This window comes from Arachis hypogaea, chromosome 4, assembly GCF_003086295.3.
Source record: "Arachis hypogaea cultivar Tifrunner chromosome 4, arahy.Tifrunner.gnm2.J5K5, whole genome shotgun sequence".
NCBI classification, from domain to species: domain Eukaryota; kingdom Viridiplantae; phylum Streptophyta; class Magnoliopsida; order Fabales; family Fabaceae; genus Arachis; species Arachis hypogaea.
The window spans coordinates 109,844,177-109,916,265 of NC_092039.1; the positions used below are offsets into that span (position 1 = coordinate 109,844,177).

Genomic DNA, 72,089 nt, shown 5'->3' on the forward strand with positions numbered 1-72,089 from the left:
GAATTCAACTCAACTAACTATGTTTATTTCTTCTAACAAGAAATTTATTTATCTCTAATATTCAAATTTAAAGGTATTAAATGTAAAGACACAAGTAATTTCTCTAAAAATAACTAATGATCAAGTAATTAGTTCTTTTGTTCACTTAAACAAATGTTAAAAATTCAAATTTCATCTTATTCATGTGCAGCTATTCATTAGCTCGTGACAAATTCTAAATTGAACTAAGATTCGCAACAAATTAGTCCTTAACTTGTTGGATTGGAGGTTATCGTGAATAAAAAAATTTATCCAAAAAATTTTACTAAAAAAAAAAACTTTTCCAAAATATTATTCGGACATTTAGTCCTTAAAAAAATATCAACCACTAGTTTTGAAATAGACATGAATTAAGTCATTCAATTCAATGTTTATTTGACCAATTAATTTAGTTTTAATCATGGATGGTTATTTTATATTAGGAAAAACCAAATTAATGCGAGAAAAATTTGTGATCAACTAAAATGATGTTCATTCTATATCTACTAATTAAAATCCAAATTAAATTAAGTATGGATTCATTTCTATATATATCTCTAACCAAATATACTCTACACATACATCCAATAATAATAATTATTGACTCACAAATTAATAATAATACCTGGTTTAAGTTGAGACCCCAAGAAGTCCTCCTCAGCTTATTGAGTCCAAAAGTTGTACGAGAAGGTTTGTTCTTGATGCTATGGCAGAGATAGGCATGGTACCCTATTGTTATGAAGAGGCTCAAAGGAACCAATATGGTGTCCAAATAAACACCTATTCTCATCATCTTTCACTCTCATGAACCATGAAATTCAAAATGCATTCTTATAATAATGGGGATTTAGTGGGAATATCAATATCCCAACAATGCACCACACTTCCGTAAATAATGCCATAAATGAAAAAGCATGATCAATATATATAATGGGAGTAAATATCATAATGTGTGATCATTGTTCTATTTAACTATTGTTAGTGCTATTTAAGTATTTATTGTTCATAACACTAGTGGAAATAGTAGTAATGGACACCAAACTTGACATGGAGGGTGAGTCACACTTTCTTTTATATATACGTAGTCAAGATATAAAATATTAGTATTAGAGTCTTATCCACTAACTAAGTCGGTTCGATCAATGAAAAATTTATGTCAGTAATAATTTTCTAATTTTTAAATAAGTATAAAAATGATTTTTAATTAATTAATATTAACTAAGTTTTTATTATAAAAATATTTTTGATTAACACTTATCATTTTTAAATATTTAGGATTCAAAAATTTAAAATAAAAATAAGTTTAAAAAAATAATTACCTAATTTTTTTATATTTTAAAGATCTCTAATTAGATTAAAGTATCTATACCACAATCAATTTATCATTCGTCACAAGTATATATGTCACACTTGATTGGTAACTGAATGGATGTATGATATATATTATATAATACAGCACAAAGTCTAATCTTCTTTTTTTTTTTGGTTTGTGCTGATTTGAATAAATAATTTAATTAAATTCTTTTGAAAAAAAATTAAAATATAAAAACGTATATTAAAAATATATTTTTTAAAATTATAAATTAATTTTAAAAATTATGCTAAATATTAATGTTATAACTTTTTATAATTTAAAAATAAAAAAAATATTTATAGACCATTAAAAGCTCATGGAATTAGCCATCTAATTAATAAATATTGCTCACTCCAGCAGTGGCTTCATTAATATAAAAGCAATTAATTAGAAGAAATGATAAGTGGAATTACGTGGAGGATCAGATGCGCCAACTGAAGAAGGGGAACAGATTATATAAGCAGGACAAAAAATGTTAACAAAATAAAATAAAAATCAATTTAAAATAGTTTAAAATTATTTTATTTTATATGCTTTAATTACTGTTAGAATAATTGAATAATATTACATTTAATAAATATATAATTTTAGATGCATAAAATTATAAAAAATAAATTAAATAAAATAATTTTAAATTATAGTCTCTCTATATTATCCAATCAGAATAAAGATTTTAATTTTTTGGTAATTTTTCATAACACTATATATGTATCCACTATCCTGCATCCACACGCACAGTCTATTATTAGTTAGGTCAAGACTTCGCACAGTCTATATATATATATATGGTTCGGTTTGTTTTGCGAACAGTAATTAAATAAATAAAAATTAAGAAAAAAATGAAGAAATACAGTAATAACTAAATAAATAAAAATTTAGCTAATTTAAATTTTAAAGACCATAAAATTATAAATAAAAAATTATTAAAAATAAAAAATAAATCTAAGTTTTAATATATTTGTTTATAGGACAATTCACCTAAATAAATTGTTTCACCTTTAAAATTACGCAAATGCATTGTTTTCAAAACGAAGACATAAATGCATTGTTTCACATATCTATGTAGGTGGATGTTACAATACTCCCTTGATGTTTAGAGTTTTAAAATTCCATATATTTTTAACAAAAAAAACACTATTAAAATTTAAAATTTAATTTACTTTGCGTTGATTTAGATTAACATTTAATGCATACTGATGAAATCAATAAACAATTAATACTTTTTTGAAAAACTACAAACATATTAATTACAACTTATAAAATATATTTTTAATAAATGATAATTATAATTATTATAAGAAATTTAATATGCTTTATTAGTATATAAGTTATTTAATTAGTTAATAAAATCTAATTAATTAATAATTTTATATTTTATTTATTTTAATTATTTATTTAAAATGATAATTTATTTCATAAAGTTTAGTTAATATATTATCTTCTTTTGTTCATTGAAAATAATGAATTTGTTCATCGACAAATTTATTCCTATTTCTGTACAATTTGAATCGTATTCGTATATTTTTATTTTTTTTATTAATCTAATTTTATTCACATATTTGAATTTTAAATTTTTAAAATTTTTTATTTAAAATTTAGATAGATATAATTTAAATTAATAATTTAATTTAATAAAAATAAACGTATTCGTATTATTTTTATTATCCTAAGCAAAAAATATCTCTAACTATATTTTCTAGGTAAGATTTATTAATCTTTTCAGATATTATGTACTTATATATACACTCTAATATTATTAATTTGAAAGATTACATATATCTATCTTTTTTGTTGAGATATTTAAAAACCATGTTTAACCGCTTTAAAAAAATAATACGAGAACATTTATTTAAAATAAGATGAATATATTTATTTAAAATTTAAAAATTTTAAATAAATTTATTCGTATTAATTTTAAAATAATATGAATATGTTTGTTTAAATAAAAAAATTTTAAAATAATAAGAGTATTATATCTTTTTAATTCTTTTTAATTTTTATTTTTATCATAATTTTATAATAATTTAATATCAATTTAAAAATGAAATAAATTTAAATTAAAACAAAAAATTTAATCCAAATAGAATTTAATGTTAATTCTTTTCTCTTTCCTTAATAATTAAATGATGATTATTCTCTCTCTTCTTAATTAAGGAGTACTAAAACTCCAAATACGTTAACTTTTGTTTAACTCTTTAAAAAGAGTTTTAATACTCCAAACCTTCCAGGAGTATTGAATCAGGCGCCATCTATGTAAACCGCTACTAAGTTTTAATATATTTGTTTATAGGACAATTTACCTAAATAAATTGTTTCACCTTTAAAATTAAGCAAATGCATTATTTTCAAAACGAAAACGTAAATGAATTATTTCACATATCTATGGAAACCGCTACTGGCAGTGGCGGTAGCATAAAAACCGCTGTTGCTTGCCGCAGTTTCTGCATGATTATGATTGGTCATAAACCGCTGCTACCAGTAGCGGTTTATGTATCGCTAGAAGCAGTAACGATTTACGTTGAGTATAAAAACAAATAATAAAACTAATCTTTATCTAACAAATAATTACAAAACAAATAATTAATGGTATATACTATTTAAATAATACCATAAATAAAAAAATTTAATTTATCATTTCACAATATAATTTAAAAAATATAAATATACATGTAATAAATTTTTTATTTGTATTTATTATTAAAAGTGAGACTAAATTACAAAAAATACAATACTAAATAGAGTGAGTATTAACAGAGTACTAAAATATATAAACTAAGACTAATTTTTTTATATATTCATCCCTTCTAAAACTCATGAATGATAAAATAATTTATTTTTAGTAAAAATTAGTAAATTTTTTCACAAAAATAGCAAATCAAATAAAAAAATTCACTATTTTTTATTAAAAATAAATTATTTTATCATTTATGAATTTTAGAAGGGATGAAGATAAAAAAAATTAGTCTTAGTTTATAATATTATATATTTTAGTACTCTGTGAATACTCCCTCTTTGATTTGCTATTTAGTCTCATTTTAATAATAAATACAAATAAAAAATTATTACATGCATATTTATATTTTTTATTTTATTCATCGAAATTATGATGCTATCACTATTATTTATCCAATCAATCAACTATAAAATACAAATAGTTTTTATTTTTTGGCATAAAACAACAAAGTTGCAAAAATAAAAAAAATCGTTTAGCTAGAACCTCAAATGCAAATCAGCAGCAAAGAACACAACTCATGTTCCAAACTCTCCGAATTTTTTTGTATGGTTGATATAAATAAAAGATATGGTTGATATAAATAAAAGAGAATGAAGTGATTTTTAAAGAGAAAAATATATGATTTAGTGAACTTTTGGCTAAAAATAAATTATTTTATTATTTATAAATTTTAAAAGAGATGAGAATAAAAAAATAGTCTTGATTTATATAATTTAATACTTTGAGTATTGTATTTTTTTTATTTGTAATTTAGTCTCACTTTTAATAACAAATACAAATAAAAAATTTATTACATGCATATTTATATTTTTTAAATTATATTGTGAAATGATAAATTAATTTTTTTTATTTATGATATTATTTAAATAGTATATATCATTAATTATTTGTTTTGTAATTATTTTTTAGATAAAGATTAGTTTTACTATTTGTTTTCGTACTCAACGTAAACCGCTACATACGTAAACCAATGCACATAAACCGCTAAACCCTAAACACAATCATAATGATGGAGAAACTGCGGCAACAGCGGTTTCCATGCTACCACAACTCAACGTAATCCACGACTGATAACAGTGGATTCTGTGTTTGTGTAAACCGCCAGTAGCGATTTTTATAGATATGTGAAACAATGTATTTGTGTCTTTATTTTGGAAACAATACATTTACATAATTTTAAATGTGAAATAATTTATTTAAGTGAATTGTCCTTGTTTATATTTATTAAAAAATATTTAAATTTTTTATTAACAGTAGTTTTATCATATGCGTTAAGCAGATGTATTAGCTAAATTCAATAAATAATAAAGGGATTATTTTTGGTCATTGAGTTATAATTTAAATCAGTGACGGATCTAAAAAAATTTGACGGTGGAAGAAAAATATATATAATATAATAATAATTTTTATAATAAAAATATTATATATACATAAAAATCAACTATCAAAATATTTATTAATTATTATATATTCGTATATAAATATATATTATTTAATTTATTTTTAATGTGTATTTTTTATTTCAATATATATATATATATATAGGTGATTATTTTTTATGTACATATAATATGATTAATCTTTAAAATATCTAATTTACAAATTAAAATACTAAAATAATAATTTAAATTATAACATATAATTTAGAATTTTATTATTTAGGTTTTTTATTTTAAAAAAATTGAGTAATCTTTTTCTTAACAATATAATCAAAATATCTCTCTTTTTATATAGAATAATACTACGTATTCTAGTTTTTTTTGTTAACTAAGTCCAACCAAATTAATCTAAGATAACAAAAATCAATTATAACTAGCATTATTCTAAATCTTATTGTTTAACTTGGTTTGACATAATTTATAAAAAGACTTGAATGTGTAGTGTATATATATATATATATATGTATGTATATGTATATATAAGTAAATGCTTATTTAAAAATTTACTTCTTATACAATAAAAAATAATACTCTTTTAAGTCGATTTTTAAAAAACATAAATTTCATTTAAATTAATAATTGATCATTCTAATGACATCTAATATGAAATTTTTAAATTGATTATGAAGTATCAAAAATTGAATAAAAAATTATTATAGGGTCAAATTTAATAATTTAGTGGGGGCAAATAAATATTATTATCATATACTACTAAAAAAAACTTCAAATTGTAATGGGGCGGTTGCCCCCACAACTAAATACATAGATCCGTTCCTGATTCAAATGACATAATCTTTCTATATTCATTTAGAGGTTGCGGGTTTGACTACTTATCTCTGGCCAATAAGTTATAACTCAAATGAGATAGTATTTTCATACTCATCTAAAATATTACGAATTCAATTTTTTTTATTTTTAGTAAAAAAAAAAAGGGATTGTTTCTGTGAAGAGACGGCGAAAAATAAGTTAAAATCTTCAAATGATTGATGCTTAATTTTAGGGGTGTGCATGGGTCGGGTGAAACCGGGTTTGATGTGACTTAGACCCGACCCGAAATATGCACCGGGCCCATTTTTGAGACCCGAATCCGATCTTAGACCCGATGAAATCTATACCCTTTCGGGCCACAACTATACCGGGTGAAAATCGGGCCGTTAATAATATATTACCTTGATACCTTCTTGTAAGTTAGCATGTAAAAATATCCAAATTTCCAAGGCTCCAACCATTATTTGACATTGTAAAATTTACTTAGAAAAATATAACAAGAACCAACTCTTCTCTAAAATTAAAGCATAACCATAATCAATACTAATATTACCTAATAACACTAAATATTTAAATCAATACAAATAACACAATATTATGCATTAGTCTAAAGTCTTATGCATTTTAAATATAAAACATTAACTTATAGTCTTATATATAATGACTAATAACACAAAATATTAAGGTTTACAATACTTAAATTCCACATAATAATAGCCATCATCCATCACTAATAATACAAAATATTTATTGTGTATGGTGACCGGGCCACCGGACCGATTTCGGATGACCCGAGCTATGGCCTGGATTCGACCCGAAATAATGACCGGACCTATTTTTGAGACCCTTATCCGACTCTAAACCCGATGAAATCACACCAAATTAGCCTCTAAAATGTTCGAGACCGAACCGAATCTTCAGACTGGACCGAGCCATACTCCCCTTACTTAATTTGAAGTATATATTATGTAGGGGTAGAAAAGAAGTATAATGTGCACAAATAATAAAACAGCGTTTGCGGGATTTAGTGTGCATGGATGATGTTGTACTTTACTCACTAGCAGATTTTTGAATCATAAGAATAGAATTGATATTTTGATAATACCTCTCTTTTTTTTATAAATTTATGCAAATATATATATAAAATGTGACTTGGAGAAAGGATTTGTTGTTGAAAAAAGTGCAGATAGAAGAGAATCGCCGCTTGTTTGAAAAAAGCGCAGATGGAACTGCCGCTATTTGAAGGAAGTGCAGACGGAACTGTAAAAAAAATCCGGACGGAACTGTCACAAGAAAACACAGACGAAACGCAGACATAACTGTCACGAAAAAACGCAGACGGAACTGTCACGAGAGAACACAAATGGAACTACTAGAGAACGCAGACGAAACTGCTACGAGAGAATGTAGACGAAACTGCCACGAGAGAACGCAAACGGAATTACCGAAAGAGAGCGAAAACTATATGATTTTTTCATAAGAATAGGTAAACAGCGGATGACAATGGTATTTGATCATTCGACTCGAAAAAACACACAAGACAGAGAAAATATACTAGTCTGTGAGGTGAAAAAGCATCAAAGGAGTGACAAAAGAAAAAGAAGAATAGCATAGAAAAAAAATGCAAAAACTACGTTGATTTCACCACAAGGAAAACAACCTATCATCTTCAAGGAGGATACCATGGCTCTGATGCCATATTAGAAACAAGAAATTAAACTGGATAAAGAATTTGTTATTGAGTATGTTCAAGTTGTCTGTTCAAGTTGTCTGGAATTATACAATATAAAAAGGTATTTATATGTACTAAGAGAATCGTAGTAATAAAGACGTAATCTCCTATAATAAATATTCAGATATGCTAAATAATACTAATTGATACTAATTGATCCTAATTATATTCTAACAGTGATCTATTCTATTATATAAAAATCGGATGTCTGCACTTAATGATAGAGCTGACGTGGCATGCTCTGGAGAGTGTTTCCCGATTTAATTATTTTAACTCATTCAATACAATTTATTACCATAACTTAATTATATCAGCTAATTGATTTGATTAGATATTTAAATATTAATATAATTTATTATAATATATATTACTTAATTAATTTTACTACATTAATTATAATTTGTTATATTAGTTAATTAATTTATTCATTTATAAAGTCTGAATAAAATAAATAATTTACTGTTTATTCTAATTGAATTCATTAAATTTAATTATACATTATATATGAATTAATAATAATTTATAAATCACTTTACATTATATATGTATTAACAAAATATTATATATGTCTTAATGTGTTAATTAAATATTATATACGCATAGAAAAATAAATACAAAGATGATTTATATAATATTAATAATATTATATTAGCACGGTAATTTTTTTGTGTTGATATCATATAGTATTAATAATGATAATATTATTATATAGTATTATATAAATTTTCTAATATTAGTATAGAAAATTGGAAAATTATTCTTTATGGCAATCATTCTTAGTAGAATAGTGTGTCCTTTATATAATATTGATAATTGTTGCTTAATTTAAAGTAATTGTATGTTAGTATCTTAAATTTATTTTCAATAATGACCTAAATAGATAAATCTAATTGAATTGAATGATTATATAAAATATTTTATATTATTAATATACTAAAATTAAATTCATTTTTTGGTATAGAATTTTATAGGTAAATTTTATACAAGATTAAGTAATTTTTTATTTGTTTTATCTATGTTACTTTATTTAATTTTAAGTAGCATCATATTTACAATTACTGCCAGTATGATATTTTATAAAATATGAAAATCAATTTTTTTATAATTTAAATATCAATGTTTGAAAAGAAAAACTTAACAGACTCACAATGAGAGAGAGAGGGAAATTTACCTAGAGAAAAGAAAATCGGCATGAGAATGGTGGCGACGGGCTCAACAACGACGGTAACGGAATGAGCAGCGATGATGACATAAGCTGTGAACAGTAACGAACCCAGAAAAATTTAGTAAAGGGGACAAAAATATAATAAAATATAGGTATAGATATTTTTTTTGCTTCCCACGATATTCAACAAGTTAAGGACTAATCTGTCATAAATTTGAATTCTATTTAAGAATCTACAATTGGCCGGCAACGAGTTGCTATACATACGAGACAGAATTTGGACCCTCAATATTTATTTAAGCGGACGACTAAGTTGATCACTTGATCAGTCTAAATTAGTTTAGATATATTCAAAATTTAAAATTAGAACTATCTAATACATATTGATAAGAACTAGAAATATACACACAATCATTATTATAATATTTAAAATAATAAAATATAATTTCATACACATAGTATAATATTTAAAATAACAAAAAAATATTTATAAGGGCTTTTTTTATTTTTAACATGATTAAATATTATTTTTTATATATTTTTAAATAATTATTTTACTTAATTGTCAAATCTACTTATTATAATTTTTATAGCATAAATAAATTTTTTAACCAAAATAATTATAGTATATTAATACATAGATAATATATTTTTTATCTTAAACAATTTTAAAAAAACACTAATAATTTAAGTTGTATTTAATTAGAAAACTAAGTTTTAATTTAATTATTAATTAATTAACTAATATAATATAATTAATTATCACTAATTTTTTAGTGTATTTATTTATTTTTAATACTAAATTAAATTTAGAAATATAATTATTATTATGTTTTAAGTTTAACAAAATATTTTTTTAACATAAAATACAAAAGAACTATTTATATTTTATTTTGAGACAAATTTATTTATCTATTCTATTATATAAAAATTATATATATGCACTTAAATTTATTTTCAATAATGACCTAAAGAGATAAATCTAATTGAATTGAATGATTATATAAAATATTTTATATTATTAATATACTAAAATTAAATTCATTTTTTGGTACAGAATTTTATAGGTAAATTTTATACAAGATTAAGTAATTTTTTATTTTTTTATTTGTTTTATCTATGTTACTTTATTTAATTTTAAGTAGCGTCATATTTACAATTATCGCCAGTATGATATTTTATAAAATATGACAATCAATTTTTTTATAATTTAAATATCAATGTTTGAATAGAAGAACTTAACAGACTCACAATGAGAGAGAGAGGAAAATTTACCTAGAGAAAAGAAACTCGGCATGAGAATGGTGGCGACGGACTCAACAACGACGGTAACGGAATGAGCAGCGATAATGACATAAGCTGTGAACAGTGACGGACCCAGAAAAATTTAGTAATGGGGACAAAAATATAATAAAATTTAGGTATAGATTTTTTTTGCTTCCCACGATATTCAACAAGTTAAGGACTAATCCGTCATGAATTTGAATTCCATTTAAGAATCTACAATTGGCCGGCAACGAGTTGCTATACATACGAGACAGAATTCGAACCCTCAATACTTATTTAAGTGGACGACTAAGTTGATCACTTGATCAATCTAAATTGGTTTAGATATATTCAAAATTTAAAATTAGAACTATCTAATACATATTAATAAGAACTAGAAATATACACACAATTATTATTATAATATTTAAAATAATAAAAATATAATTTCATACACATAGTATAATATTTAAAATGACAAAATAAAAAATATTTATAAGGACTTTTCTTATTTTTAACATGATTAAATATTATTTTTTATATATATTTTTAAACAATTATTTTATTTAATTGTCAAATCTACTTATTATAATTTTTATAGTATAAATAAATTTTTTAACCAAAATAATTACAGTATATTAATACATAGATAATATATTTTTTATCTTAAACAATTTTTAAAAAATCACTAATAATTTAAGTTGTATTTAATTAGAAAACTAAGTTTTAACTTAATTATTAATTAATTAACTAATATAATATAATTAATTATCACTAATTTTTGAGTGTATTTATTTATTTTTCATACTAAATCAAATTTAACAATATAATTATTATTATGTGTTAAGTTTAACAAAATATTTTTTAACATAAAATACAAAAGAACTATTTATATTTTATTTTGAGACAAATATAATATAATAAGTGGTATATATGTATATAAGTATTATTTTTTTTTAAAAAAATTTGTGGGGGCAAATGCCCCTCTATATTAAACGTGGATTCGTCTCTGGCTGTGAGGGAAGATGGGAGTTGTGAATAGGTAAACGGCGATGGACTCAGCAACAATATGACAGGAGCTATGCGATTTTTTTGTTAAGAAGTTGAGAAGAAGAAGATTTTAGGTGAGGATGATTGAATTTATCTTGCATGGCTATAGAATATAGACCGAAGCTATGAATCATGTGTGATATGAGGCAAATCCTAATTACTAAAAAGTGTTTATATGTATATATTCGGGGCGGGTACATCCTAAACCCGACGATACTTGTCTTAAGCAAAATCTGTCCCGACTCGAGTCAAGTTATTACCTTTTTCATCCGGGTATAGACGGGTCAGGTACCTGCGTATTCGAAAACTCCTGCCAAGTCTAACCACGTATTGATACTCCTTTTATTAAGGGTTTATCGCTAACCAATGAATTTTATATACACAAGACGAGATTCTAACTCCTAATAGTTGTTTAAGCGGACGAGTGAGATGATCACTTAACAAACTCAAATTGATTAAGATAAATACTAATTATTTTTAATATTTTAATATTAAAAATTTTAAGAGTTTAATTTTAATTATAACTTTATAAAATATTTATAATAATAATTATTACACATATTATTTAATTTTTTAATAAAATTTTTAATATAATTTTATGTATTATTCCGTACAAGGTACGGGAACATATACTAGTATTATAAAAAAATAAAAGTGAAATTATTATTTTTCAAAAATAACAATTCTAACACTCTTTCAGGTATTACATATGCAAATGGATGTTTTAGGCAGAGAGTTTTTAGCTTGAGCAGGAAATGATGAGTTGCTTAATTTGATTCAGTTTTAACAAAATAACTATTCTTATATTTAAAATCTAACCAAATTACTCCATTAAGATACTTCCCCATTCAAAGAGATATCAACTCTTTGATGAATCTTTGATGAGTAAACTATATAATTTTTTTTTTAAAAGTATCTAAGTTAATTTTATATAATAAAAATGATATGTTTTAAAATTTATTTTTATATTAATTTACTAACAAGTATATGTAATACTTATTATAATCTTTATTTTTAGTGAAAAATATTATTGTATTAAAATGAATTTCAATAAAAGTGACATACTTTAAAAGTATTATCTATATGACTTTTATTAGAAAAAAAATTTTAATAGTAAATATTATTTTTATTTTTAAATTTTAATTTTATTCTTAATATTTAGTTTCAATTGTATCATGATATTTTATTATATTTTAATTATATCCTCAATGAGACAAGTACGATGATGCAATTTTGTTACGTTAGCCGAAAATTATTACATGTCATGTCAGTAACACACTAATATACAATTATTAACAGAAAAGGGTATAATTTAAACATATTTAAAATGTTCAGGAATAAAAAATACAGTGTATTTTTTAAAAAATTATTAATCAAACCTCAAATGAGAAGAAGTTTGACATAATTTAAATAATAAGTTTTTAAAATAAAAAAATATTGTATGTCATTTTTAGAAGGTTATATATAAAAAGTTGTACAATAATGTCATTTTTGATGAAATCCAAATTTTAACAAGAACACCTTGGACTTTATATAATACAATAATGAAATACAGCAAAAGTACCAATCTATATTACAGTCCCATGGGTATGTATATATATTAAATTGGTAATAATTAGCTAGAAAAAAAAAAGCACTAGAAGGTGATTCTTCCTTCAGGATTATATGTCCTTTTGAATAAATGGAAATAGAAGCCAAATGGTTTAGCAGCAAATTTTAGGAATGGAAAAAACAATGCATTCACTAAATTCTTTATGAATGTAAGGATAGAGTTGCGTCCAAAACTCATGTTCAGCACTTGCCTGAAGACGAGGAAGAACGATAACCCAACTGTGATAATTGAAATCCCAATCGAGGAAGATCCCAATATAACATATGTTCCTGTTCCAAACGCTACGATCATTGCTGCTATTGCAATCAAAGTAAAAGAGAAGGCTGTTTCGGAAAAGTAATAGTCCAAGTACTTAGCTTTATTCAACGGTGAGAAGAGGTGTATGAAAGCTGCGGAAGTGGCCATAACCATTGCTATGGTGTTTGAAACAAAGAAAGCTTTGAAAGAAGCTTTGTCCCTGAAGATAGGTGTACCCTTAAGCTCACCGTCTACCACGGTACCTCCCGGTAGGGTAAATGTAGCTGCAAATGTTACCGTTGCAATCAGAGTTGCCACTATTAAATGTGACTCTCTTGCTTCCTTTGTAAACGTTAACTTCGCGCGAGGACCCATATTCTTTGATTTTAAAGTGATGAGTCGTTGGCTTACTCTAGCTCCAACCTTTTGTAATCTCCAAATTATGCCCTGCATTTGCATATAAAATAGTACTTGTCATATTTTGTGAAACAAAAATATTATTTGTACGTTAAAATTAATTTTGTGTATAAATATATATATATTGTTTAATTCATTTTCAATGTGTATTTTATATTTTAACATATATTTTATATTAAAAACTAATTTTAGTAATAGATCTTGATGTGCATCTAGCATAATTGTTTGTGAAAAAATGTGGTCAGCTGTTATCATGTACCGAGCACTAAGAACGGAGTTCTTGTAAGATGAGACTCAAGGTTTTGGTGTTATCTCAAATTACAATAATGGCAAATATCAACTGCTTACAACCAAAGTCACTCCTCTTATATTCTAACGAAGTCTAACTGAATCTGCAATCCTTCTAACTCCTTGCCAGCTTGGCATTTACATAAGCCATTAGCGCTAATAATTAATAATAACTTAACCTAAAAGGCTTCCCATAAATATTTTCTCCTAACCAACTCTAACTTTACATATTACATTAGATGATGACTCAGAATTGTGTAACGTCTCTTAGAATCATAATTGTTGCGGTCTGGCCCAAACTCCTGCGGGTCGACCCGACCCGAGCGTTACCCGACCCAAACGGTCGGGCGAAGCGCTCCCCAACCGACTCCGACACGCGTCCTGCACAGCTCATCCGCAGCTGTGAGGAAACGCCTTGGAGAAAGTGGGCCTACCCTCGCAGGGCCCACGCCTGACACAATATATAAGGAGAAGGACAGCCCTTCCCCCAAGGTACGTCACACTTTTTCACCTAACCCTTTCCCGCCTGCACATTAGCTGACTAGAGCGTCGGAGTGTCTTTGCAGGTGGCACCCCCTTTTTCTTCCACAACAAGAGCTCGTCTGCCCGGTACCCCCGAACACAGTACAACCTCGATTGAAGCGTCTTCTCCTTCAACGAGTCACCCGATCCGTCCAGGAGCCGTCCTAACGAACATTGGCGCCGTCTGTGGGGATAGGCCTTAATGGACGTTGTGCCGGGCCCCGGGGACCAAGGCCGAGGAGCCGGAGCGGAAGGGGCAGCCTCTGTCACCTCGCTGAGAGGTCGGCGGAGGTCCCCTCGACAACACACAGAACAGCACACGAGGACACGACCCTTCGGGGGAACGGGCGGCGACAGCGCCATAATAATGCAGGAGCTACGCCATAGGGTCCAGAACCTTGAGCGACAGTTGGCAGACCAGGAGCGCGACAGACGAGCCACCGATCCCAGCTACACCCCATCCCCTGAAAGCGAAGAGGGAGACTCCCACCGAAGCCGCCTGCGACGCACCTCCGCATCCCGAACGGAAGCGGAGAGCACACGCGAAGAGTCTCCGATCCCGAGAAGACGAAATGACACAATCATCTACTCCCGGGGCAGGGTAACCCGTCGCGCGGCACGAAATCGCGAAGACGGGGAAGGGAGGTCCGCGAGGACACGACAACCTGTGATAATGGGCACCACCCCATTCCACCGATCTATCCTCGAAGTCCGGTTGCCGAAACACTTCGACAAACCAACGGATATGAGGTACGACGGAACTCAAGACCCTCTAGAACACCTCACGGCCTTCGAGGCCAGGATGAATATGGAGGGAGTAGGGGACGAGGTGAGATGCCGTGCCTTCCCGGTAACCTTAGCGGGACCCGCGATCAGGTGGTTTAACGGCCTCCCGCAGGGATCCATCTACAGTTTCTCGGACATCAGCCGTGCATTCCTGGCCCAATTTACAACGCGAATAGCAAAGGCAAAGCACCCGATCAACCTTCTGGGGGTAACCCAGAGACAAGAAGAGCCGACCAGGAAGTACCTGGATCGGTTCAACGATGAATGCTTGGAAATCGACGGCTTAACCGATTCGGTGGCCAGCCTTTGCCTGACGAACGGCCTCCTCAACGAGAACTTTCGAAAACATCTTACCACGAAACCAGTTTGGACGATGCACGAGATCCAGACGGTGGCCAAAGAGTATATAAATGACGAGGAAGTCAGCCGAGTTGTGGCCGCCAATAAACGGCAGTCCAGCTACAATCAACCCCGGCAACAAGGCAACGGGGAAAGGCTAAAGGAACAAACCAGGGAAGAGGTGCAACACAAGGCACCAAGGACATTCCCCCGAGTCGGGAAATTCACCAACTACACTCCGCTCACTCTTCCCATCGTGGAAGTTTACCAACAAATAGCCGAGAAAGGAATCCTGCCGAAGCCCCGGCCACTCAAGGATCGCACTGGAGGGAGCAAAAACCTCTACTGCGATTACCACAAAGGCTACGGTCACCAAACGCAGGACTGTTTTGACCTGAAGGATGCACTAGAGCAAGCGATAAGGGAAGGAAAGTTAACAGCATTCTCCCACCTAATCAGGGAGCCAAGGAGACGTTATCGCGACCAAGACGAAGAAGGCAAAACCCGTTCGGCAAAGCGGCGACAAGACCCAGAAGACAAAGATCACGGCCTCACTGTGATAAACGTGGTGACGGCCAAAAATGCCGCACCAAGATCCAGATCGGCACACAAGAAAAACGTAAAGATATTGTCGATCTCCTCCTCGTCGACGCGAAACTCTAAGAAGCCTCCATTCATTTCTTTCGGCCCGAAAGACCAATGGTTCGACGACGCCCCGGAAAATCCACCCATGGTCATCACGGCCAGAGTGGGAACCGGTCTCGTCAAACGCATCCTTGTTGACACAGGGGCGGACTCGAACATCATGTTCCACAACGTATTCGACGCACTGGGACTAAGGGATGCCGATTTGACGGCTCACCAACACGGGATCATTGGATTGGGCGACCATTTCATCAAACCAGACGGAGTAATATCCCTACCAATCTCAGTGGGACAATCCCAGGGCCGAAGATCGGTGATGGCTGAGTTCGTGATCCTTCGAGACTCCACCGCCTATAATATCATCCTGGGAAGGAAGACGATCAACGATTTTGAGGCGATAATCAACACGAAGCTACTAGTCATGAAGTTCGTCACCGAGGACGGATCTATAGGGTCCATAAGAGGAGACCTTGAGACGGCAGTCGCTTGTGACAATGCCAGCCTCTCCCTAAGAAAGAAATCCAAAGAGGCGTCCGGCGTGTTCCTAGCCGACCTGGACGCCAGAGTAGACGACAAACCCAGACCGGAACTAGAAGGGGACCTGGAGAAGTTCATGATCGGCGACGCGGAGGAAAAATTCACGTTCGTCAACAAGAACTTCCCGCATGAGTTGAAGGAGCCCTTGGTCGAAATGATAAGGGCCAATAGGGACTTGTTCGCCTGGACACCGGCCGACATGCCGGGCATAGACCCAAAAATTATGTCGCATCATTTAGCCGTCAAAGCGGAGGCACGTCCGGTAGCCCAACGGAGGAGAAAGATGTCGGCAGAGAGGGCAGAGGAGGTGGCCAAGCAGACGGCTAGCCTCCTAGAAGCAGGTTTCATACGAGAAGTAGACTACTCGACATGGCTCTCGAATGTAGTTCTAGTAAAAAAGCACAGCGGCAAGTGGAGAATGTGCGTAGACTACTCTGACCTCAACAAAGCATGTCCTAAGGATTGCTTCCCCCTCCCTAACATAGACGCACTCGTCGATGCTGCGGCGGGTTACCGTTATCTAAGCTTCATGGACGCCTACTCCGGTTACAACCAGATATCGATGCACCGTCCAGACGAAGACAAGACGGCGTTCATAACGCCAGGGGGAACTTTCTGCTATAAGGTGATGCCATTCGGCCTAAAAAATGCGGGGGCAACATACCAAAGGCTGATGAATAGGATATTCCATGACCTCATAGGGAAGACAGTCGAAGTCTATGTAGACGACATCCTCGCGAAAACAACGCGACCCGACGACCTCCTGAACGAGCTGGCGAGTGTATTCGCGTCCCTTCGACAACACGGCATGAGGCTGAACCCCCTCAAGTGTGCCTTCGCCATGGAAGCTGGAAAGTTCCTTGGATTCATGATAACCCAGAGAGGGGTAGAAGCCAACCCGGAGAAGTGCCAGGCGATACTCCAAATGAAGAGCCCAGGCAGTATCAAGGACGTCCAAAGGTTGGCAGGACGGCTGGCCTCATTATCACGGTTTCTCGGAGCATCGGCAACAAAGGCCTTACCGTTCTTCAACCTCATGAAGAAAGGAATAGCGTTCGAGTGGACGCCTGGTGGACGAAATTGTGATCAATACTTTTCACAACTCAATTAATCCCCGGTGATGAACCCAAAAACTTGGTGTTCAATACCATGGCACAAACACAATTTCGCACAACTAACCAGCAAGTGTACTGGGTCGTCCAAGTAATAAACCTTACGCGAGTAAGGGTCGGTCCCACAGAGATTGTTGGTATGAAGAAAGCTATGGTCACCTTGTAAATCTTAGTCAGGCAAACTCAAATGGATATGAATGATGAATAAAACATAAAGATAAAGATAGAGATACTTATGTAATTCATTGGTGGGAATTTCAGATAAGCGTATGAAGATGCTGTGTTCCTTCCGTCTCTCTGCTTTCCTACTGTCTTCATCCAATCCTTCTTACTCCTTTCCATGGCAAGCTGTATGCAAGGGTTTCACCGTTGTTAGTGGCTACCTCCCATCCTCTCAGTGGAAATGTTCAACGCACCCTGTCACGGCACGGCTATCCATCTGTCGGTTCTCAATCAGGTCGAAATAGAATCCAGTGATTCTTTTGCGTCTGTCACTAACGCCCAGCCCTCAGGAGTTTGAAGCTCGTCACAGTCATTCAATCATTGAATCCTACTCAGAATACCACAGACAAGGTTTAGACCTTCCGGATTCTCTTGAATGCCGCCATCAATTCTAGCTTATACCACGAAGATTCCGTTAAAGAATCCAAGAGATATCCACCCAATCTAAGGTAGAACGGAGGTGGTTGTCAGGCACGCGTTCATAAGTGAGAATGATGATGAGTGTCACAGATCATCACATTCATCAAGTTGAAGAACAAGTGATATCTTGGAATGAGAACAAGCGGAATTGAATAGAAGAACGATAGTAATTGCATTAATACTCGAGGTACAGCAGAGCTCCACACCTTAATCTATGGTGTGTAGAAACTCCACCGTTGAAAATACATAAGAACAAGGTCTAGGCATGGCCGTGAGGCCAGCCTCCCAACGTGATCAAAAGATCTAAAATGATCCAAAGATGATCTAGAGATCTAGAGTGATCAAAAGATGAAAATACAATAGTAAAATGTCCTATATATAGAGAACTAGTAGCCTAGGGTGTACAGAGATGAGTAAATGACATAAAAATCCACTTCCGGGCCCACTTGGTGTGTGCTTGGGCTGAGCATTGAAGCATTTTCGTGTAGAGACTTCTCTTGGAGTTAAACGCCAGCTTTGGTGCCAGTTTGGGCGTTTAACTCTCATCCTTGTGCCAGTTCCGGCGTTTAACGCTGGGAATTCTGAGGGTGATTTTGAACGCCGGTTTGGGCCATCAAATCTTGGGCAAAGTATGGACTATCATATATTGCTGGAAAGCCCAGGATGTCTACTTTCCAACGCCGTTGGGAGCGTGCCAATTGGGCTTCTGTAGCTCCAGAAAATCCACTTAGAGTGCAGGGAGGTCAGAATCCAACAGCATCTGCAGTCCTTTTTAGTCTCTGAATCAGATTTTTGCTCAGGTCCCTCAATTTCAGCCAGAAAATACCTGAAATTACAGAAAAACACACAAACTCATAGTAAAGTCCAGAAAAGTGATTTTTAACTAAAAACTAATAAAAATATACTAAAAACTAACTAGATCGTACTAAAAACAATGCCAAAAAGCGTACAAATTATCCGCTCATCACAACACCAAACTTAAATTGTTGCTTGTCCTCAAGCAACTGAAAATAAAATAAGATAAAAAGAAGAGAATATGCAATGAATTCCAAAAACATCTATGAAGATCAGTATTAATTAGATGAGCGGGACTTTTAGCTTTTTGCCTCTGAATAGTTTTGGCATCTCACTCTATCCTTTGAAATTCAGAATGATTGGCTTCTTTAGGAACTCAGAATCCAGATAGTGTCATTGATTCTCCTAGTTAAGTATGATGATTCTTGAACACAGCTACTTATTGAGTCTAGGCCGTGGCCCAAAGCACTTTGTCTTCCAGTATTACCACCGGATACATACATGCCACAGACACATAATTGGGTGAACCTTTTCAGATTATGACTTAGCTTTGCTAGAGTCCCCAATTAGAGGTGTCCAGGGTTCTTAAGCACACTCTTTTTTCCTTGGATCATGATGAGCGGATAATTTGTACGCTTTTTGGCATTGTTTTTAGTATGTTTTTAGTATGATGTAGTTAGTTTTTAGTATATTTTTATTAGTTTTTAGTTAAAATTCACTTTTCTGGACTTTACTATGCGTTTGTGTGTTTTTCTGTGATTTCAGGTATTTTCTGGCTGAAATTGAGGGACCTAAGCAAAAATCTGATTCAGAGACTAAAAAGGACTGCAGATGCTGTTGGATTCTGACCTCCCTGCACTCGAAGTGGATTTTCTGGAGCTACAGAAGGCCAATTGGCGCGCTCTCAACGGCGTTGGAAAGTAGACATCTTGGGCTTTCCAGCAATATATGATAGTTTATACTTTGCCCAAGATTTGATGGCCCAAACCGGCGTTCAAAGTCACCCTCAAGATTTCCAACGTTAAACGCCGGAACTGGCACAAGAATGGGAGTTAAACGCCCAAACTGGCACCAAAGCTGGCGTTTAACTCCAAGAAGAGTCTTTACATGAAAAGGCTTCATTGCTCAGCCCAAGCACACACCAAGTGGGCCCGGAAGTGGATTTTTATGTCATTTACTCATCTCTGTAAACCTTAGGCTACTAGTTCTCTATAAGTAGGACCTTTTACTATTGTATTTAGATATCTTGGTTCTTCTGGTTCCCTCTCTGGGGCCGTGGTGCGCGAAATTGTGAACAATACTTTTCACAACTCTCATAATCCCCGGTCATGAACCCCAAAAACTTGGTGTTCAATACCGTGGCATTACACAACTTCGCACAACTAACCAGCAAGTGCACTGGGTCGTCCAAGTAATAAACCTTACGCGAGTAAGGGTCGATCCCACGGAGATTGTTAGTATGAAGCAAGCTATGGTCATCTTGTAAATCTTAGTCAGGCAAACTCAAATGGATATGGTGATGAACGCATAAAAACATAAAGATAAAGATAGAGATACTTATGTAATTCATTGGTAGGAACTTCAGATAAGCGCATGAAGATGCCTTCCCTTCCGTCTTTCTGCTTTCCTACTGTCTTCATCCAATCCTTCTTATTCCTTTCCATGGCAAGCTTGTGTAGGGTTTCACCGTTGTCAATGGCTACCTCCCATCCTCTCAGTGAAAACGATTGCATATGCTCTGTCACAGCACGCGGAATTCAGCTGTCGGTTCTCGGTCAGGCCGGAATAGAATCCATCGATTCTTTTGCGTCTGTCACTAACGCCCCGCCTGCTAGGAGTTTGAAGCACGTCACAGTCATTCAGTCATTGAATCCTACTCAGAATACCACAGACAAGGTTAGACCTTCCGGATTCTCTTGAATGCCGCCATCAGTTCTTGCCTATACCACGAAGATTCCGGTTAAAGAATCCAAGAGATATTCACTAGAGCCTTGGTTGCTTGTAGAACAGAAGTGATTGTCAGTCACCTTGTTCGTAGGTGAGAATGATGATGAGTGTCACGAATCATCACATTCATCAAGTTGAAGAACAAGTGATATCTTAGAACAAGAACAAGCGGAATTGAATGGAAGAACAATAGTAATTGCATTAATACTCGAGGTACAGCAGAGCTCCACACCTTAATCTATGGTGTGTAGAAACTCCACCGTTGAAAATACATAAGAACAAAAGTGATCATTGGTTTCGGCCCCAGAGAGGGAACCAGAAGAACCAAGATGAAAATACAATAGCAAAAGGTCCTATATATAGAGAACTAGTAGCCTAGGGTGTACAGAGATGAGTAAATGACATAAAAATCCACTTCCGGGCCCACTTGGTGTGTGCTTGGGGTGAGCATTGAAGCATTTTCGTGTAGAGACTCTTCTTGGAGTTAAACGCCAGCTTTTATGCCAGTTTGGGCGTTTAACTCCCATTTTGGTGCCAGTTCCGGCGTTTAACGCTGGGAATTCTGAGGGTGACTTTGAACGCCGGTTTGGGCCATCAAATCTTGGGCAAAGTATGGACTATCATATATTGCTGGAAAGCCCAGGATGTCTACTTTCCAACACCGTTGAGAGCGCGCCAATTGGGCTTCTGTAGCTCCAGAAAATTCACTTCGAATGCAGGGACGTCAGAATCCAACAGCATCTGCAGTCCTTTTCAGTCTCTGAATCAGATTTTTGCTCAGGTCCCTCAATTTCAGCCAGAAAATACCTGAAATCACAGAAAAACACACAAACTCATAGTAAAGTCCAGAAAAGTGAATTTTAACTAAAAACTAATAAAAATATACTAAAAACTAACTATATCATATCAAAAACATACTAAAAACAATGCCAAAAAGCATACAAATTATCCGCTCATCAAACCGAAACCAATGATCACTTTTGTTCTTATGTATTTTCAACGGTAGAGTTTCTACACATCATAGATTAAGGTGTGGAGCTCTGCTGTACCTCGAGTATTAATGCAATTACTATTGTTCTTCTGTTCAATTCCGCTTGTTCTTGTTCTAAGATATCACTTGTTCTTCAACTTGATGAATGTGATGATCCGTGACACTCATCATCATTCTCACCTATGAATGTGTGACTGACAACCACCTCCGTTCTACCTTCGATTGGGTGAATATCTCTTGGATTCCTGATACACGATGCATGGTTGATCGCCTGACAACCGAGTGCTCGCCTGACAACCGAGCCAGCCATTCCGTGAGATCAGAGTCTTCGTGGTATAGGCTAGAACTGATGGCGGCATTCAAGAGAATCCGGAAGGTCTAACCTTGTCTGTGGTATTCTGAGTAGGATTCAATGATTGAATGACTGTGACGTGCTTCAAACTCCTGAGGGCGGGGCGTTAGTGACAGACGCAAAAGAATCACCGGATTCTATTCCGGCTTGATCGAGAACCGACAGATGGATAGCCGTGCCATGACAGGGTGCGTTGAACATTTCCACTGAGAGGATGGGAGGTAGCCACTGACAACGGTGAAACCCTTGCTTAAGCTTGCCATGGAAAGGAGTGAGAAGGATTGGATGAAGACAGTAGGAAAGCAGAGAGACGGAAGGGACCAAGCATCTTCATACGCTTATCTGAAATTCCCACCAATGAATTGCATAAGTATCTCTATCTTTACCTTTATGTTTATTTCGTTTATCACCCATATCCATTTGAGTTTGCCTGACTAAGATTTACAAGGTGACCATAGCTTGCTTCATACCAACAATCTCTGTGGGATCGACCCTTACTCGCGTAAGGTTTATTACTTGGATGACCCAGTACACTTGCTGGTTAGTTGTGCGAAGTTGTGTTTATGCCATGGTATTGAACACCAAGTTTTTGGATTCATTACCGGGGATTATTTGAGTTGTGAAAAGTATTGATCACAATTTCGTGCACCAAGTTTTTGGCGCCGTTGCCGGGGATTGTTGAGTTTGGACAACTGACGGTTCATCTTGTTGCTTAGATTAGGTATTTTTTTTCAGAGTTCTTAAGAATGAATTCTAGTGTTTCAAGGTGATGTTCTTGTCATCACCAAAGCTGATTGATCTGCATCAATTTAGCTCTTGAATGCAATGTTCTGCTAAAGCTTGGCTAGCCATGTCTAATTTCTTTAGACTAAAGCTTTAGACTAACATTGCATGATTCCTGGAATTCTCATTAAGAATTTTGATACCTTTATTTTCTTTTCCACTTATTTTTCGAAAAATCCAAAAAAATTGCAAAATCATAAAAACCAAAAATATTGCATGTTTCTTGTTTGAGTCTAGTGTCTCATGTTAAGTTTGGTGTCAATTGCATGTTTCTGTTCTTCTTGCATTCATGCATGTGTCTTCATTAATCTTCAAGTTGTTCTTGATGATTTCATTGCTCTGATCTTTGAATTCTATTGACTTGAGTGTTTTGTGTTTCTCATATGCATTCTCATATTGTTAGTGTCAGTAGTATACAAACTGCTAAGTTTGGTGTCTTGCATACATTGTTATTTGATTTTAGTTGCATTATTTCTCATTATTAAAAATCCAAAAATATTTTTAATTTGTGTCTTTTCAAGTCAATAATACAGAGAATTGAAGATTCAGAACATACAGCAGAGGAATTACACAGAAAAAGCTGGGCGTTCAAAACGCCCAGTGAAGAAGGCAAACTGGCGTTTAAACGCCAGCCAAGGTGCCTGGCTGGGCGTTTAACGCCCAAAAGAGTAGTGTTTTGGGCGTTAAACGCCAGAATGTGCACCATTCTGGGCGTTTAACGCCAGGATGGCACTAGAGGGAAGATTTTGTTTTCAAATCAATTTTTTTTAGTTTTCAAAATCTTTTCAAAATCATATATTTTCAATCAAATCTTTTTCAAAATCAATTTCTTTCTATTTTCAAAAATACTTGCTATCAATTAATGATTTGATCCAACATTTCAAGTATGTTGCCTTTTCTGTTGAGAAAGGTTTAATGTTTGAATCATATCTTTTCTTGATAGCCAAGTCATTAATTTTCAAAATCAAATCTTTTTAAAATGTTTTTCAAATCATATCTTCTCAATCACATCTTCTTAAAATCAATCATATCCTCTTAACCACATCTTTTTCAAAATAGTTTTCAAATCAAATCTTTTTGATTTCTAATTTCAAAATTTGTTTCAAAAATCACTTTACTTCTTTCTCAATCATGGTTTTTGAAAATCAATAAGTGTTTTTCAAAATGTTTTCAAAATTTTTCACTTAATTTTCGAAAATTACTTCCCTTCTTCTCACATCCTTCTATTTATGGACTAACACTATTCCTTAATGCAAAATTCGAACTCCATCTCTCTTGATAAGTTCGAATTTTTCTACCTCTGTCTTCCATTTTTCTTTTCCTCCGACTCCTTAAGGAATCTCTATACTGTGACATAGAGGATTCCACATTTTCTTTGTTCTCTTCTTTTTCATATGAGCAGGAGCAAGGATAAAAGCATTCTTGTTGAGGCTGATCCTGAACCTGAAAGGACCTTGAAGCGAAAGCTAAGAGAAGCCAAAGCACAACTCTCTGTAGAGGACCTAACAGAAATCTTCAAAGAAGAAGAACCCATGGCAGCCGAAAACAACAACAATGCCAACAATGCAAGGAAGGTGCTGGGTGACTTTACTGCACCTACTCCCGACTTCTATGGGAGAAGCATCTCTATCCCTGCCATTGGAGCAAACAACTTTGAGCTTAAGCCTCAATTAGTTTCTCTAATGCAACAGAATTACAAGTTCCATAGACTTCCATTGGAAGATCCTCATCAGTTTTTAGCTGAATTCTTACAAATCTGTGACACTGTCAAGACTAATGGGGTTGACCCTGAGGTCTACAGACTCATGCTATTCCCTTTTGCTGTAAGAGACAGAGCTAGGACATGGTTGGACTCTCAACCTAAAGAAAGCCTGGACTCTTGGGAAAAGCTAGTCAATGCCTTCTTGGCAAAGTTCTTTCCACCTCAAAAATTGAGTAAGCTTAGAGTGGAAGTCCAAACCTTCAGACAGAAGGAAGGAGAATCCCTCTATGAAGCTTGGGAAAGATATAAACAATTAATCAGAAAGTGTCCTTCTGATATGCTTTCTGAATGGAGCATCATAGGTATTTTCTATGATGGTCTCTCTGAACTGTCCAAGATGTCTTTGGATAGCTCTGCTGGAGGATCTCTTCATCTGAAGAAGACGCCTACAGAAGCTCAAGAACTGATTGAAATAGTTGCAAATAACTAATTCATGTACACTTCTGAAAGACATCCTGTGAACAATGGGACTAGTCAGAAGAAAGGAGTTCTTGAGATTGACACTCTGAATGCCATATTGGCTCAGAACAAAATATTGACTCAACAAGTCAATATGATTTCTCAAAGTCTGTCTGGAATGCAAAATGCACCAAGCAGTACTAAGGAAGCTTCATCTGAGGAAGAAGCTTATGATCTTGAGAACCCTTCAATGGAAGAGGTAAATTACATGGGAGAACCCTATGGAAACACCCACAATCCTTCATGGAGAAATCATCCAAATTTCTCATGGAAGGATCAACAGAGACCTCAACAAGGTTTCAATAATAATAATGGTGGAAGAAACAAGCCTTTTCCATCATCTTCTCAGCAACAGACAGAGAGTTCTAAGCAGAATACCTCTGACTTAGCAACCATGGTCTCTGATCTAATCAAAACCACTCAAAGTTTCATGACTGAAACAAGGTCCTCCATTAGAAACTTGGAGGCACAAGTGGGTCAGCTGAGCAAGAGAATTACTGAACTCCCTCCTAGTACTCTCCCAAGCAATACAGAAGAAAATCCAAAAGGAGAGTGCAAGGCCATCAACATGGCCGAATTTGGAGAGGAGGAAGAGGTAGTGAACGCCACTGAGGAAGACCTCAATGGACGTCCACTGGCCTCCAATGAGTTCCCCAATGAGGAACCATGGGAATCTGAGGCTCAAAATGAGACCATAGAGATTCCATTGGACTTACTTCTGCCATTCATGAGCTTTGATGAGTATTCTTCCGATGAGTATGTCACTGAAGAGCAAGTTGCTAAATACCTTGGAGCAATCATGAAGCTAAATGACAAGTTATTTGGAAATGAGACTTGGGAGGATGAACCCCCTTTGCTCACCAAAGAACTAGATGACTTGTCTAGGCAGAAATTACCTCAAAAGAGACAAGATCCTGGGAAGTTTTCAATACCTTGTACCATAGGCACCATGACCTTCAAGAAGGCCTTGTGTGACTTAGGGTCAAGTGTAAACCTCATGCCTCTCTCTGTAATGGAGAAGCTAGGGATCTTTGAGGTGCAAGCTACAAAAATCTCACTAGAGATGGCAGACAACTCAAGAAAACAAGCTTATGGACTTGTAGAGGATGTTCTGGTAAAAGTTGAAGACCAATACATCCCTGCTGATTTCATAGTCCTAGAGATTGGAAAGTGCATGGATGAATCTATCATCCTTGGCAGACCCTTCCTAGCCACAGTAAAGGCTGTGATTGATGTTGATAGAGGAGAGTTGATCATTCAAGTGAATGAAGAATCCTTAGTGTTTAAGGCTCAAGGATATCCCTCTATCACCATGGAGAGGAAGCATGAAGAGCTCCTCTCAAAACAGAGCCAAACAGAGCCCCCACAGTCAAACTCTAAGTTTGGTGTTGGGAGGCCACAACCAAATTCTAAGTTTGGTGTTGAACCCCCACATTCAAACTCTAAGTTTGGTGTTGGGAGGTTCCAACATTGCTCTAAGCATCTCTGAAGCTCCATGAGAGCCCTCTGTCAAGCTATTGACATTAAAGAAGCGCTTGTTGGGAGGCAACCCAATGTTATATTTTATATATTTTTCTTTGTTATTTTATATTTTTGTAGGTTGATGATCATGAGAAGTCACAAAAACAATTGAAAAAGCAAAAACAGAATGAAAAGCAGAAAGAAAAAAGCACACCCTGGAGGAGAGCGTGCTGGCGTTTAAACGCCAGTAAGGCTAGCTGTTGGGCGTTTAACGCCCAGTCCGGCACTATTCTGGGCGTTTAACGCCAGAAAGGGGCACCAGACTGGCGTTAAACGCCAGAAAAGGGCAAGCACTTGGCGTTAAACGCCAGAAATGGGCACCAGCTCGACGTTTAACGCCAGAATTGGCTAAAAACGCATTTTTGCTTGCCATTTGGTGCAGGGATGACTTTTCCTTGACACCTCAGGATCTGTGGACCCCACAGGATCCCCACCTACCCCACCACTCTCTCTCTTCTTCACCAATCACCTCAACACCTCTTCCCAAAAAACTCTTCACCACTCACATCCATCCTCCATAAAACCCCACCTACCTCACCCTTCAAATTCAAGCCACTTTCCCCCCCAAACCCACCCACACATGACCGAACCATGAGCCCCCTCTCCTATATAAACCCTTCTTCACTCCTTCATCTTCACACAACCTAAACACCACTTCTTCCCCTTTTTGGCCGAACACAAAGCCATTCCCGTCTTCCTCATTTCTTCTTCTTCTACTCTCTTCTTTCTTCTTTTGCTCGAGGACGAGCAAACCTTTTAAGTTTGGTGTGGTAAAAGCATTGCTTTTTCTTTTTCCATAACCATTTATGGCATCCAAGGCCGGAGAAACCTCTAGAAAGAGGAAAGGGAAGACAAAGGCTTCCTCCTCCGAGTCATGGGAGATGGAGAGATTCATCTCAAGGGTGCATCAAGACCACTTCTATGAAGTTGTGGCCTTGAAGAAGGTGATCCCCAAAGTCCCTTTCAAACTAAAAAAGGGTGAATATCCGGAGATCCGACATGAGATCCGAAGAAGAGGTTGGGAAGTTCTTACCAACCCCATTCAACAAGTCGGAATCTTAATGGTTCAAGAGTTCTATGCCAATGCATGGATCACCAAGAACCATGATCAAAGTGTGAACCCGGATCCAAAGAATTGGCTTACTATGGTTCGGGGGAAATACTTGGATTTTAGTCCGGAAAATGTGAGGTTGGCATTCAACTTGCCTATGATGCAAGGAGATGAACATCCTTACACTAGAAGGGTCAACTTTGATCAAAGGTTGGACCAAGTCCTCACAGTCATATGTGAAGAGGGCACCCAATGGAAGAGAGATTCAAGAGGAAAGCCAGTTCAATTGAGAAGGCATGACCTCAAACCCGTGGCTAGAGGATGGTTAGAGTTTATACAACGCTCAATCATTCCCACTAGCAACCGGTCCGAAGTTACCATAGACCAGGGCTATCATGATTCATAGCATCATGATTGGAGAAGAAATAGAAGTTCATGAGGTTATAGCTCAAGAACTTTATAAGGTGGCGGACAAGTCCTCTACCTTGGCAAGGTTAGCCTTTCCTCATCTCATTTGTCACCTCTGTTATTCAGTTGGAGTTGACATAGAGGGAGACATCCCTATTGATGAGGACAAGGCCATCACTAAGAAGAGGATGGAGCACACAAAAGACCCCACTCATCATGAGATCCCTGAGATTCCTCAAGGGATGCACTTTCCTCCACAAAACTATTGGGAGCAACTAAACACCTCCCTAGGAGAATTGAGTTCCAACATGGGACAACTAAGGGTGGAGCACCAAGAACATTCCATTCTCCTCCATGAAATTAGAGAAGATCAAAGAATCATGAGAGAGGAGCAACAAAGACAAGGAAGAGACATTGAGGAGCTCAAGCACTCCATAGGATCTTCAAGAGGAAGAACAAGCCGCCATCACTAAGGTGGACCCGTTCTTTGATTTCCTTGTTCTTTATTTTTCTGTTTTTTCGAAAATTTATGCTTATGTTTATCCATGTTTGTGTCTTGTGATCATTAGTGTCTTAGTGTCTATGCCTTAAGGTTATGAATGTCCTATGAATCCATCACCTCTCTTAAATAAAAATGTTCTTAATTGAAAAAGAGAAGAATTGCATGAATTTTGAATTTTATAACAGTTTAATTATTTTGATGTGGTGGCAATAATTTTGTTTTCTGAATGTATGCTTAAACAGTGCATATGTCTTTTGAATTTGTGGTTCATGAATGTTGGCTCTTGAAAGAATGATGAAAAAGGAGAAATGTTACTGAGGATCTGAAAAATCATTAAAATGATTCTTGAAGCAAGAAAAAGTAGTGATTCAAAAAAAAAAAAGAGAGAAAAACGAAAAAAAAGAGAGGAAACGAGAAAAAAAAGAGAGAAAAGAAAGAAATAAAGTTGTGATCCAAGACAAAAAGAGTGTGCTTAAGAACCCTGGACACCTCTAATTGGGGACTTTAGCAAAGCTGAGTCACAATCTGAAAAGGTTCACCCAATTATGTGTCTGTGGCATGTATGTATCCGGTGGTAATACTGGAAGACAGAGTGCTTTGGGCCACAGCCAAGACTCAATAAGTAGCTGTGTTCAAGAATCATCATACTTAACTAGGAGAATCAATAACACTATCTGGATTCTGACTTCCTAAAGAAGCCAATCATTCTGAATTTCAAAGGATAGAGTGAGATGCCAAAACTATTCAGAGGCAAAAAGCTAAAAGCCCCGCTCATATAATTAATACTGATCTTCATAGATGTTTTTGGAATTCATTGCATATTCTCTTCTTTTTATCTTATTTGATTTTCAGTTGCTTGAGGACAAGCAACAATTTAAGTTTGGTGTTGTGATGAGCGGATAATTTGTACGCTTTTTGGCATTGTTTTTAGTATGATGTAGTTGGGTTTTAGTATATTTTTATTAGTTTTTAGTTAAAATTCACTTTTCTGGACTTTACTATGAGTTTGTGTGTTTTTCTGTGATTTCAGGTATTTTCTGGCTGAAATTGAGGGACCTGAGCAAAAATCTGATTCAGAGACTAAAAAGGACTGCAGATGCTGTTGGATTCTGACCTCCCTGCACTCGAAGTGGATTTTCTGGAGCTACAGAAGCCCAATTGGCGCGCTCTCAACGGCGTTGGAAAGTAGACATCCTGGGCTTTTTAGAAATATATAATAGTCCATACTTTGCCCAAGATTTGATGGCCCAAACTGGCGTTCAAAGTCACCCTCAAGATTGCCAGCGTTAAACGCCGGAACTGGCACAAGAATGGGAGTTAAACGCCCAAACTGGCACCAAAGCTGGCGTTTAACTCCAAGAAGAGTCTCTACATGAAAAGGCTTCATTGCTCAGCCCAAGCACACACCAAGTGGGCCCGGAAGTAGATTTTTATGTCATTTACTCATCTCTGTAAACCTTAGGCTACTAGTTATCTATAAGTAGGACCTTTTACTATTGTATTTAGATATCTTGGTTCTTCTGGTTCCCTCTCTGGGGCCGAAACCAATGATCACTTTTATTCTTATGTATTTTCAACGGTGGAGTTTCTACACACCATAGATTAAGGTGTGGAGCTCTGCTGTACCTCGAGTATTAATGCAATTACTATTGTTCTTCTGTTCAATTCCGCTTGTTCTTGTTCTAAGATATCACTTGTTCTTCAACTTGATGAATGTGATAATCCGTGACACTCATCATCATTCTCACCTATGAACGTGTGACTGACAACCACCTCCGTTCTACCTTCGATTGGGTGAATATCTCTTGGATTCCTGATACACGATGCATGGTTGATCGCCTGACAACCGAGTGCTCGCCTGACAACCGAGCCAGCCATTCCGTGAGATCAGAGTCTTCGTGGTATAGGCTAGAACTGATGGCGGCATTCAAGAGAATCCGGAAGGTCTAACCTTGTCTGTGGTATTCTGAGTAGGATTCAATGATTGAATGACTGTGACGTGCTTCAAACTCCTGAGGGCGGGGCGTTAGTGACAGACGCAAAAGAATCACTGGATTCTATTCCGGCCTGATCGAGAACCGACAGATGGATAGCCGTGCCGTGACAGGGTGCGTTGAACATTTCCATTGAGAGGATGGGAGGTAGCCACTGACAACGGTGAAACCCTTGCTTAAGCTTGCCATGGAAAGGAGTGAGAAGGATTGGATGAAGACAGTAGGAAAGCAGAGAGACGGAAGGGACCAAGCATCTTCATACGCTTATCTGAAATTCCCACCAATGAATTGCATAAGTATCTCTATCTTTACCTTTATGTTTATTTCGTTTATCACCCATATCCATTTGAGTTTGCCTGACTAAGATTTACAAGGTGACCATAGCTTGCTTCATACCAACAATCTCTGTGGGATCGACCCTTACTCGCGTAAGGTTATTACTTGGACGACCCAGTACACTTGCTGGTTAGTTGTGCGAAGTTGTGTTTATGCCATGGTATTGAACACCAAGTTTTTGGATTCATTACCGGGGATTATTTGAGTTGTGAAAAGTATTGATCACAATTTCGTGCACCAGATCACAACTTTATTTCTTTCTTTTTCTTTCTTTTCTTTCTTTTTCTCTTTCTTTTTTTTTTCGAAAATATTTTTTTTTTTGTATTCACTGCTTTTTCTTGCTTCAAAAATCATTTTTATGATTTTTCAGATCCTCAGTAACATGTCTCCTTTTTCATCATTCTTTCAAGAGCCAACATTCATGAACCACAAATTCAAGATACATATGCACTGTTTAAGCATACATTCAGAAAACAAAAGTATTGCCACCACATCAAAATAATTAAACTGTTATAAAATTCAAAATTCATGCAATTCTTCTCTTTTTCAATTAAGAACATTTTTCATTCAAGAAAGGTGATGGATTCATAGGACATTCATAACTTTAAGGCATAGACACTAAGACACTAATGATCAAAAGACACAAACATAGATAAACATAAGCATAATTTTCGAAAAACAGAAAAATAAAGAACAAGGGAATTAAAGAACGGGTCCACCTTAGTGATGGCGGCTTGTTCTTCCTCTTGAAGATCCTATGGAGTGTTTGAGCTCCTCAATGTCTCTTCCTTGTCTTTGTTGCTCCTCTCTCATGATTCTTTGATCATATCTAATTTCATGGAGGAGGATGGAATGTTCTTGATGCTCCACCCTTAGTTGTCCCATGTTGGAACTCAATTCTCCTAGGGAGGTGTTTAGTTGCTCCCAATAGTTTTGTGGAGGAAAGTGCATCCCTTGAGGCATCTCAGGGATTTGATTATGAGAGGGGTCTCTTGTGTGCTCCATCCTCTTCTTAGTAATGGGCTTGTCCTCATCAATTGGGATGTCTCCCTCTATGTCAACTCCAACTGAATAACAGAGGTGACAAATGAGATGAGGAAAGGATAACTTTGTCAAGGTAGAGGACTTGTCCGCCACCTTATAAAGTTCTTGGGATATAACCTCATGAACTTCTATTTCTTCTCCAATCATGATGCTATGAATCATGATAGCCCGGTCTATAGTAACTTCGGACCGGTTGCTAGTGGGAATGATTGAGCGTTGGATAAACTCCAACCATCCCCTAGCCACAGGCTTGAGGTCATGCCTTCTCAATTGAACCGGCTTCCCTCTTGAATCTCTCTTCCATTGGGCGCCCTCTTCACAAATGACTGTGAGGACTTGGTCCAACCTTTGATCAAAGTTGACCCTTCTAGTGTAAGGGTGTTCATCTCCTTGCATCATGGGCAAGTTGAATGCCAACTGATGAGCGGATATTTTATACGCTTTTTGGGGGTAATTTCATGTAGATTTTAGTATGTTTTAATTAATTTTTAGTAGAATATTATTAGTTTTTAGGCAAAAATCATATTTCTGGACTTTACTATGAGTTTGTGTGTTTTTCTGTGATTTCAGGTATTTTCTGGCTGAAATTGAGGGAGCTGAGCAAAAATCTGAGTTAGGCTGAAAAAGGACTGCTGATGCTGTTGGATCCTGACCTCCCTGCACTCGAAATGGATTTTTTGGAGCTACAGGAGTCCAATTGGCGCGCTCTCAACGGCGTTGGAAAGTAGACATCCAGGGCTTTCCAGCAATATATAATAGTTCATACTTTGCGCGAAGATAGACGACGTAACTTGGCGTTAAACGCCAAGTTCATGCTGCTGTCTGGAGTTAAACGCCAGAAAAACGTCATGATCCGGAGTTGAACGCCCAAAACACGTCATAACCTGGAGTTTAACGCCAAGAAAGGCCTCTACTCGTGGATAGCTTTAGTCTCAGCCCCAGCACACACCAAGTGGGCCCCAGAAGTGGATTTCTGCACCAATTATCTTCGTTTACTCATTTTCTGTAAACCTAGGTTACTAGTTTACTATTTAAACAACTTTTAGAGACTTATCTTGGACCTTATGACATTTTCAGATCTGAATTACATACTTTGTGACGGCATGAGTTTCTAAACTCCATTGTTGGGGGTGAGGAGCTCTGCAGCGTCTCGATGATTTAATACAATTCCTTTGTTTTCCATTCAAACACGCTTGTTCTTATCTAAGATGTTCATTCGCGCTTAATTATGGAGGAGGTGATGATCCGTGACACTCATCACCTTCCTCAACCCATGAACGTGTGCCTGACAACCACCTCCGTTCTACATCAGATTGAATGAGTATCTCTTAGATTCCTTAATCAGAATCTTCGTGGTATAAGCCGGATTGATGGCGGCATTCATGAGAATCCGGAAAGTCTAAACCTTGTCTGTGGTATTCCGAGTAGGATTCTGGGATTGAATGACTGTGACGAGCTTCAAACTCCTGAAGGCTGGGCGTTAGTGACAGACGCAAAAGAATCAATGGATTCTATTCCAACCTGATTGAGAACCGACAGATGATTAGCCGTGCTGTGACAGAGCATAGGAACGTTTTCACTGAGAGGATGGGAAGTAGCCATTGACAACGGTGACACCCTACATAGAGCTTGCCATGGAAGGGACCATGCGTGTGGGAAGAGGATTTCAAGGAAAAGTTGAGATTCAGAGGACAAAGCATCTCCAAAACTCCAACATATTCTCCATCAATAAAGTAACAATTCCTTATTCCAAATACTTTGACTTCTTATCATTAAAACGAATTAATCCTATTGGCATCCTGACTAGGATTAATAAAATAAACATAGATTGCTTCAAACCAATAATCTCCGTGGGATCGACCCTTACTCGCGTAAGGTATTACTTGGACGACCCAGTGCACTTGCTGGTTAGTTGTGCGAATCACAAATTCGTGCACCACCAACCTTACATTTTCCGGACTAAAATCCAAGTATTTCCCCCGAACCATAGTAAGCCAATTCTTTGGGTCCGGGTTCACACTTTGATCATGGTTCTTGGTGATCCATGCATTGGCATAGAACTCTTGAACCATTAAGATTCCGACTTGTTGAATGGGGTTGGTAAGAACTTCCCAACCTCTTCTTTGGATCTCATGTCGGATCTCCGGATATTCACTCTTTTTGAGTTTGAAAGGTACCTCGGGGATCACCTTCTTCAAGGCCACAACTTCATAGAAGTGGTCTTGATGCACCCTTGAGATGAATCTCTCCATCTCCTATGACTCGGAGGTGGAAGCTTTTGCCTTCCCTTTCCTCTTTCTAGAGGTTTCTCCGGCTTTGGATGCCATAAATGGTTATGGAAAAACAAAAAGCAATGCTTTTACCACACCAAACTTAAAAGGTTTGCTCGTCCTCGAGCAAAAGAAGAAAGAAGAGAATAGAAGAAGAAGAAATGAAGGAGATGGAAGAGGCTTTGTGGTTCGGCCAAAAAGGGGGGAGAAGTAGTGTTTAGGTTGTGTGAAAATGAAGGAGTGAAGAAGGGTTTATATAGGAGTGGGGGGAGGGTCATGGTTCGGTTATGGGAGGGTGGGTTTGGGAGGGAAAGTGTTTTGAATTTGAATGGTGGGGTAGGTGGGGTTTTATGAAGGATGGATGTGAGTGGTGAAGAGAAAGATGGGATTTGATAGGTGAAGGGTTTTTGGGGAAGAGGTGTTGAGGTGATTGGTGAATGGGTGAAGAAGAAGAGAGAGGATGGTGGGGTAGGTGTGGATCCTGTGGGGTCCACAGATCCTGAGGTGTCAAGGAAAAGTCATCCCTGCACAAAGTGGTGAGCAAAATTGCTCTTCATGCCAATTCTGGCGTTAAACGCCGGGCTAGTGCCCATTTCTGGCGTTTAACGCCAAGTTCTTGCCCTTTTCTGGCGTTTAACGCCAGTCTGGTGCCCCTTTCTGGCATTAAACGCCCAGAATGGTGCCAGACTGGGCGTTAAACGCCCATCTGCTAGCCTTACTGGCGTTTAAACGCCAGCAGGTTCTTCCTCCAGGGTGTGCTGTTTTTCTTTCTGTTTTTCATTCTGTTTTTGCTTTTTCCATTGATTTTGTGACTTCTCATGATCATCAACCTACAGAAAACATAAAATAACAAAAGAAAATAGATAAAATATAACATTGGGTTGCCTCCCAACAAGCGCTTCTTTAATGTCAGTAGCTTGACAGAGGGCTCTCATGGAGCCTCACAGATGCTCAGAGCAATGTTGGAACCTCCCAAAACCAAACTTAGAGTTTGAATGTGGGGGTTCAACACCAAACTTAGAATTTGGTTGTGGCCTCCCAACACCAAACTTAGAGTTTGACTGTGGGGGCTCTGTTTGGCTCTGTTTTGAGAGAAGCTCTTCATGCTTCCTCTCCATGATGACAGAGGGATATCCTTGAGCCTCAAACACAAAGGATTCTTCATTCACTTGAATGATCAATTCTCCTCTATCAACATCAATCACAGCCTTTGCTGTGGCTAGGAAGGGTCTGCCAAGGATGATGGATTCATCCATGCACTTCCCAGTCTCTAGGACTATGAAATCAGCAGGGATGTAATGGTTTTCAACTTTTACCAGAACATCCTCTACAAGTCCATAAGCTTGTTTTCTTGAGTTGTCTGCGATCTCTAGTGAGATTTTTGCAGCTTGCACCTCAAAGATCCCTAGCTTCTCCATTACAGAGAGAGGCATGAGGTTTACACTTGACCCTAAGTCACACAAGGCCTTCTTGAAGGTCATGGTGCCTATGGTACAAGGTATTGAAAACTTCCCAGGATCCTGTCTCTTTTGAGGTAATTTCTGCCTAGACAAGTCATCCAGTTCTTTGGTGAGCAAAGGGGGTTCATCCTCCCAAGTCTCATTTTCAAATAACTTGTCATGTAGCAACTTGCTCTTCAGTGACATACTCATCCTCTTCAGAGGAAGAATACTCATCAGAGCTCATGAATGGCAGAAGTAAGTCCAATGGAATCTCTATGGTCTCATTTTGAGTCTCAGATTCCCATGGTTCCTCATTGGGGAACTCATTGGAGATCAGTGGACGTCCATTGAGGTCTTCCTCAGTGGCGTTCACTGCCCCTTCCTCCTCTCCAAATTTGGCCATGTTGATGGCCTTGCACTCTCCTTTTGGATTTTCTTCTGTATTGCTTGGAAGAGTACTAGGAGGGAGTTCAGTATTTTTCTTGTTCAGCTGACCCACGTGTCCCTCCAAGTTTTTAATGGAGGACCTTGTTTCAGTCATGAAACTTTGAGTGGTTTTGATTAGATCAGAGACCATGGTTGCTAAGTCAGAGTGGTTCTGCTTAGAACTCTCTGTCTGTTGCTGAGAAGATGATGAAAAAGGCTTGCCATTGCTAAACCTATTTCTTCCACCATTATTATTGTTGAAACCTTGTTGAGGTCTCTGTTGATCCTTCCATGAGAGATTTGGATGATTTCTCCATGAAGGATTATAGGTGTTTCCATAGGGTTCTCCCATGTAATTCACCTCTTCCATTGAAGGGTTCTCAGGATCATAAGCTTCTTCTTCAGATGAAGCTTCCTTAGTACTGCTTGGTGCATTTTGCATTCCAGACAGACTTTGAGAAATCATATTGACTTGCTGAGTCAATATTTTGTTCTGAGCCAATATGACATTCAGAGTATCAATCTCAAGAACTCCTTTCTTCTGATTTGTCCCGTTGTTCACAGGATTTCTTTCAGAAGTGTACATGAATTGGTTATTTGCAATCATTTCAATTAGTTCTTGAGCTTCTGTAGGCGTCTTCTTCAGATGAAGAGATCCTCCAGCAGAGCTATCCAAAGACATCTTGGACAGTTCAGACAGACCATCATAGAAAATACCTATGATGCTCCATTCAGAAAGCGTGTCAGAGGGACACTTTCTGATTAATTGTTTGTATCTTTCCCAAGCTTCATAGAGGGATTCTCCTTCCTTCTGTCTGAAGGTTTGGACTTCCACTCTAAGCTTACTCAATTTTTGAGGTGGAAAGAACTTTGCCAAGAAGGCATTGACTAGCTTTTCCCAAGAGTTCAGGCTTTCCTTAGGTTGTGAGTTCAATCATGTCCTAGCTCTGTCTCTTACAGCAAAAGGGAATAGCATAAGTCTGTAGACCTCAGGGTCAACCCCATTAGTCTTGACAGTGTCACAGATTTGCAAGAATTCAGCTAAAAACTGATGAGGATCTTCCAATGGAAGTCCATGGAACTTGCAATTCTGTTGCATTAGAGAAACTAATTGAGGCTTAAGCTCAAAGTTGTTTGCTCCAATGGCAGGGATAGAGATGCTTCTCCCATAGAAGTCGGGAGTAGGTGCAGTAAAGTCACCCAGCACCTTCCTTGCATTGTTGACATTGTTGTTGTTTTCGGCTGCCATGTGTTCTTCTTCTTTGAAGATTTCTGTTAGGTCCTCTACGGAGAATTGTGCCTTAGCTTCTCTTAGCTTTCGCTTCAAGGTCCTTTCAGGTTCAGGGTCAGCCTCAACAAGAATGCTTTTGTCTTTGCTCCTGCTCATAATAAAGAGAAGAGAACAAGAAAATATGGAATCCTCTATGTCACAGTATAGAGATTCCTTGAGGTGTCAGAGGAAAAGAAAAATAGAAGGCAGAAGTAGAAAATTCGAACTTATCAAAGAAGATGGAGTTCGAATTGTGCATTAAGGAATAGTGTTAGTCTATAAATAGAAGGATGTGAGAAGAGGGGAAGTAATTTTCGAAAATTAAGTAAAAGATTTTAAAAACATTTTGAAAAACACTAATTGATTTTCGAAAACCAAGAGTGGAAAAGAAATCAAGTGATTTTTGAAAAAGATTTTGAAATTATAAATCAAAAAGATTTGATTGAAAACTATTTTGAAAAAGATATGATTAAGAAGATATGATTGGTTTTAAAAAGATGTGATTGAGAAGATATGATTTGAAAAACATTTTTAAAAAGATTTGATTTTAAAAATTAATAACTTGGCTAACAAGAAAAGATATGATTCAAACATTAAACCTTTCTCAACAGAAAAGGCAACATACTTGAAATCTTTGAAAAAGGAAAGAAATTGATTTTGAAAACATATGATTGAAAAGATATGATTTGAAAAAGATTTGATTTTGAAAAAATTTTAAAAACTTAACAAAATCTGAATTAAAAACAGAATCTTCCCTCTTGTGCCATCCTGGCGTTAAACGCCCAGAATGGTGCACATTCTGGCGTTTAACACCCAAACTACTACCCTTTTGGGCGTTAAACGCCCAGCCAGGCACCCTGGCTGGCGTTTAAACGCCAGTCTGCCCTTCTTCACTGGGCGTTTTGAACGCCCAGCTTTTTCTGTGTAATTCCTCTGTAGTATGTTCTAAATCTTCAATTCTCTGTATTATTGACTTGAAAAGACACAAAAAAAAATATTTTTGGATTTTTAATGATGAGGAATAATCAAAATGCAACTAAAATTAAATAACAATGCATGCAAGACACCAAACTTAGCAGTTTGTATACTACTGACACTGACAAAATGAGAATGCATATTAGACACACAAAACACTCAAGTCAAGAGAATTTAAAGATCAGAGCAATGAAATCATCAAGAACATTCTTGAAGATCACTTAAGACATATGAATGAATGCAAGGAGAACAGAAACATGCAATTGACACCAAACTTAAGATGAGACTCTAGACTCAACATAAAATATTTTTGGTTTTTATGATTTTGTAATTTTTTTTTATTTTTTCGAAAATTAAGTGGAAAAGAAAATAAAGGTATCAAAATTCTTAATGAGAATTCCAGGAATCATGCAATGTTAGTCTAAAGCTTTAGTCTAAAGAAATTAGACATGGCTAGCCAAGCTTCAGCAGAACATTGCATTCAAGAGCTAAATTGATGAAGATCAATCAGCTTTGGTGATGATAAGAACATCACCTTGAAACACTAGAATTCATTCTTAAGAACTCTGAAGAAAAATACCTAATCTAAGCAACAAGATGAACCGTCAGTTGTCCAAACTCAACAATCCCCGGCAACGGCGCCAAGAACTTGGTGGACGAAATTGTGATCAATACTTTTCACAACTCAATTAATCCCCGGTGATGAACCCAAAAACTTGGTGTTCAATACCATGGCACAAACACAATTTCGCACAACTAACCAGCAAGTGTACTGGGTCGTCCAAGTAATAAACCTTACGCGAGTAAGGGTCGATCCCACAGAGATTGTTGGTATGAAGCAAGCTATGGTCACCTTGTAAATCTTAGTCAGGAAAACTCAAATGGATATGAATGATGAATAAAACATAAAGATAAAGATAGAGATACTTATGTAATTCATTGGTGGGAATTTCAGATAAGCGTATGAAGATGCTGTGTTCCTTCCGTCTCTCTGCTTTCCTACTGTCTTCATCCAATCCTTCTTACTCCTTTCCATGGCAAGCTGTATGCAAGGGTTTCACCGTTGTCAGTGGCTACATCCCATCCTCTCAGTGGAAATGTTGAACGCACCCTGTCACGGCATGGCTATCCATCTGTCGGTTCTCAATCAGGTCAGAATAGAATCCAGTGATTCTTTTGCGTCTGTCACTAACGCCCAGCCCTCAGGAGTTTGAAGCTTGTCACAGTCATTCAATCATTGAATCCTACTCAGAATACCACAGACAAGATTTAGACCTTCCGGATTCTCTTGAATGCCGCCATCAATTCTAGCTTATACCACGAAGATTCTGGTTAAAGAATCCAAGAGATATCCACCCAATCTAAGGTAGAACGGAGGTGGTTTTCAGGCACGCGTTCATAAGTGAGAATGATGATGAGTGTCACGGATCATCACATTCATCAAGTTGAAGAACAAGTGATATCTTGGAATAAGAACAAGCGGAATTGAATAGAAGAACGATAGTAATTGCATTAATACTCGAGGTACAGCAGAGCTCCACACCTTAATCTATGGTGTGTAGAAACTCCACCGTTGAAAATACATAAGAACAAGGTCTAGGCATGGCCGTGTGGCCAGCCTCCCAACGTTATCAAAAGATCTAAAATGATCCAAAGATGATCTAGAGATCTAGAGTGATCAAAAGATGAAAATACAATAGTAAAAGGTCCTATATATAGAGAACTAGTAGCCTAGGGTGTACAGAGATGAGTAAATGACATAAAAATCCACTTCCGGGCCCACTTGGTGTGTGCTTGGGCTGAGCATTGAAGCATTTTCGTGTAGAGACTTCTCTTGGAATTAAACGCCAGCTTTGGTGCCAGTTTGGGCGTTTAACTCCCATCCTTGTGCCAGTTCCAGCGTTTAACGCTGGGAATTCTGAGGCTGACTTTGAACGCCGGTTTGGGCCATCAAATCTTGGGCAAAGTATGAACTATCATATATTGCTGGAAAGCCCAGGATGTCTACTTTCCAACGTCGTTGGGAGCGCGCCAATTGGGCTTCTGTAGCTCCAGAAAATCCACTTCGAGTGCAGGGAGGTCAGAATCCAACAGCATCTGCAGTCCTTTTTAGTCTCTGAATCAGATTTTTGCTCAGGTCCCTCAATTTCAGCCAGAAAATACCTGAAATCACAGAAAAACACACAAACTCATAGTAAAGTCTAGAAAAGTGATTTTTAACTAAAAACTAATAAAAATATACTAAAAACTAACTAGATCGTACTAAAAACATACTAAAAACAATGCCAAAAAGCGTACAAATTATCCGCTCATCAACGCCCGCATGCGAGGAAGCCTTTCGGCACTTTAAGGAAATCCTGGCGGCACCTCCGGTCCTCGGAAAGCCAAAGGACGGGGAGCCACTATACCTGTACCTCGCCATAACAGGAGAAGCCCTGGCCGCAGTTTTGGTACGAGAAGAAGGGAGGACACAACAACCAGTCTATTTTGTAAGCAGGGCCCTACAAGGGGCAGAGTTGAGGTATAACAAATTGGAAAAGCTAGCTCTGGCACTCCTGACCTCCTCGCGGAGGTTAAAGCAATACTTCCAAAGTCACCAGATTGTCGTGAGAACGGACCAGGGTATCCGGCAAGTGTTCCAAAAACCCGACTTGGCGGGAAGAATGATGACCTAGTCCATTGAACTTTCCCAATACGACATACGATACGAACCCCGGCAATCCATCAAGGCGCAAGCGATGGCAGATTTTCTAGTAGAAGTAGCGGGGGACCCAATCGAAGACACGAACACACGGTGGAAGCTCCACGTAGACGGGGCCTCCAACCAGACGTTCGGGGGCGCCGGGATCATCCTGGAAAGCCCGGCTGGAGTTGTGTATGAACAGTCAATTAAGTTCGAATTCCCCGTTTCAAATAACCAAGCAGAGTATGAAGCCCTTATAGGAGGCTTAACCTTGGCAGCAGAAGTCGGGGCAACGAGGTTGGAGATATGCAGCGATTCGCAAATCGTCACCTCCCAAGTGAACGGGAGCTACCAAGCCCGGGACCCCCTGTTACAAAAATACTTGGAAAAAGTCAAGGACTTGAGCCGAACGTTTGAAGAAGTCACGATCCAGCACGTTCCGAGAGAAAGGAACACACGGGCAGACCTCTTGTCAAAATTAGCTAGCACCAAACCCGGAGAGGGCAACCGATCTCTAATCCAAGGAAAGATGAAGGAGCCGGCAGTCACGCTACACCTCTCGAAACTAAACCCCTCCTGGTTGGATCCCATCACCGACTTCTTAGAAAACGGCAAGCTCCTTGACAACGAAAAGGATGCCAAAAAACTAAGAAGGGAAGCTGCCAGATACGCCATCATCTAGGGTCAGCTGTTCAGGAAAGGATTCAACCATCCCCTACTGAAATGTTTGCACCCCGACCAGACGGATTACGTCCTCAGGGAAGTCCACGAAGGATGCTGCGGCCACCATATAGGAGGCAAAGCCCTAGCGAGGAAGTTAATCCGAGCCGGATATTATTGGCCATCGATGATGGCCGACTCCAAGGAATTTGTTAGGAAGTGTGTCAAGTGCCAAGAAAACGCCAACTTCCACCGTGCACCAGCCTCTGAGCTCAGCTTGCTAACGTCCTCTCGGCCATTCTCGCAATAGGGAGTCGACCTCTTAGGACCTTTTCTCGTCGGCCCGGGGCAAGTCAAGTACCTTATAGTCGCTATTGACTACTACACAAAATGGATAGAGGCTGAACCACTGGCCAGCATATCCTCGTCCAATTGCAGGAAGTTCATGTGGCGGCAGGTCATAACGCGATTTGGTATCCCGGAAGTCGTCATCTCGGACAATGGGACACAGTTCACCAACAAGAAATTCACAGAATTCCTCACCGGCCTGGGCATAAAGCAGAGATTCTCCTCGGTGGATCATTGATGAGCGGATAATTTGTATGCTTTTTGGCATTGTTTTTAGTATGTTTTTAGTATGATCTAGTTAGTTTTTAGTATATTTTTATTAGTTTTTAGTTAAAATTCACTTTTCTGGACTTTACTATGAGTTTTTGTGTTTTTCTGTGATTTCAGGTATTTTCTGGCTGAAATTGAGGGCCCTGAGCAAAAATCTGATTCAGAGACCAAAAAGGACTGCAGATGCTGTTGGATTCTGACCTCCCTGCACTCGAAGTGGATTTTCTGGAGCTACAGAAGCCCAATTGGCGCGCTCTCAACGGCGTTGGAAGGTAGACATCCTGGGCTTTCCAGCAATATATGATAGTCCATACTTTGCCCAAGATTTGATGGCCCAAACCGGCGTACAAAGTCACCCTCAGAAATCCCAGCGTTAAACGCCGGAACTGGCACCCAAATGGGAGTTAAACGCCCAAACTGGCATAAAAGCTGGTGTTTAACTCCAAGAAGAGTCTCTGCACGAAAAATGCTACATTGCTCAGCCCAAGCACACACCAAGTGGGCCCGGAAGTGGATTTTTATGTCATTTACTCATTTCTGTAAACCTTAGGCTACTAGTTTTCTATAAGTAGGACCTTTTACTATTGTATTTTGATATCGGGGGGTAGTTATCTTTGTTTTGATGCTACCTTAGATCATTGGGAGGCTGGCCATTCGGCCATGCCTAGACCTTGTTCTTATGTATTTTCAACGGTGGAGTTTCTACACACCATAGATTAAGGTGTGGAGCTCTGTTGTACCTCGAGTATTAATGCAATTACTATTGTTCTTCCATTCAATTCCGCTTGTTCTTGTTCTAAGATATCACTTGTTCTTCAACTTGATGAATGTGATGATCCGTGACACTCATCATCATTCTCACCTATGAACGTGTGACTGACAACCACCTCCGTTCTACCTTCGATTGGGTGAATATCTCTTGGATTCCTGATTGCACGATGCATGGTTGATCGCCTGACAACCGAGTGCTCGTCTGACAAATGAGCCAACCATTCCGTGAGATCAGAGTCTTCGTGGTATAGGCAAGAACTGATGGCGGCATTCAAGAGAATCCGGAAGGTCTAACCTTGTCTGTGGTATTCTGAGTAGGATTCAATGATTGAATGACTGTGACGTGCTTCAAACTCCTAGCAGGCGGGGCGTTAGTGACAGACGCAAAAGAATCGATGGATTCTATTCCGGCCTGACCGAGAACCGACAGCTGAATTCCGCGTGCTGTGACAGAGCATATGCAATCGTTTTCACTGAGAGGATGGGAGGTAGCCATTGACAACGGTGAAACCCTACACAAGCTTGCCATGGAAAGGAATAAAGAAGGATTGGATGAAGACAGTAGGAAAGCAGAGAGACGGAAGGGAAGGCATCTTCATGCGCTTATCTGAAGTTCCTACCAATGAATTACATAAGTATCTCTATCTTTACCTTTGTGTTATTTTCGTTCATCACCATATCCATTTGAGTTTGCCTGACTAAGATTTACAAGATGACCATAGCTTGCTTCAATAATAATAATCTCCGTGGGATCGACCCTTACTCGCGTAAGGTTTATTACTTGGACGACCCAGTGCACTTGCTGGTTAGTTGTGCGAAGTTGTGTAATGCCATGGTATTGAACACCAAGTTTTTGGGGTTCATGACCGGGGATTATGAGAGTTGTGAAAAGTATTGTTCACAATTTCGCGCACCAATCATCCACAAACAAACGGGCAGGTTGAGTCCGCAAATAAGATCATCCTGTAGGGCTCAAGAAGCGGCTGGATAACAAGAAGGGCGCTTGGGCCGACGAGCTCGCCTCGGTCCTCTGGTCCTACCGAACAACCGAGCAATCCTCCACTAAAGAGACCCCCTTTCGACTAACGTACGGGTCAGATGCGGTGATACCCGTAGAAATCGGGGAGCCGAGCCCACGGTTACTCTTGAAGGGAGTAAAGGAAACTGTCGAGAAGGACCTGATAGACGAAACCAGGGAAATGGCCCATCTGGCTGAAGCGGCGCTAAAACAAAGAATGGCCTTACGCTACAATGCCAAAGTGCTCAAAAGAAAGTTCGAAGAAAACGACCTCGTCCTGAGGCGTAATGACGTCGGCCCGTCTACCCCGGAAGAAGGCAAGCTAGCAGCGAACTGGGAAGGACCATACCGAGTCAAAGAGGTAATCGGTAAGGGCGCATACAAGCTAGAAAGACTCAACGGCAAAAGAGATCCCGAGGACATGGAATGCAGATAACGTAAGAAGGTTTTATTCCTAAGCTATTTACTTTGTACTAGCACTCCGATGTCCTTGTTACAATAATTAAACCTGCCTAATTGCCACATGCTATATTTGCCTATGTTATCTTATTGTTTATAACTTGTTGAGCAACCACTATGCAAACAAGGACGCGCGGTCCCGGGACTGATCACCCCGGGAGCCACTCGGGTCAAAAACGCAATAAACGACTGGTGCGCGAAATTGTGAACAATACTTTTTCACAACTCTCATAATCCCCGGTAATGGCTCCAAGAACGTGGTAGCTCAATACCATGGCATTACACAACTTCGCACAACTAACCAGCAAGTGCACTGGGTCGTCCAAGTAATAAACCTTACGCGAGTAAGGGTCGATCCCACGGAGATTGTTAGTATTGAAGCAAGCTATGGTCATCTTGTAAATCTTAGTCAGGCAAACTCAAATGGATATAGTGATGAACGAAAATAACACAAAGGTAAAGATAGAGATACTTATGTAATTCATTGGTAGGAACTTCAGATAAGCGTATGAAGATGCCTTCCCTTCCGTCTCTCTGCTTTCCTACAGCCTTCATCCAATTCTTCTTACTCCCTTCCATGGCAAGCTCGTGTAGGGTTTCACTGTTGTCAGCAGCTACCTCCCATCCTCGCAGTGAAAACTAATGCTCATACACTCTGTCACAGTGCGGCTAATCACCGGTTTGGTTCCCTCCCCTACCGGAATAGAATCACTCTTTTGCGTCTGTCACTAACGCCCAGTAGGTTACAGGTTTGAAGCACGTCACAGTCATTCAATCATTGAATCCTACTCAGAATACCACAGACAAGGTTTAGACCTTCCGGATTCTCTTGAATGCCGCTATCAGGTCCTGCCTATACCACGAAGACTCCGGTTAAAGAATCCAAGAGATATTCACCAAGCCTCAAATGCTTGTAGAACAAGAGTGGTTGTCAGTCACTTTGTTCATGAGTGAGAATGGTGATGGGCGTCAATCATCACCTTCATCAAGTTGAAGAACAAGTGATATCTTGGAACAAGAACAAGCGGAATTGAATGGAAGAACAATAGTAATTGCATTAATACTCGAGGTACAGCAGAGCTCCACACCTTAATCTATGGTGTGTAGAAGCTCCACCGTTGAAAATACATAAGCATAAGGTCTAGGCATGGCCGAATGGCCAGCCTCTCCAATGATCTAAGATAGCATAAAATGAAGATAGCTACCAAAGTCCTCTTAAGATCTAAAGTGATCAAAAGATCTCTAATACAATAGTAAAAGGTCCTACTTATAAGAAACTAGTAGCCTAAGGTGTACAGAAATGAGTAAATGACATAAAAATCCTCTTCAGGGCCCACTTGGTGTGTGCTTGGGCTGAGCAATGAAGCAAATTTCGTGTAGAGACTCTTCTTGGAGTTAAACGCCAGCTTTGGTGCCAGTTTGGGCGTTTAACTCCCATTTGGGTGCCAGTTCCAGCGTTTAACGCTGGGATTTCTTGAGGTGACTTTGAACGCCGGTTTGGGCCATCAAATCTTGGCAAAGTATGGACTATCATATATTTCTGGAAAGCCCAGGATGTCTACTTTCCAACGCCGTTGAGAGCGCGCCAATTGGGCTTCTGTAGCTCCAGAAAATCCACTTCGAGTGCAGGGAGGTCAGAATCCAACAGCATCTGCAGTCCTTTTTGGTCTCTGAATCAGATTTTTGCTCAGGTCCCTCAATTTCAGCCAGAAAATACCTGAAATCACAGAAAAACACACAAACTCATAGTGAAGTCCAGAAAAGTGAATTTTAACTAAAAACTAATAAAAATATACTAAAAACTAACTATATCATACTAAAAACATACTAAAAACAATGCCAAAAAGTATACAAATTATCCGCTCATCACAACACCAAACTTAAATTGTTGCTTGTCCCCAAGCAACTGAAAATCAAATAAGATAAAAAGAAGAGAATATGCAATGAATTCCAAAAACATCTATGAAGATCAGTATTAATTAGATGAGCGGGGCTTTTACTTTTTGTCTCTGAACAGTTTTGGCATCTCACTCTATCCTTTGAGACTCAGAATGGTTGGCTTCTTTAGGAACTTAGAATCCAGATAGTGTTAATGATTCTCTTAGTGAAGTATGATGATTCTTGAACATAGCTATTTATTGAGTCTTGGCTGTGGCCCAAAGCACTCTGTCTTCCAGTATTACCACCGGATACATACATGCCACAGACACATAATTGGGTGAACCTTTTCAGATTGTGACTCAGCTTTGCTAAAGTCCCCAATTAGAGGTGTCCAGGGTTCTTAAGCACACTCTTATTGCCTTGGATCACAACTTTTATTTTTCTTTTCTCTCTCTTTTTTTTTTTTGAATAGCTTTTTCTTGCTTCAAGAATCATTTTAATGATTTTTCAGATCCTCAGTAACATGTCTCCTTTTTCATCATTCTTTCAAGAGCCAACATTCATGAACCACAAATTCAAGATACATATGTACTGTTTAAGCATACATTCAGAGAACAAAAATATTACCACCACATCAAAATAATTAAACTATTATAAAATTCAAAATTCATGCAATTCTTCCTTTTTCAATTAAGCACATTTTTATTCAAGAAAGGTGATGGATTCATAGGACATTCATAACTTTAAGGCATAGACACTAAGACACTAATGATCACAAGACACAAACATGGATAAACATAAGCACTAAAAATTCGAAAAACAGAAGAACAAATAACAAGGAAATCAAAGAACGGGTCAACCTTAGTGATGGCGGCTCTTTCTTGCTCTTGAAGATCCTATGGAGTGCTTGAGCTCCTCAATGTCTCTTCCTTGTCTTTGTTGCTCCTCCCTCATGATTCTTTGATCTTCTCTAATTTCATGAAGGATGATGGAGTGTTCTTGGTGCTCCACCCTTAGTTGTCCCATGTTGGAACTCAACTCTCCTAGGGAGGTGTGTAGTTGCTCCCAATAGTTTTGTGGAGGAAAATTCATCCCTTGAGGAATTTCAGGGATTTCATGATGAGTGGGATCTCTTGTGTACTCCATCCTTTTCTTGGTGATGGGCTTGTCCTCATCAATGGGTATGTCTCCCTCTATGTCAACTCCAACTGAATAACAGAGGTGACAAATGAGATGAGGAAAGGCTAACCTTGCCAAGGTGGAGGTCTTGTCCGCCACCTTATAGAGTTCTTGGGCTATAACCTCATGAACTTCTATTTCTTCTCCAATCATGATGCTATGGATCATGATGGCCCGGTCTATGGTAACTTCGGACCGGTTGCTAGTGGGGATGATTGAGCGTTGTATGAACTCTAACCACCCTCTAGCCACGGGCTTGAGGTCATGCCTTCTCAATTGGACCGGCTTTCCTCTTGAATCTTGCTTCCATTGTGCGCCCTCTTCACATATAACTGTGAGGACTTGGTCCAACCTTTGATCAAAGTTGACCCTTCTAGTGTAAGGATGCTCATCTCCTTGCATCATAGGCAAGTTGAACGCCACCCTCACACTCTCCGGACTAAAATCCAAGTATTTCCCTCGAACCATAGTAAGATAATTCTTTGGATTCGGGTTCACACTTTGGTCATGGTTCTTGGTGATCCATGCATTGGCATAGAACTCTTGAACCATCAAGATTCCGACTTGTTGAATGGGGTTGGTAAGAACTTCCCAACCTCTTCTTCGGATCTCATGGCGGATCTCCGGATATTCACCCCTTTTGAGTGAAAAAGGGACCTCGGGGATCACCTTCTTCAAGGCCACAACTTCATAGAAGTGGTCTTGATGCACCCTTGAGAGGAATCTATCCATCTCCCATGACTCGGAGGTGGAAGCCTTTGCCTTCCCTTTCCTCTTTCTAGAGGTTTCTCCGGCCTTAGATGCCATAATGGTTATGGAAAAACGAAAAAGCAACGCTTTTACCACACCAAACTTAAAATGTTTGCTCGTCCTCGAGCAAAAGAAGAAAGAAGAGAGTAGAAGAAGAAGAAATGAGGAAGAGGGAGATGGTGGTGTGTTCGGCCAAAGAGGGGGAGAAGTGGTGTTTAGGTTGTGTGAAAATGAAGGGTTGAAGAAGGGTATATATAGGAAAGAGGGGGGTAAAGGTTCGGCCATTATGGGTGGGTTTGGGAGGGAAAGTGGTTTGAATTTGAAGGGTGAGGTTGGTGGGGATTTATGAAGGATGGATGTGAGTGGTGACTGGGGGAAGAAGAGAGAGAGTGATGGTAGGGTCCTGTGGGGTCCACAGATCCTGTGGTGTCAAGGAAAAGGCATCCTTGCACCAAATGGCATCAAAATCCACGTTTTGAGCCAATTCTGGCATTAAACGCCGGGCTGGTGCCCATTCCTGGCGTTTAACGCCAGGTTCTTGCCCTTTACTGGCGTTTAACGCCAGTCTGGTGCCCCTTTCTGGCGTTAAACGCCCAGAATGGTGCCAGACTGGGCGTTAAACGCCCAACTGCTAGGCTGACTGGCGTTTGAACGCCAGCAGCATCTTCTTCCAGGGTGTGCTGTTTTTCTTCCTGTTTTTCATTTTGTTTTTGCTTTTTTCATTGTTTTTGTGACTTCTTATGATCATCAACCTACAAAAAAGATAAAATAACAAAAGAAAATAATTAATTATAAAACATTGGGTTGCCTCCCAACAAGCGCTTCTTTATTGTCACTAGCTTGACAGAGGTCTCTCATGGAGCCTCAGAAATGCTCAGAACCGTGTTGGAACTTCCCAACACCAAACTTAGAGTTTGAATGTGGGGGTTCAACACCAAACTTAGAGTTTGGTTGTGGCCTCCCAACACCAAACTTAGAGTTTGACTGTGGGGGCACTGTTTGGCTCTGTTTTGAGAGAAGCTCTTCATGCTTCCTCTCCATGATGACAGAGGGATATCCTTGGGCCTTAAACACCAAGGACTCTTCATTCACTTGAATGATCAGCTCTCCTCTATCAACATCAATCACAGCCTTTGCTGTGGCTAGGAAGGGTCTGCCAAGGATGATGGATTCATCCATGCATTTCCCAGTCTCTAGGACTATGAAATCAGTAGGGATGTAATGGTCTTCAACCTTGACCAGAACATCCTCTACAAGTCCATAGGCTTGTTTTCTTGAGTTGTCTGCCATCTCTAGTGAGATTTTTGCAGCTTGTACCTCATAGATCCCTAATTTCTCCATTACAGAGAAGGGCATGAGGTTTACACTTGACCCTAAGTCACACAAGGCCCTCTTGAAGGTCATGGTGCCTATGGTACAAGGTATAGAAAACTTCCCAGGATCTTGCCTCTTTTGAGGTAGTTTCTGCCTAGACAAGTCATTCAGTTCTTTGATGAGCAAAGGGGATTCATCCTCCCAAGTCTCATTTCCAAATAACTTGTCATTTAGCTTCATGATTGCTCCAAGGTATTTAGCAACTTGCTCTTCAGTGACATACTCATCCTCTTCAGAGGAAGAACACTCATCAGAGCTCATGAATGGCAGGAGTAAGTCCAATGGAATCTCTATGGTCTCAGTTTGAGCCTCAGATTCCCATGGTTCCTCATTGAGGAACTCATTGGAGGTCAGTGGGCGTCCAGTGAGGTCTTCCTCAGTGGCGTTCACTGCCTCTTCTTCCTCCCAGAATTCGGCCATGTTGATGGCCTTGCACTCTCCTTTTGGGTTTTCTTCAGTATTGCTTGGGAGAGTGCTTGGAGGAAGTTCAGTAATTTTCTTGCTCAGCTGACCCACTTGTCCTTCCAAATTCCTAATGGAAGATCTAGTTTCAGTCATGAAACTTTGAGTGGTTTTGATTAGATCAGAGACCATAGTTGCCAAGTCAGAATTATTCTGCTTAGAACTCTCTGTCTGTTGCTGAGAAGATGATGGAAAAGGCTTGCTATTGCTAAACCTGTTTCTTCCACCATTATTGTTATTGAAACCTTGTTGAGGTCTCTGTTGATCCTTCCATGAAAGATTTGGATGATTCCTCCATGAAGGATTGTAGGTGTTTCCATAGGATTCTCCCATGTAATTCACCTCTTCTATTGAAGGGTTCTCAGGATCATAAGCTTCTTCCTCAGATGAAGCTTCCTTAGTACTGCTTGGTGCATTTTGCATTCCAGACAGACTTTGAGAAATCATATTGACTTGTTGAGTCAATATTTTGTTCTGAGCCAATATGGCATTCAGAGTATCAATCTCAAGAACTCCTTTCTTCTGACTAGTCCCACTGTTCACAGGATTTCTTTCAGAAGTGTACATGAATTGGTTATTTGCAACCATTTCAATCAGTTCTTGCGCTTCAGTAGGCGTCTTCTTCAGATGAAGAGATCCTCCAGAAGAGCTATCCAAGGACATCTTGGACAGTTCAGAGAGACCATCATAGAAAATACCTATGATGCTCCATTCAGAAAGCATATCAGTGGGACACTTTCTGATCAATTGTTTGTATCTTTCCCAAGCTTCATAGAGGGATTCTCCTTCCTTCTGTCTGAAGGTTTGGACTTCCACTCTAAGCTTACTCAATTTTTGAGGTGGAAAGAACTTTGCCAAGAAGGCATTGACTAGCTTTTCCCAAGAGTCCAGGCTTTCTTTAGGTTGGGAATCCAACCATGTTCTAGCTCTGTCTCTTACAGCAAAAGGGAATAGCATCAGTCTGTAGACCTCAGGGTCAACCCCATTAGTCTTGACTGTGTCACAGATTTGCAAGAACTCAGCTAAAAACTGATGAGGATCTTCCAATGGAAGTCCATGGAACTTGCAATTCTGTTGCATTAGAGAAACTAATTGAGGCTTAAGCTCAAAGTTGTTTGCTCCAATGGCAGGGATAGAGATGCTTCTCCCATAGAAATCGGGAGTAGGTGCAGTAAAGTCACCCAGCACCTTCCTTGCATTGTTGGCATTGTTGTTGTTTTCGGCTGCCATTTGTTCTTCTTCCTTGAAGAGTTCGTTCAAGTGCTCTAAAGAGAGTTGTGCTTTGGCTTCTCTTAGCTTTCTCTTCAAGGTCCTTTCAGGTTCAGGATCAGCCTCAACAAGAATGCCTTTGTCTTTGCTCCTGCTCATAAGAAAGAGAAGAGAACAAGAAAGTGTGGAATCCTCTATGTCACAGTATAGAGATTCCTTTAGGTGTCAGAGGAAAAGAAGAATAGAAGACAGAAGTGGAAAATTCGAACTTAACAGAGAAAATGGAGTTCGAATTTTGCATTAAGGGATAGTGTTAGTCCATAAATAGAAGGATGTGAGAAGGAGGGAAGTTATTTTCGAAAATTAAGTGAAAAATTTAAAACATTTTTGAAAAACACTACTTAATTTTCGAAAATGAAAAGGGAAAAGAAATCAAGTGATTTTTGAAAAAGATTTTGAAATTAGAAATCAAGAGGATTTGATTGAAAACTATTTTGAAAAAGATGTGGTTAAGAAGATATGATTGATTTTAAAAAGATGTGATTGAGAAGATATGATTTGAAAAACAATTTTTTTTTTTAAAAGATTTGATTTGAAAATTAAAAACTTGACTAACAAGAAAAGATACGATTCAAACATTAAACCTTTCTCAACAGAAAAGGTAACATACTTGAAATGTTGAATCAAATCATTAATTGATAGTAAGTATCTTTAAAAATGGAAAGAAATTGGTTTTGAAAAAGATTTGATTGAAAAATTGATTTGAAAAAGATTTGATTTTGAAAAGATTTCGAAAACTTAGAAAAAAATTGATTTGAAAACAAAATCTTCCCTTCTAGCCATCCTGGCGTTAAACGCCCAGAATGGTATCCATTCTGGCGTTTAACGCCCAAAATGCTACCCTTTTGGGCGTTAAACGCCCAACCAGGTACCCTGGCTGGCGTTTAAACGCCAGTCTGTCCTTCTTCACTGGGCGTTTTGAACGCCCAGCTTTTTCTGTGTAATTCCTCTGCTGTATGTTCTGAATCTTCAATTCTCTGTATTATTGACTTGAAAAGACACAAATTAAAAATATTTTTGGATTTTTAATAATAAGGACAAACCAAAATGCAACAAGAATCAAATAACAATGCATGCAAGACACCAAACTTAGCAGTTTGTAGACTACTGACACTAACAAAATGAAAATGCATATGAGACACACAAAACACTCAAGTCAATAGAATTTCAAAGATCAAAACAAAGAAATCATCAAGAACAACTTGAAGATCACTCAGACATATGAATGCATGCAATTGACACCAAACTTATGATGAGACCAGACTCAAACAAGAAATATTTTTGGATTTTATGATTTTGTAATTTTTTTGTGTTTTTCGAAAATTAAGTGGAAAAAGGTATCAAAATTCTTAATGAGAATTCCAGGAATCAGTGCAATGCTAGTCTAAGACTCCGGTCCAGGAATTAGACATGGCTTCACAGCCAGCCAAGCTTTCAGAGAAAGCTTCGGTCCAAAACACTAGACATGGCCAGAGGCCAGCCAAGCCTTAGCAGATCACTGCTCCAAAAGCAAGATTGATAAGAAAATCAACAAGCTCTTGTGGTGATAAGTTGAAACCTCGGTCCAATGAGATTAGACATGGCTTCTCAGCCAGCCAGATTTCAACAAATCATCATGAAACTCTAGAATTCATCTTCAAGAATTTCGAAAAAAAATAAATACCTAATCTAAGCAACAAGATGAACCGTCAGTTGTCCAGCCTGAACAATCCCGGGCAATAACACCAAGAACTTGATGTTGTTGCCGGATCTTAGCACTGATGTTACCAAAAGCTTGCTCAAAACTTGAACAATCCCCGGCAACGGCGCCAAAAACTTGGTGCTGTTGCCGGATTTTGGCAATAATGTTACCGGACAAAAGGCTTGCTCAAAACTTGAACAATCCCCGGCAACGGCGCCAAAAACTTGGTGCGCGAAATTGTGAACAATACTTTTTCACAACTCTCATAATCCCCAGTAATGGCTCCAAGAACGTGGTAGCTCAATACCATGGCATTACACAACTTCGCACAACTAACCAGCAAGTGCACTGGGTCGTCCAAGTAATAAACCTTACGCGAGTAAGGGTCGATCCCACGGAGATTGTTAGTATTGAAGCAAGCTATGGTCATCTTGTAAATCTTAGTCAGGCAAACTCAAATGGATATAGTGATGAACGAAAATAACACAAAGGTAAAGATAGAGATACTTATGTAATTCATTGGTAGGAACTTCAGATAAGCGTATGAAGATGCCTTCCCTTCCGTCTCTCTGCCTTCCTACAGCCTTCATCCAATTCTTCTTACTCCCTTCCATGGCAAGCTCGTGTAGGGTTTCACTGTTGTCAGCAGCTACCTCCCATCCTCGCAGTGAAAACTAATGCTCATACACTCTGTCACAGTGCGGCTAATCACCGGTTTGGTTCCCTCCCCTACCGGAATAGAATCACTCTTTTGCGTCTGTCACTAACGCCCAGTAGGTTACAGGTTTGAAGCACGTCACAGTCATTCAATCATTGAATCCTACTCAGAATACCACAGACAAGGTTTAGACCTTCCGGATTCTCTTGAATGCCGCCATCAGGTCCTGCCTATACCACGAAGACTCCGGTTAAAGAATCCAAGAGATATTCACCAAGCCTCAAATGCTTGTAGAACAAGAGTGGTTGTCAGTCACTTTGTTCATGAGTGAGAATGGTGATGGGCGTCAATCATCACCTTCATCAAGTTGAAGAACAAGTGATATCTTGGAACAAGAACAAGCGGAATTGAATGGAAGAACAATAGTAATTGCATTAATACTCGAGGTACAGCAGAGCTCCACACCTTAATCTATGGTGTGTAGAAGCTCCACCGTTGAAAATACATAAGCATAAGGTCTAGGCATGGCCGAATGGCCAGCCTCTCCAATGATCTAAGATAGCATAAAATGAAGATAGCTACCAAAGTCCTCTTAAGATCTAAAGTGATCAAAAGATCTCTAATACAATAGTAAAAGGTCCTACTTATAAGAAACTAGTAGCCTAAGGTGTACAGAAATGAGTAAATGACATAAAAATCCTCTTCAGGGCCCACTTGGTGTGTGCTTGGGCTGAGCAATGAAGCAAATTTCGTGTAGAGACTCTTCTTGGAGTTAAACGCCAGCTTTGGTGCCAGTTTGGGCGTTTAACTCCCATTTGGGTGCCAGTTCCAGCGTTTAACGCTGGGATTTCTTGAGGTGACTTTGAACGCCGGTTTGGGCCATCAAATCTTGGCAAAGTATGGACGATATATTGCTGGAACGCCCAGGATGTCTACTTTCCAACGCCGTTAAGAGCGCGCCAATTGGGCTTCTGTAGCTCCAGAAAATCCACTTCGAGTGCAGGGAGGTCAGAATCCAACAGCATCTGCAGTCCTTTTTGGTCTCTGAATCAGATTTTTGCTCAGGTCCCTCAATTTCAGCCAGAAAATACCTGAAATCACAGAAAAACACACAAACTCATAGTGAAGTCCAGAAAAGTGAATTTTAACTAAAAACTAATAAAAATATACTAAAAACTAACTATATCATACTAAAAACATACTAAAAACAATGCCAAAAAGTATACAAATTATCCGCTCATCAACGACCATAACAAGAACGCCATAAACGGCAGACGCGATTAAACGGCAAACGCGAGTAAATGAACAACGAGTAAAACAAGAAATTAAACGTGCGGGCAAACGACCCCACAAACCCATCAACGGGCACCAAAAGTTGCGGTACAACGGTCTAACAAAAAAGAATTCGGGATTACAAAAATCATTTCTTCGGCATATCGACAATCTTCCCATCCTTGATGGTCTTGAAAACGCCGATTACCGAGACGTCAAAATCAGGAGCAACAATCTTCACTTGAGCCTTGAGAGCATCTTCAGTCATGAAAATCGCATTCTTGCCCTGCTCCTTAACCTCCTTATGCTTCCGCTTAAACATCTCGGCCTCGTCCCGAGCAGCCTTGGCAGCCGCAGCCGCTTCGTTCCGCTCTTTCTCCAGAGCGGACACCCGACCTTGCGCGGCACTCAGTTGGCTCCTCAAGGTCATTGGTAGCGCGAAATTGTGATCAATACTTTTCACAACTCAAATAATCCCCGGTAATGAATCCAAAAACTTGGTGTTCAATACCATGGCATAAACACAACTTCGCACAACTAACCAGCAAGTGTACTGGGTCGTCCAAGTAATAAACCTTACGCGAGTAAGGGTCGATCCCACAGAGATTGTTGGCATGAAGCAAGCTATGGTCACCTTGTAAATCTTAGTCAGGCAAACTCAAATGGGTAAGAGTAATATACGAATAAAACATAAAGATAAAGATAGAGATACTTATGTAATTCATTGGTGGGAATTTCAGATAAGCGCATGAAGATGCTGTCCCTTCCGTCTCTCTGCTTTCCTACTGTCTTCATCAAATCCTTCTTACTCCTTTCCATGGCAAGCTTATGCAAGGGTTTCACTGTTGTCAGTGGCTACCTCCCATCCTCTCAGTGGAAATGTTCAACGCACCCTGTCACGGCACGGCTATCCATCTGTCGGTTCTCGATCAGGTTGGAATAGAATCCAGTGATTCTTTTGCGTCTGTCACTAACGCCCCGTCTTCAGGAGTTTGAAGCACGTCACAGTCATTCAATCATTGAATCCTACTCAGAATACCACAGACAAGGTTAGACCTTCCGGATTCTCTTGAATGCCGCCATCAGTTCTTGCATATACCACGAAGACTCTGATCTCACGGAATGGATGGCGCGGTTGTCAGGCGAGCACTCGTTTGTCAGGCGATCAACCATGCATCGTGTATCAGGAATCCAAGAGATATTCACCCAATCGAAGGTAGAACGGAGGTGGTTGTCAGTCACACGTTCATAGGTGAGAATGATAATGCGTGTCACGGATCATCACATTCATCCAGTTGAAGAACAAGTGATATCTTAGAACAAGAACAAGCGGAATTGAATAGAAGAACAATAGTAATTGCATTAATACTCGAGGTACAGCAGAGCTCCACACCTTAATCTATGGTGTGTAGAAACTCCACCGTTGAAAATACATAAGAACTAGGTCTAGGCATGGCCGTGAGGCCAGCCCCCAAACGTGATCAAAAGATCTAAAGATCAAAAGATTCCAAAGATCAAAAGATAAAAATACAATAGTAAAAGGTCCTACTTATAGAAAACTAGTAGCCTAGGGTTTACAGAGATGAGTAAATGACATAAAAATCCACTTCCGGGCCCACTTGGTGTGTTCTTGGGCTGGGCAATGAAGCATTTTCGTGTAGAGACTCTTCTTGGAGTTAAACACCAGCTTTGGTGCCAGTTTGGGCGTTTAACTCCCATTCTTGTGCCAGTTCCGGCGTTTAACGCTAGAAATCTTGAGGGTGACTTTGAACGCCGGTTTGGGCCATCAAATCTTGGGAAAAGTATGGACTATCATATATTGCTGGAAAGCCCAGGATGTCTAATTTCCAACGCCGTTGAGAGCGCGCCAATTGGGCTTCTGTAGCTCCAGAAAATCCACTTCGAGTGCATGGAGGTCAGAATCCAACAGCATCTGCAGTCCTTTTCAGTCTCTGAATCAGATTTTTGCTCAGGTCCCTCAATTTCAGCCAGAAAATACCTGAAATCACAGAAAAACACACAAACTCATAGTAAAGTCCAGAAAAGTGAATTTTAACTAAAAACTAATAAAAACATACTAAAAACTAACTAGATCATACCAAAAACATACTAAAAACAATGCCAAAAAGCGTACAAATTATCCGCTCATCAGTCATCTCCTGCTCCGTTAATCGAGATACAGAGGCGTCGACAGTTTTCAATTTCTCTTCTGCCGAAGCAGCCTTTTTCTCGGCAGCATCAAGTTTATTCCCCGCTTCAACCAACTGACCTTGAAGCGTTTCAATCTGGGTTTTGTACTTGTTATTGGCATCAACTGCAGATTCAAGCTTCCGATGAAGCGAGGCCATACCTGAAAGCTCAAACTCAGCCTTTCGGGCTATGGCTGCGCCACGAAGAAGGGTGCGGTACATCCACCGAGCCTGCCCCGAGAGGTCAGTGCCATGGAAATGATCCTCTGTGCCCGGAAGCAATTGGGCATCTATGAACGTCCCGGCGTCAAAATTCCTTTCCATGACAGTCAGAACCCCCTCGGGACTAGACTGCGACCTCTGTCTCTTGGGAGTAGGGATGACGGACAACTCTTCCTCCTCCTCCCGACGTGAGGAAGACGAGTGCCCAGGGATAGGAATTTCTGGGGGAATTGGGGGTGCGGAAGTCGGGGTGGCGGCTTTCGTGGACGCGTCGACATCGGGAGGAGGCATTTCTGGAGGAACCGTCGCCTGCTGTCCCCCAGTCTCCTCGCCCTCGTCCTCCTGAAGGAAGGTTTGATACAGGTTATCCATGCCGGTCACTTCGGCAGAAAGTCCCACTACAAACAACAAATTGAAAAATGAACAAAGTTAGTGAAAGCAACAGTGAAACATTCAAACAAGCGACTACACGACAAGAGTGACTCATGGATATAATCTCGGGCGGCCTCCTGATTACCCATTAGGAGATGAGGATTTACATTGTTTTTCCCAAGAACCGCCCACAATATGTCGGCTATCCGCCGATCCACAGCCGACATCCCTTTATAAGTAACCTTGATAAAAGGATTAGACCCCGCCCCGAAGCTCCAATATGTCGGGATGAGGCGCTCCTTTTCTAAAGACAACCAAAAAGGGTGACGACCCTTAACGGGACGGACCTTAAAATACTTGTCCTTGAACCCATGGTAGGAGTCCTCGAACAAACCGAAGATCCTCCGGCCTTGGGCAGACCGAAAGGACATGAACCTTTTCTTGTGTTTCCCCTCCTTCGAAGGGTTCGTTAGATTAAAGAAAAAGAGGAAGACGTCGACAGAGACCGGCAGCTCTAAATACTCGCATACCATCTCGAAGCAGCGGATGGAAGCCCAGCTGTTCGGATGTAATTGAGATGGTGCCACCGAAATCCGATTAAGGAGGCTCATCTGGAAGGGGGAAAAGGGGATGCGAACCCCAACCTGGGTGAACATGGCCTTGTAAAACCAGATCCAATCGGCAACCCGGGGGGCGTTAAAATTAATCTCATATAGCCGCTCGTGAGGGGCGGGGACATAAACATCATAGTTAGCCTCCTCATCGGTACCCCCACAAAGATATTCAGCCTGGCGAAATTCCGTGAGCTCCTCCTCACCCATCTGATTGGGAGAGTTCCTGAGGTCGGAAACTACCCACGCATATGGGTCATAACCCGCGGCGGAGCTAGAAGCTCGGCTAACGACACGAGGCATACCTACAGTGGGGGCACCGCGCGGTTAGTCCGTGAGGTCGGAAGCCAGGAAAAACCCAAAGAAACCCCACATGCCATAACTACAAGGGGGACCAAACAAAACCAAGACCCAAACAATAACACAAACCCCCCATGGCACATGGTGCACGAAATTGCAATCACACTTTTGCAACTCCGCACAACTAACCAGCAAGTGCACTGGGTCGTCCAAGTAATACCTTACGTGAGCAAGGGTCGATCCCACGGATATTGTCGGTTTGAAGCAAGCTATGGTTATCTTGTAACTCTTAGTCAGGATATCAATAATTATCAGGGTTGATTGTAAAAAGCAAAAGATCATGAAATAAGTACTTGTTTTGCAGTAATGGAGAATAGGTTGAGGTTTTGGAGATGCTCTATCTTCTGAATCTCTGCTTTCCTACTGTCTTCTTCTTCAAGCATGCAAGGCTCCTTCCATGGCAAGCTGTATGTAGGGTTTCACCGTTGTCAATGGCTACCTCCCATCCTCTCAGTGAAAATGTTCAACGCACCCTGTCACGGCACGGCTATTCATCTGTCGGTTCTCAATCAGGTTGGAATAGAATCCATTGATTCTTTTGCGTCTGTCACTAACGCCTAGCCTTCAGGAGTTTGAAGCTTGTCACAGTCATTCAATCATTGAATCCTACTCAGAATACCACAGACAAGGTTTAGACCTTCCGGATTCTCTTGAATGCCGCCATCAATTCTAGCTTATACCACGAAGATTCTAATTAAGGAATCCAAGAGATATCTACTCAATCTAAGGTAGAACGGAGGTGGTTGTCAGGCACACATTCATAGTTGAGAATGATGATGAGTGTCACGGATCATCACATTCATCAGGTTTAAGAACAAGTGATATCTTAGAATGGAAGCAAGCATGATTGAATGAAAAACAGTAGTGATTGCATTAATCCATCAAGACACAGCAGAGCTCCTCACCCCCAACCATGGGGTTTAGAGACTCATGCTGTAGAAGATACAATGAGAAACGTGTAGAGTGTCATGAGGTACAGATACAATGTCAAAAGATCCTATTAATAGTGAACTAGTAACCTAGGGTATACAGAAATGAGTAAATGACATAAAAATCCACTTCTGGGTCCACTTAGTGTGTGCTTGGGCTGAGCATTGAAGCTTTCATGTGTAGAGACTTTTTCTAGAGTTAAACGCCAGCTTTTATGCCAGTTTGGGCGTTTAACTCCAATTTTTATGCCAGTTCCAGCGTTAAACGCTGGGAATTCTGAAGCTGATTTTCAACGCCGGTTTGGGCCATCAAATCTCGGGCAAAGTATGGACTATTATACATTTCTGGAAAGCCCAGGATGTCTATTTTCCAACGCCGTTGAGAGCGTACCAATTGGGCTTCTGTAGCTCTAGAAAATCCACTTTGAATGCAGGGAGGTCAGAATCCAACAGCATCTGTAGTCCTTTTCAGCCTCTGAATCAGATTTTTGCTCAGGACCCTCAATTTCAGCCAGAAAATACCTGAAATCACAGAAAAACATACAAACTCATAGTAAAGTCCAGAAAAGTGAATTTTAACTAAAAACTAATAAAAATATAATAAAAACTAACTAAAACATACTAAAAACATACTGAAAACAATGCCAAAAAGCGTATAAGTTATCCGCTCATCACAACACCAAACTTAAATTGTTGCTTGTCCCCAAGCAACTGAAAATCAAAATAGAATAAAAAGAAGAGAATATACTATAGACTTCAAAATATCAAGGAAACTCAGCTCCAATTAGATGAGCGGGACTAGTAGCTTTTTGCTTCTGAACAGTTTTGGCATCTCACTTTATTCTTTGAAGTTCAGAATGATTGGCATCTATAGGAACTCAGAAATCAGATAGTGTTATTGATTCTCCTAGTTAAGTATAATGATTCTTGAACATAGCTAGTGTATGAGTCTTGGCTGTGGCCCAAAGCACTCTGTCTTCCAGTATTACCACCGGATACATACATGCCACAGACACATACTTGGGTGAACCTTTTCAGATTGTGACCCAGCTTTGCTAGAGTCCCCAATTAGAGGTGTCCAGGGTTCTTAAGCACACTCTTTTTGCCTTGGATCACAACTTTATTTCTTTCTTTTCTATTTTTTTTTCAAAATTTTGAATCACTGCTTTTTCTTGCTTCAAGAATTAATTTGATGATTTTTCAGATCCTCAATAACAGTTCTCCTTTTCCTTCATTCTTTCAAGAGCCAACAATTTTAACATTCTTAAAACAACAAATTCAAAAGACATATGCACTGTTCAAGCATTCATTCAGAAAACAAAAAGTATTGTCACCACATCAAACTAATTCAACTAGTTTCAAAGATAAATTCAAAATCCTGTACTTCTTGTTCTTTTGTGATTAAAGCACTTTTCATTTAAGAGAGGTGATGGATTCATAGGACATTCATAGCTTTAAGACATGAATTTTAAATTTTTATTAATTATGAATTAAGAACAAGACTCAAAAATAGATATAAGATGAGACTAGTAAAAAAAATAGAAAACAAAAATTTAAATAGGCTCCTAATGATAGAGGTTTTCACAGAGTTAGGACTCAACAACCTTGATTTTGAGAAGTGGATGCTCCCTCAAATTGAGGGGAGAATTTTTGGCGTTTCAATTCTTGAAGTTCACGCCCTTGCTTCTCTTGTTCCTTCAGCAATTTGCAAAGCATGCAGTTCTGATTCTGCTGTTCTTCCTTAAGTTGCTCCATAGATTCTTGCAACTTGGTGATAGATGCTTCTAGGCTGGCCCAGTAGCCAATTTCAGGAAATTCAGGGAGGAACTCCTGCGCCTTCTTTTTGATAGAGTTGTCTTGCATTTGTCCTTCCATTGACTTCTTGGTGATTGGATGTTCAATGGGTATGAATTCATCTACTCCCATCTTTACCCCAGCCTCTTTACAGAGCAAGGAGATCAAGCTTGGGTAAGCCAGTTTGGCTTCAGTGGAATTCTTATTTGCAATTGTGTAGATCTTACAAGCAATCAGATGATGAACCTCCACTTCTTTTCCAAGCATAATGCAATGAATCATCACTGCTCTCTTGATGGTGACCTCAGAACGGTTGCTAGTGGGCAATATGGAACACCCAATAAAGTCTAGCCAACCTCTTGCAATTGGTTTGAGGTCTCCCTTCTTGAGTTGATTTGGGACACCCTTTGAATTGGTTATCCACTTAGTTCCAGGGAGGCATATGTCCTCAAGAACTTGATCCAACCCTTTATCTGCTCTCACCATTCTCCTATTAAAGGATTCAGGATCATCTTGCAGTTGAGGCAATTTGAAGATTTCTCTTATTTTGTCCAGATGAAAGTAGATAACTTTCCCTCTGACCATGGTTTTGTAAGTATGGAAAGCAGTTCCAGTCATTCTCTGCTTATCTGTCAGCCACAGATTTGAGTAGAATTCCTGAACCATATTTCTTCCAACCTTTATCTCAGGATTGGTTAGAACTTCCCATCCTCTGTTTCGAATTTGCTCTTGGATCCCCGGATACTCATTTTCTTTCAGATCGAATTTGACTTCCGGGATCACTGACCTCAGACCCATTATTTTATGATAATGGTCTTCATGTTCTTTGGTTAAGAACTTCTCTTGATTCCAAAGATTCTTTGGATTATTCTCTTTTTTTCCTCTTAAATTGGTTTGTTTTCCCTTAGGAGCCATGATCTTGATGAATCTTGGCTTAGTGATCACGGAAAAGCACACCAAACTTAGAGGTTTGCTTGTCCTCAAGCAAAAGAAAGGAAAGAGAAGAGAGAGGAGAAGAGCAAATTCGAATGGTGTGGGGAAATAGGGAGGCCGAACGTGTATTTATAAGGGGGAGGGAGAGATTTCGAAAAATTGGAAGGAGATTTGAGAAGATATGGAGAGAATTTGAGAGAAAGTTGAGTTTTTTTGAACAAGATTTGGGGAGGATTTGAGAGAGATTTGAAGAATGATTTTAATTTTTGAAGATTTGAAGGTGAATGATGAAAGTTTGAAATGTGTTTATGTAGAAAAGTATGGATCAACAAAAAAAGTTTGAAAAAATTTGATCGGAAAGCAAAATCTCAGTCCCCCACCTTTCTGGCGTTTAACGCCCATTTGCTAGCCATTGTAGGCGTTTAACGCCCAGCCAGGTGCCCTGGCTGGCGTTAAATGCCAGAATTCCCTTTGTCACTGGGTGTTTTGCTAAACGCCCAGGATGCTGCACACCTGGCGTTAAACGCCCAGAATGGTGCCCATTCTGGCGTTTAACGCCTAAAATGGCACCTTTACTGGCGTTAAACACCCAGAATGGTGCCCATTCTGGCGTTTAACGCCCAAAGTACCTCTTACTGGCATTTTTTCGCCAGTAAGGTCTTTTTCTCTGCTTTTTGCACTGAATCCTTCTATAACTCTGTGAATTCCTTCATTTTTGATACTTGCCCTTGTAGAAACAAAACATATAACCTGCTAATGACTGGGTTGCCTCCCAGCAAGCGCTTCTTTACTGTCTTTAGCTGGACCTTCACTGAGAATCACTCAAGTCTCTGTTTTGAGCATTCTTGCTCAAAATTGTTTTCAAGATAATGCTTGATCCTTTGTCCATTAACAATGAAATTTTTGTCAGACTCAGCATCCTAGAGCTCAACATATCCATATGGTGATACTCCTGCAATCACATACGGACCCCTCTAACGGGATTTAAGCTTTCCTGGGAACAATCTGAGCCTAGAGTTGAATAGCAGAACCTTTTTGTCCTGGCTCAAAGACTCTGGATGACAACTTCTTGTCATGCCACTTCTTTGCCTTTTCCTTATAAATTTTTGCATTTTCAAAGGCATTGAGTCTGAACTCCTCTAGCTCATTTAGCTGGAGCAATCTTTTTTCACCAGCTAACTGAGCATCCATGGTTAGGAACCTGGTTGCCCTGTAGGCTTTATGTTCCAGTTCCACGGGCAGATGACAGGCCTTCCCATACACCAGTTGGTATGGAGAGGTTCCTATAAGAGTCTTGAATGCTCTTCTGTATGCCCACAGAGCATCATCCAAACTCTTTGCCCAATCCTTTCTTCAGGCTATCACAGTCCGTTCTAGGATTCTTTTTAGTTCTCTGTTAGAGACTTCAGCTTGCCCATTTGTCTGTGGATGATACGGAGTTGCCACTTTGTGGCTAATTCCATATCTGACCATAGCAGAGTATAGCTGTTTATTGCAGAAATGAGTGCCTCCGTCACTGATTAGTACTCTGGGAACACCAAACCTGCTGAAGATGTGTTTCTGGAGGAATTTCAGCACGGTTTTGGTATCATTAGTGGGTGTAGCAATTGCTTCTACCCACTTAGATACATAGTCCACTGCCACCAGAATGTAAGTGTTTGAGTATGATGGTGGGAATGGACCCATGAAGTCAATCCCCCATACATCAAACAATTCAATCTCTAATATCCCTTGTTGAGGCATGGCATATCCGTGAGGCAAGTTACCAGCTCTTTGGCAACTGTCACAATTACGCACAAACTCTCGGGCATCTCTATAGAGAGTAGGCCAGTAGAAGCCACATTGGAGGACTTTAGTGGCTGTTCGCTCACTTCCAAAATGTCCTCCATACTGTGATCCATGGCAGTGCCACAGGATCTTTTGTGCTTCTTCTCTGGGTACACATCTGCGGATCATTCCGTCTGCGCATCTCTTAAAGAGATATGGCTCATCCCATAGGTAGTACTTGGCATCTGAAATTAATTTCTTTCTTTGCACTCTGCTGTACTCCTGGGGTATGAACCTCACAGCTTTATAATTTGCAATATCTGCAAACCATGGAGCTTCCTGAATGGCAAAGAGTTGCTCATCTGGGAAGGTCTCAGAGATCTCAGTAGAAGGGAGGGACGCCCCAGCTACTGGTTCTATTCGGGACAGATGATCAGCTACTTGGTTCTCTATCCCTTTTCTGTCTCTTATTTCTATATCAAACTCTTGCAGAAGCAACACCCATCTTATAAGCCTGGGTTTTGAATCCTGCTTTGTGAGTAAGTACTTAAGAGCAGCATGGTCAGTGTACACAATCACCTTTGATCCCACTAGATAGGATTTAAACTTGTCAATGGCATAGACCACTGCAAGTAATTCTTTTTCTGTGGTTGTGTAATTCTTCTGTGCATCATTTAGAACACGGCTGGCATAATAAATGACGTGCAGAAGCTTGTCATGCCTCTATCCCAACACTGCACCAATGGCATGGTCACTGGCATCACACATTAGTTCAAATGGCAATGTCCAGTCTGGTGCAGAGATGACTGGTGCCGTGACCAGCTTGGCTTTCAGGGTCTCAAATGCCTGCAGACACTGTGTGTCAAACACAAATGGTGTGTCAGCAGCTAGCAGGTTGCTCAAAGGTTTTGCAATTTTCGAAAAATCCTTTATAAACCTTCTGTAGAATCCTGCATGCCCCAGAAAGCTTCTGATTGCCTTAACATTGGTAGGTGGTGGTAATTTTTCAATTACCTCTACCTTTGCCTTATCCACCTCTATTCCCCTGCTTGAAATTTTGTGCCCAAGGACAATTCCCTCAGTCACCATAAAGTGACATTTCTCCCAGTTTAAAACCAGGTTAGTCTCTTGGCACCTTTTCAGGACAAGTGCTAGGTGGTCAAGACAGGAGCTGAATGAGTCTCCATAGACCGAGAAGTCATCCATGAAGACTTCCAGGAATTTCTCCACGATATCAGAGAAGATGGATAGCATGCATCTCTGAAAGGTTGCAGGAGCATTACACAGACCAAAAGGCATCCTCCTATAGGCAAACACGCCAGAAGGGCAAGTAAATGCTGTTTTCTCTTGGTCTTGAGGATCTACTGCAATTTAGTTGTAACCTGAATAGCCATCCAAAAAGCAGTAATAATCATGACCAGCTAGTCTTTCTAGCATTTGGTCTATGAATGGTAAAGGAAAATGATCCTTTCTGGTGGCTGTATTGAGCCTTCTGTAGTCAATACACATACGCCACCCTGTGACTGTTCTTGTAGGAACCAGTTCATTTTTTCATTATGAACCACTGTCATGCCTCCCTTTTTGGGGACAACTTGGACAGGGCTCACCCAGGGGCTATCAGAGATAGGATAAATAATTCCAGCCTCTAGTAATTTAGTGACCTCTTTCTGCACCACCTCCTTCATGGCTGGATTTAGCCTCCTTTGTGGTTGGACCACTGGTTTGGCATTATCTTCCAACAGGATCTTGTGCATGCATCTAGCTGGGCTAATGCCCTTAAGATCACTTATGGACCACCCAAGAGCTGTCTTGTGTGTCCTTAGCACTTGAATCAGTGCTTCCTCTTCCCGTGGATTTAAAGCAGAGCTTATAATCACTGGAAAAGTGTCACCCTCTCCCAGAAATGCATACTTCAGGGATGGTGGTAGTGGTTTGAGTTCAGGTTTGGGAGGTTTATCCTCCTCCTGAGGAATTTTCGAAAATTCCTTTGTTTCCTCTGGTTCTTCTTGATCAGGCTGAGCATCCTTGAAGATGTCCTCAAGCTCTGATTCTAGACTTTCAGTCATATTGATCTCTTCCACCAAAGAGTCAATAATGTCAGCGCCCATGCAGTCATTAGGTGTGTCTGGATGCTGCATAGCTTTTACAGCATTCAACTTGAACTCATCCTCATTGACTCTCAGGGTTACTTTCCCTTTTTGTACATCAATGAGAGTTCATCCAGTTGCTAGGAAAGGTCTTCCTAGAATGAGAGTTGCACTCTTGTGCTCCTCCATTTCCAGCACCACAAAGTCAGTTGGAAAGGCGAATGGCCCAACCTTGACAATCATGTCCTCTATTATGCCTAATGGATGTTTAATGGAGCCATCAGCAAGTTGGAGGCATATCCAAGTTGGTTTGACTTCTTCAGTCAACCCAAGCTTTCTGATAGTGGATGCAGGTATTAGATTGATGCTTGCTCCAAGATCACATAGGGCTGTCTTGGTGCAAGCACATTCTAATGTGCATGGTATCATAAAACTTCCTGGATCTTGAAGCTTTTCTGGTAAGCTTTTCAGAATGACTGCACTGCATTCTTCAGTGAGAAATACTTTTTCAGTTTCTCTCCAATCCTTCTTATGACTTAAGATCTCTTTTATGAACTTAGCATAAGAAGGTATTTGCTCAAGTGCCTCTGCAAACGGAATCTTTATTTCAAGAGTCCTTAGGTAGTCTGCAAAGCGGGCAAATTGCTTATCCTGTTCCGCTTGGCGGAGTTTCTGAGGATAAGGCATCTTGGCTTTATATTCTTCAACCTTAGTTGCTGCAGGTTTATTCCTTACAGAAGTGGTTGAAGAAGCCTTTTTAGAGGGATTACTGTGAGCACTCTCAGGTGTCTGATCCTCCCTTGGCGTCTGAACGCCAGGATTGGGTGAAGATTGGGCGTTTAACGCCATCTTCTCTCCCTTCTCTGGCGTTTGAACGCCAGAACTGGGCAGGGAATGGGCGTTTGACGCCAGCTTTCCCCCCTTTTTTTGGCGTTTGAACGCCAAAAGTGCTCCTCTTTGGGCTCTTACTGTCCTCAGAGGGATTTTGAACAGTGGTTTGGTTATCCTCTGTCAATTGTTCCTTATTTGGCTTTTTGCTACTTTGAGCAGTGTTATTCAATGTCTTCCCACTCCTCAGTTGAACTGCTTGACATTCTTCTGTTATCTGTTTAGATATCTGCTGTTTTGCCTGATTCAACTGCAGTTCTATGTTCTTGTTAGCAATTTTATTTTCTTGGAGCATCTCTTTAAATTCTGCTAACTATTTTGTCATCAGTTGTAATTGCTGATTAAGCTCAACCATCTGTTCTTGAGGATTAGGATCAGTGGCTACTGCCATAACTTCTTTTTTTGTAGAAAACTCATTGCTAGAGTACAAATATTGATTTCTAGCAACAGTATCTATAAGCTCTTGAGCCTCTTCAATCGTCTTCCTCATATGTATAGATCCACCAGCTGAGTGGTCTAAAGACATCTGAGCTTTTTCTGTAAGCCCATAGTAGACGATGTCTAACTGTACCCACTCTGAAAACATTTCAGAGGGGCATTTTCTTAGCATACCTCTATACCTCTCCCAGGCATTGTAAAGGGATTCATTATCCTCTTGTTTAAAGCCTTGGATGTCCAGCCTTAGCTGTGTCATCCTTTTTGGAGGGTAAAATTGATTCAGGAATTTGTCTGACAATTGTTTCCATGTCTTTATGCTTGCTGTAGGTTGGTTATTTAACCACCTCTTAGCTTGATCTTTTACAGCAAATGGAAACAGTAATAATCTGTAGACGTCCTGATCCACCTCTTTATCACGTACTGTGTCAGCAAGTTGTAAGAATTGTGACAGAAACTCAGTAGGTTCTTCCTGTGCAAGACCGGAATATTGGCAATTTTACTGCACCATGATAATGAGTTGAGGGTTTAGCTCAAAGCTGCTTGCTTTGATGGGAGGTATACAGATGCTACTCCCATATGCAGCTGTAATAGGGTTAGCATATGACCCCAAAGTCCTTCTGGACTGCTCAATTCCACTTAGGTCCATGATGGAGAAAGGGAAATGATATGGATTGCAAGTAGATTAAAATATATTTTTTTTGACCGAAAATAATAAAATAAAACAAAAGGAAAATAAAATAAAATGTCGAAAACTAAAAGAAAAATAAAATCAAAGCAAATTGAAAACTAAATCAATTAGTCAATTAAAAAGATTTTGGAATTAGCAATTGAAAAGATATGATTGAAAATTATTTTGAAAAAGATTTGATTTTTTTTGAAATGAGGAAAGAGAAAAACAACAAAATGACACCAAACTTAAAATTTTTAGAAAATCAGACACAAATTTTCGAAAATTTTAAGGGAAAAACACAAAGAGAACACCAAACTTAGAATTTTTAAGGATCAAAAAGGGACTAAGGACATGCAAATTCTAAAATTAAAAGAAAAATAAAAGCATGCAATTGACACCAAACTTAAAATATGAAACTAGACTCAACTAAAAGACTCTAAACCAACAAAAATAAAACAGTCCTAATCTAAGCAACAAGATAAGCCGTCAGTTGTCCAAACTCGAACAATCCCCGGCAACGGCGCCAAAAACTTGGTGCACAAAATTGCAATCACACTTTTGCAACTCCGCACAACTAACCAGCAAGTGCACTGGGTCGTCCAAGTAATACCTTACGTGAGCAAGGGTCGATCCCACGGAGATTGTCGGCTTGAAGCAAGCTATGGTTATCTTGTAACTCTTAGTCAGGATATCAATAATTATCAGGGTTGATTGTAAAAAAGCAAAATATCATGAAATAAGTACTTGTTTTGCAGTAATGGAGAATAGGTTGAGGTTTTGGAGATGCTCTATCTTCTGAATCTCTGCTTTTCTACTGTCTTCTTCTTCAAGCACGCAAGGCTCCTTCCATGGCAAGCTGTATGTAGGGTTTCACCGTTGTCAATGGCTACCTCCCATCCTCTCAGTGAAAATGTTCAACGCACCCTGTCACGGCACGGCTATTCATATGTCGGTTCTCAATCAGGTTGGAATAGAATCCAGTGATTCTTTTGCGTCTGTCACTAACGCCCAGCCTTCAGGAGTTTGAAGCTCGTCACAGTCATTCAATCATTGAATCCTACTCAGAATACCACAGACAAGGTTTAGACCTTCCGGATTCTCTTGAATGCCGCCATTAATTCTAGCTTATACCACGAAGATTCTAATTAAGGAATCCAAGAGATATCTACTCAATCTAAGGTAGAACGGAGGTGGTTGTCAGACACACGTTCATAGTTGAGAATGATGATGAGTGTCACGGATCATCACATTCATCAGGTTTAAGAACAAGTGATATCTTAGAATGGAAGCAAGCATGATTGAATGAAAAACAGTAGTGATTGCATTAATCCATCAAGACACAGCAAAGCTCCTCACCCCAACCATGGGGTTTAGAGACTCATGCTGTAGAAGATACAATGAGAAACGTGTAGAGTGTCATGAGGTACAGATACAATGTCAAAAGATCCTATTAATAGTGAACTAGTAACCTAAGGTATACAGAAATGAGTAAATGACGTAAAAATCCACTTCTGGGTCCACTTAGTGTGTGCTTGGGCTGAGCATTGAAGCTTTCATGTGTAGAGACTTTTTCTAGAGTTAAACGCCAGCTTTTATGCCAGTTTGGGCGTTTAACTCCAATTTTTATGCCAGTTCCAGCGTTAAACGCTGGGAATTTGAAGCTGATTTGCAACGCTGGTTTGGGCCATCAAATCTCGAGCAAAGTATGAACTATTATACATTGCTGGAAAGCCCAGGATGTCTACTTTCCAACGCCGTTGAGAGCGCGCCAATTGGGCTTCTGTAACTCCAAAAAATCCACTTCGAGTGCAGGGAGGTCAGAATCCAACAGCATCTGCAGTCCTTTTCAGCCTCTGAATCAGATTTTTGCTCAGGACCCTCAATTTCAGCCAAAAAATACCTGAAATCACAAAAAAACACACAAACTCATAGTAAAGTCCAGAAAAGTGAATTTTAACTAAAAACTAATAAAAATATAATAAAAACTAACTAAAACATACTAAAAACATACTGAAAACAATGCCAAAAAGTGTATAAGTTATCCGCTCATCAGCACACCATAGTCGATAAAAAGAAAGTGCGTTTATGAACAACAAGAAAAAACAAGCACAGGGAAAATGCTTACAACGAACATGCAAACAACCATTGAGGCAGAAGGAAAAAAGTGGTTACTTGGATGATCAAGAAAATTCGGACAAGAACGAAGCGCGCTAGAGTGATGGAAGGAGCTTCTAGACGATGGGAGCGCAGGAAGAAGGAAGAAGCAATATGATCAGAAAAGCAAGTAGAAGAAGAGCAAAACATAAAACTGTTTAAAACTGCTTTAGAAGAAGCGCGAAAGACCTGGGGGCAGAATAGTCTTTACACACATGGGTTTTCTCAATCCTTAATGGGCATTTAATGCCCCCCGCAAGAAACGAGGCGACAAAGGAACGCCCCGAATCGCGAACGGGCACGCATGCGGGTAGCGCGTCTCCCACACGAACGATCGACCTAGCGACAACAACGATAGAAAGAACTCGCCGCCAGCGGCCTATACGGCCGATTGTCGGCGCGTGGGGGCACTGTTGCGGCCTGGCCCAAACTCCTGCGGGTCGACCCGACCCGAGCGTTACCCGACCCAAACGGTCGGGCGAAGCGCTCCCCAACAGACTCCGACACGCGTCTTGCACAGCTCATCCGCAGCTGTGAGGAAACGCCTTGGAGAAAGTGGGCCTACCCTCGCAGGGCCCACGCCTGACACAATATATAAGGAGAAGGACAGCCCTTCCCCCAAGATATGTCACACTTTTCCACCTAACCCTTTCCCGCCTGCACATTAGCTGACTAGAGCGTCGGAGTGTCTTTGCAGGTGGCACCCCCCTTTTTCTTCCACAACAAGAGCTCGTCTGCCCGGTAACCCCGAACACAGTACAACCCCGATTGAAGCGTCTTCTCCTTCAACGAGTCACCCGATCCGTCCAGGAGCCGTCCTAACGAACAATAATCAAGTTAGTTAGAGTCATCATATGGTTTGTTAAAGTAACGATGTAATTTATTATATGTTAGAAATAGCTAGAAGGTTCTAACTCTTCGTGTGTATTGAGTTATAATTGATTTTGAT

General features: G+C 39.0%; 2 protein-coding genes and 2 non-coding genes across 4 annotated transcripts in view; 2 read left to right on the forward strand and 2 right to left on the reverse strand.

Annotated features, from left to right (window-relative positions):
- The window catches only part of LOC112797229 (uncharacterized), a 1,638-nt gene extending 659 nt beyond the window's left edge, over positions 1-979 (reverse strand). Inside the window, exon 1 of the mRNA XM_025840048.3 lies at positions 644-979. Within this exon, the coding sequence (XP_025695833.1) occupies positions 644-811 (168 nt within the window). The 5' untranslated portion in view covers positions 812-979. The remainder of the gene's footprint in view (positions 1-643) is intronic.
- A 13,990-nt stretch (positions 980-14,969) lies between these two features.
- LOC140184205 (uncharacterized) lies at positions 14,970-45,177 on the forward strand. The gene is made up of 2 exons (XM_072234512.1): positions 14,970-17,991; positions 44,693-45,177. The coding sequence occupies exons 1-2, from the start codon at positions 14,970-14,972 to the stop codon at positions 45,175-45,177; spliced, it is 3,507 nt and encodes a 1,168-aa protein (XP_072090613.1).
- Positions 25,469-25,576, reverse strand: LOC112799540 (small nucleolar RNA R71). The gene has a single exon (XR_003201114.1). It is a non-coding gene; the product is annotated as a small nucleolar RNA R71 (small nucleolar RNA).
- Positions 45,178-51,563: 6,386 nt separating the features above from the next.
- On the forward strand, positions 51,564-51,671 carry LOC112799029 (small nucleolar RNA R71). Its single transcript, XR_003200618.1, has one exon. It is a non-coding gene; the product is annotated as a small nucleolar RNA R71 (small nucleolar RNA).
- Positions 51,672-72,089: the final 20,418 nt, after the last annotated feature.

Coding starts and splice junctions, on each gene's coding strand:
- LOC140184205 (XM_072234512.1), top strand. CDS start 14,970: ATGCAGGAGCTACGCCATAGGGTCCAGAACCTTGAGCGACAGTTGGCA. Junction 17,992..44,692: donor GACGCCTGGTGGACGAAATT/GTGATCAATACT, acceptor ATCATCCTGTAG/GGCTCAAGAAGCGGCTGGAT.